A 72,089-nucleotide genomic window follows, 5' to 3' on the forward strand; every position below is an offset into this window, starting at 1 on the left:
CTACTAAAGTAGTAAACTAAGCGTACACCTTTCTAAAAGGCCAGCAACGCTCCTGTTATTCCTCTGGTGTTACACGGTACTGTGAACGACGGTGATCACTTAGCAACAGGTCATTTGTCATCCTTTTCCATAAAAACAACTTATATTCATAAAAAACAGATAGTTCATGCGAGTGAAACTTATGATATTACATATTTTACGAAAAATATATTTGCAACAAGCATATGTTTTATAAAGTACACAACAAAGCGTTGTAGCACAAAAGCCTTTACGACAATAGAATCCTAATCTAACAATAAGGTAGTAAGCAAATCCTTTATCAATATGCTGAACCGCTGAGAGGCGAAACATATTAAAATTATGTTTTCCGCCAGAGCTCCATATTACACTCCACAATAAAGGGTGATAAATGAAGTCACAAGAGCAAAACTCCGCACTCACAGTATATTACGTTGCCAAAACGCCAGCCCCGCATATGTACGAGATGTTCTCTTCATAAATTATTATAATTTATAATTATTTAGTCTTATTACACACTTGCAGAATATCTACACGTGCTTGTGATTCAAGTATGATTGTATTAAGCAATTACATATTATTATCTACATTGTCATTATAGCAAGGAAGAGCTTGAGAGGTTGATGGAGGTAATCTCTGAATCTACTGAATCGAGTTTGAAAATTCTGCTACCAAAAGAAAGCCACATGAATTGTGAGTGTCATATTTTATATCAACCCGAAAAATGATAAGAGTTTTTCATGGTAGTCGAATTTGTGAAGTAAGAAGAGCGCTATCGCACTACGTCCGAGTCCGATCCGAACCCGTGAAAACATAGTAACTACATGGAGTAGCCGTAGAACTATTTCTATGGGAGTTTACGCACTAGATTTGGTTTCCGTCATCCAATTTCTTCGGTCTTTAGTATTGATCTACCTTCATAAGTACTCATAAGTAAATAATAATAAATATTTTGTGATTAAAACTGAGTTTTCCTTAGCTTAATGTGACTGCAAGACTTTCTTTTGACGATATACATTGTCTTGTCACAGAATATTGTCTTTATGTGATGTAAAACAAAATAAAATCGAAAGTGGACACACTCATTCGGTACTAATTATAAAATTTCCTGTCGTATTGACGTAACACTACGTGGTGATTGTTAAAAGCTCCTTTTAAACGTCAGTACAACAACACCCAGATTTCTTTACTTCTACGCCTTCGCCTACCCTTGTACGTAACAAGGGTAGTATTGCCAGAAATTGATGCCTCGGTTACACCAACTCATATGTAATCAACTCATGTGTAATAGAGTTGGTGTAACTGGTAAATGCGAACCAATCAATTACAGCAAGTATTGTAATTAATGGTAATATTATTAAAAGGGCTAAAACCGAATACTGTAATATAAATTTCTTTGGCAGGTTGCAGTTAATTCTCTTTGGCAGGAAGGACAAAATGTTAACAGTTTGAAAAATGTCAATGTCAAGTCTGATTCAAAATAATTTTAAATGGTTGAAAAACTGCGAGCACATTTTCAGTTTGAAAGGATTTAATTGTAGTTGATATAATAATTGGCATTTATAGATCTAGATGGTTCAAACTGTTATTTTTAATTTTATCGTAGGCTATGAGAAATTTCAGTGTATCATCCAGGGCTACTTATCATGACATCATCGGCCAAGATATGCACGAATGGAGCAACTTCAAACGGCCTTAAAAAAAGACTGCGTTTTTGCTCAGACTTCGATCGATCAATTGTTATTAATACGTTTTTAAGACACGGATGGAAAGAAGTATCACCGGAAGGTGACTGGAATATTTATTGGTCCAACACTTTGAATTGTAGAAATTTATTTATGGAAAATAGACACAGATTTCAGGATAATCAATTAATTAATCATTTTCCGAACCATCATGAATTAGTACGCAAGGACTTACTTGTGAAAAACTTCAATCGATACCGTAAAGAACTAGAAAGGAACAATCATCCCTTAGCCGAAAAAATTCAAGTACGTGATCCAAGTGGGCGAACTGTGACACGCTATTTATATTTAGATTTCATCCCGACAACGTACATCTTGCCTACAGATTACAACCTTTTCCTTGAAGAATATCGTAAATCTCCACAGACAACTTGGATACTAAAGCCATGTGGCAAATCTCAAGGGGCCGGAATCATCTTGATAAACAAACTTTCTCAGCTAAAGAAATGGTCTCGAGAATCAAAGAAATATTTACAACATCAACTCACAAGTAAGGATACGTATGTTATTTCACGTTATATAGATAATCCGCTCTTGATCGGAGGAAAGAAATTCGATTTGAGGATTTACGTTCTCGTTACATCTTATCGCCCTTTAAAGGCTTACATGTTTCGCAATGGATTTTGCCGATTTTGTTCAATGAAGTATGACAAGAGTTTAACAGAGCTTGATAATGTGTATGTTCATTTGACGAATGTCAGCGTCCAGAAACACGGCGAAGAGTATAATGAGAGTCATGGAGGAAAACTAGGAATACAGAATTTAAAGTTATACTTGCAAGGGACTCGCGGTAGTGACGTAACGAAACGACTTTTTGAAGATATACAATGGCTGATAGTTCATTCTTTGAAGGCGGTGGCGCCAGTGATGTTAAATGACCGCCATTGTTTCGAATGTTATGGATACGATATTATAATCGATACTGACCTAAAGCCATGGTTGATAGAAGTGAATGCTTCACCTTCAATGGTCGGTACAACTGAAAACGATCGAATACTGAAAAACAGATTAGTTGATAATATTTTGTCAGTGGTATTGCCCCCAAATGGAATTCCTGATGCTCGTTGGAACAAGACACCCAGTTCAGATGCATTGGGTGATTTTGATGTTTTAATTGATGAGGATTTAATTTACAAGGATAATATAGCGCAGCTGGCACGAGAAACTGGGCAAGGTCCAATGCGAAAATAAGTAACTATTTATAATATTATGTATATTAAAAATATATTGATTTAAATTAATGTGTTATTATTATAACGTACTTTTCCTCACACTTAAACATTATATTCAATTATTTAATCAGCCCCTAAAATCTTAATTATGTAATGGCCGAGATAACATTTAACTTTTTTATATTTCGTCCTCTTAGTTATTCAATCATTGGGAAATATAGTTTTATGATTTTTATTTTTTTTTAAATATTATAATAAATAGTATAATTTAAAAATAGTTATTTAATAAATTAAAACAGAATTTTCATTGCTTTGAACGGTGGTACTTGTAATATCTTGAGTTAGCATCTTCTCTTTCAATCAACTCTTCGTCAATCAAAACATCGAAATCGCCCAAGGCTGCTTCGCTAGGAATTTTATTCCATCTTGCATCAGGTATTCCATCGGGGGGCACGACAACAGAAACAATATTGTCTATCAATTTGTATTTTAATATTCGGTCATTGTGTGTCGTGGACTGCAAAGACGGGGATGCATTTACTTCTATAAGCCACGGTTTTAACGTACTATCGATAATTATATCGTATCCGTAACACTCAAAACAATGACGGTCGTTAGCCATTACAGGAGCGACTGCTTTTAATGAATGTACTATTAGCCATTGCATATCTGCGAACAGTTTTTCCGTAACTGATCGTCCTCGCGTCCCCTCTAAATACAGGCGAAAGTTTTGAATACTCATTTTCCCTCCATGTAAACTGTTGTAATCTCCGCCGTGCTTTTGTACGCTTACATTAGTTAAATGTACATACATGTTATCCAATTCAGTGACACTTGTATCGTACTTTACAGTACAGAATCTGCAAAAACCATGCTGAAACAAATAAGCTTTTAGAGGTCGAAATGACGTGACCAGCACGTAAAGTCTTAAATCAAATTTCTTTCCACCAATCAATAACGGGTTGTCTATATATCGAGATATAACGTAACATTCCTTGCCTCCGAGCTGCGGGTGAAGTGGTGCCTTAGCTTCACGTGACCACTTTTTAAGCTTCGACAATTTATTTATAAGAAATATACCAGCACCTTGTGATTTGCCGCAGGGTTTCATTATCCAAGTACTTTGGGGGGACTTTCTATATTCTTCGACAAACATATTGTAGTCAGCCGGTAATACATACGTCACGGGTATAAAATCTAGATGTATGTAGCGAGTTACGATTTGCCCGTTCGGTAGAGTGAGCTCGGTTTTATCAGCTAATGGATTACCTTCTCGCTCTAGTTCTTTGCGATACCGTTTTATATTTTTTACTAGCAAATCTTTGCGTGATATCTCGTAATGGTTCGGAAAGTGGTTAATGAGCTGATTATCGTTCATTCGGTATCCACTTTCAGAACTGAAAATGGAACGACAGTTTTGTGTAAAAGACCAGTAGAAGTTCCATTCATCCTCTGGGCCGACTTGGATCCATCCACGTCGTTCGAAGTTCGTCATAATAACAGATTTTTCTAGATCTGTACAATAGGTCACACGTTTTTCTCGATCTTGAATAGGCGCTGGGGTTTTAGATACATAACCAATCAAATTCTTCTTGCTTTCCTGCGTCATGGTAGTAACTTTGATATAAATTAAATGTAAAAAAAATTTTACTCCAAAATAAATTAATAACAAACAAAAAAATTTACGTCGAAAAGTTATATCAGTTGACATTGATTGCAATTTGTCATTTTTTTTCATAAAAATAACAGATTCAAAAACGAACAAAGCATACAAAGAGCGTTATCATAGTTTATATTATGTTAGGGTGAAAATAACTTCACCTATTGCCATGTTTTACAACATCTACTATTAAATATATCTTTACCAGTGGTAGTCTTAATTGCACAGGAGATCCACAGCAACGCCTTTTTCTGCCGGTAACCAACGACTGCTATAATTGAACAATAATAATTGTGTTTCGGTATAAAGGGCGCCGTAGCTCGTGAAATTATTGGACGAATGAGACTAAGCGTCTTATGTCTCAACACGAAGGGTGATGATAGCGATGCCTCTCTGAATTTTCGGCCTTTTAAGAGTCTCACTTCGCATCTTACTCGTACCGTCACTTTTTGTCATAAAATCTATACTAATATTATAAAGCTGCAGTGTTTGTTTGTTTGTTTGTTTGAACGCGCTAATCTCTGGTACTACTGGTCCGATTTGAATGATTCTTTCAGTGTTGGGTAGTCCATTTTTCGAGGAGGCTATAGGCTATAGGCTATAGGCTGTTTTTTTTTCAAAATTAGGGATCCGTAATAAAATTGCTATTTTGTAACACAAGGTGTAAAATCGAAAACCTATTTTTGCGTGCGCTGCAAAAACTATTGACAATAGAACAAAATGATGTACATGCAATATATAGGCAATATTTTATTACTTATAAAACTATCGCGTGAATTATACTTTATATGGCAAAACAACGTTTGCCGGATCAGCTAGTATTATATATTACTAACTAGGCCAGGAGGAATCGGCGCATGAGTACCGTAAACTATTCCACCTCAATCTTTTTATGCGATTCTTGCCTTCGAGTAGCTGGTATATATATACAGGAATTTTTCTATATATAAGAAAATTGTTACAATAAGAAAATACTTTTCAATAGAAACTCCTAAACAATATAAACAAGTTTAATATTTATTTTATTATAATAATATGGGATATGGTGGTGAATACTAATACCACTAAAGCCACTATAGAAATAGATATTATGTATCACATTGATGTTGTTAACTTCTACTTTTATGGCTTCTAGCTGTCCGGTTTGAATTGGTCGATTCTTCTTTTTCAACTAATTCTTCATCAATAAGCAAATCGAAATTTCCGAGAGCTTCAGGACTCGGTACTTTACCCCACCTTACATCTGGTATTCCATCTGGAGGCAGTACTACTGATAATATGTTGTCTATAAGCTTGTATTTCATAATCCTGTCGTTAACTGTTGTTGAAGTGAGCGATGGCGAAGCGTTGACTTCCACTAACCACGGCTTCAGCTTATTGTCTATAATAATATCGTACCCGTAACATTCAAAGCAATGTCTATCATTGGCCATTACTGAAGAAACGGCTTTCAAAGAGTGCACAATGAGCCATTGTATAGCAGCAAATAATTTCTCAGTAACAGCTCTTCCTTTAGTACCTTCTAAGTATAGTCGTAAATTTTGAACACTCATTTTTCCGCCGTGGATATTGTTGTAATCACCACCATGCTTTTGTACGCTAACATTCGTTAAATGTACATACATATTGTCTAGCTCAGTAACACTCGCGTCATATTTAACAGTACAAAATCTGCAGAAACCCAATTGGAATAAGTAAGCTTTGAGAGGACGAAATGAAGTTACTAACACATACAAACGTAGATCAAACTTTTTGCCACCAATGAGTAGTGGATTATCAATATATCGTGATATTACGTAGCTTTCTTTACTTAATTGCGGATGGAAAGGTGCCTTCGCTTCACGAGACCACTTTTTCAACTTTGATAGTTTATTTATGAGAAAAATACCCGTACCTTGGGATTTGCCACACGGTTTCATTATCCAAGTGCTCTGCGGGGATTTCCGATACTCTTCCACAAACATGTTATAGTCCGCTGGAAGTACAAAGGTAACAGGAATAAAATCAAGATGGAGGTATCTGTTAACAACATGACCTGCACTCAGAACTACTTCCATTTTTTCCGCTAAAGGGTTGCCTTCCCTTTCCAATTCCTTTCTGTATCGTTTAATATTTTTTACAAGTAAATCTTTTCTTGATAATTCGTAATGATTTGGGAAGTGGTTTATTATTTGGTTGTCGTTCATTCTGTATCCACTTTCAACACTGAAGAGGTTTCTACAAGTTTGTGTTGACGCCCAATATAAGAACCATTCATCATCTGGTCCTACTTGATTCCATCCGCGTCTTTCGAAGTTACTCATTAGGACAGATTTTTCCATGTCTGTACAGAAATTCACTCGACATCGCTCCAGCTGTTGAATATTCACTCTTCCATATTGATTTGATGTAAGTTTCTTTGTATCAGAATTCATTTTTTACGTTAAAATATTGAACGTGCTTCTTATATTGTCGTAAGGTTGGGTTGTTGATTTAGAATATCGATCAAACCAAACCGTTTACCATGGCGATTCTTACAATAGGTTGGTTTAAGGTTAATCATATTGATCAAACAAAAAACCCAAGTTGGTCGACTAATAATAATAAACAAATAAAATACATATATTTCTAGTAACCCTCGATGTAAGTTTATCATTAATATAATAAAATAGGTAATCATAAAATTTATGTATACCTAAGCTCTGGACAACTATCGGTATTAAAAGTAAGAGGTTGCAAACTACAGAATACAGAGATTACTTTAAGGGTCATTCATACCTCATTAGGGCCATGCGGCACGATATGAGCGCCATATCGTTTGGGGTCCACCCGCTGTCTACGGGTGGTCAAAGGTCGGACGCCGCAGTGCCACAAAAGTTAAGGTCGCGCGACCACTGGGTCTTGCGTGTACGTTGGCAATGCGAAGTGAGGTGCAGGTGTGTGACACTTCGCGCTTTAGGTACAGCTTTTTGAACGGCATGTGGGGTCCTCAAAGTAGTCATTAAGTCAATAATTGCAGCCAAGTGGCTTTTTCTTTATCTATTTGTTTAAGGTAATAGTCTTCTTAAGTATGAAGAAGCGTAACAAAGTTTAATATCAGCTATACTAACGATATCATTATACCTGGAAATAATTACCTAAAGTATTTACTTTAGGTAACTTTCGGTAAATGTGCTGATTTTTACCCAGTGGTCTACTTGGTGAACGCGCGCGGACATCTTGCCAGCAAGGTGTTCCGATGACGTCAAGGAATAGACGTAACGGTTGCGTAGCGATCGTATATCAATACAACTTCATAGTATTTAAATCGTAGATATATTGTCAAAGAAGTGATTTTACAATTTCACTAGTGATAGTACAGTAAAACCGTTGAATAAAACGCTAGATTGTCGACTTCATTTCTTACAATTTAACAGGCTGGCTTTAGTGACATTGTAATATCACGGGTACACTATTGTGATAAAATCTAGGTATATTACAAATGAAGTTAGCAGTGTGAGATGTCGAGCATTTTGATTGGTCATTTTCTTTTTATACGCAGTTTGCAAAACAAGCAGTAAGCATTGGAGCGTGTGTGCAATTTTACATCTGAAATTATTGTTGAAACAGAAATGATCAAGGGCCGAATCTGTTCTGGCACTCGCCTGCCGCTACGGCTGCACGCTACGCTCGACTCGTGCATTGTTATTAACAGTGTTAATTTGTTTTTGGGACCTACTAGTGAACATGGGTTGATTCGCTTAGATAACAGTTAGTTAATTACAGGAATGCATACCTATACTATAATAATAACAACTACTGACTAAAAACTAATCACTGAGCCAACAATCAGTGCCAGAACATTACATTTATCTCACACAAGACATGTATAAATCTGTTTCCTGGGCTCAGGCCCAGCAGGAAGAGGCGAGGCGTTTGAACTTGAAGTCGGGGTTCATCAGGGATCTACACTTAGCCCATTGCTTTTCAACTATAGATTACCTCACAAAGCACTGTCAAAGGGAAACATTCAAAACCTTGGAACATTCTCTATGCAGACGATGTGGTTCTGATCTCAGATATTGTAAACGAGCTCCAGAATAATTTCAACTCCTGGATAGCACTCGAGACAAACTGCCTCAAAATTAGTAGAAGCAAGAAAGAACTCATGTCGTGCGTTTTTACACGACGTAACGCGCACAGATAATATACACGTTTCTATAGGAAGCATTGTACTACATTGTATGGTGAAACATTTGAAATATTTAGGATCAATTATCAGTAACGACGGAAAAATACATAAAGATGTCACTCACAGAACAACAACTGGATGGATGAAGAGGAGACAACTAACAGGCGTCATGTGTGACAGAAAGATGCCACTTAAAGCCCAAAGGCAGGAGTACAAAACTGCTATTAGACCTGCTGCTTTGTACGAATGAGAGTGTTGGGCGACCAACAAGCACCACCTAAATAAACTGCACCCGACAGACATTTGCATTCTACGCTGGTCTGCGGGTGTCGCACTTCTAGACAAAATCCGGAATGAGTACATCAGAGAAAGTTTTAAAGTTGCCCCAAAAGTCGACAAGGCCAAAAAGAAACGTTTAAGGTGGTTCGCTCACAGTCAAAGACGCCCAGGCGATCATATTATGTTGAAGCTTTTCGGCGTATCAATCACCATCAGCTGAACGTCCTGCTCGTCTCGTATTTTCATAAAACAAAGCTTGCCCATGTCATTAGTACAATATTTACCTTTTAACATGATTTTATACCGCGCTATATTATTTTGGTTCTGACGATGAATTTAATAATAATATTATATATATACCAGTGCCTTTCAACATTTTATTTAAACAGACTGTGACAAAGCTATTTGTTATTGAAACCTCGAACACTATTTTTCATCAAAAATTAATTGTTAATGTAACGATAACGGTTAATTACCTACAAATTTGTAATAAATGAAACAAAAAGTATAATATAGAGAAGTGTTTATTTATATAATCATCTCATCTTACACAACCAATACAATGTTGTTTATCCCTATAATTATGCATATCTTTATATTAAGGCTAGGCTCCCTTAATTAGGTACATGAGATTTTTTTTATCGAAATCCGTTTACCAATGGCAAATAAAAAAACGTAGGTTCCTTAGTATTGCCATAAACATAATTGAATAAGTTTAAGAACTTACTCAAGTCTTCCTGCATAAGCAACATATTATTAAAATCAACAGTATGGGAATACAATTTTAGATCACATATGACCTGTGTTAATAAGCTGTTTAGCCCGTTTACGTAATAGTGAAAAAAATATTCTGATTACCGCGCAGGTTTTTCTAAGTTTTCCAAACAGTACAATATTTTGAGTTTGCGCTGTAAAGGTAAACTAGGTAGGAAATTTGGATGAATTCGTTTTGGCAAACGGAACCCGAGAGGGCGCGGGTTCCCGCGTAGATCATAAATTTTGGTAACAAATTTAATTCGTATAATTAATCCCAGAAGTGAGGGATATCACTTTAAAAATAACAAATTGTTTGTAATAGATATTGGAACATAGAACATTATTTAAATATGAATTTGTGTTAAAGGTGTTCCTCGGCAAAACGACAAGATAGAAGAGAAAGAACATAGAAATATTAACATACAAATTCCGACGAACTCTTAAAAATCTATGAAAATGTCATTTGTATGGAAACGAGCAAAGACGATTGAACTGACGAAGGCCATATTTTAATGAATTAACAAAAGATAGAAGTAAACAGTAAACAGTAAAACAATCATTACTTTTAATAACATGCGATAAAAGGAATATATTTCGCATATTTTTCCCACCTTGTGTATAATTATTGCATTTTACATACGAATCTCTCTTTTGAATTATATAACTAGCTGACCCGACAGCCGTTGCTATGTAGATAATAAAAAAATACTGTTTTATAAGAATTTGCCAATAATATTTCAAAACATCAAGAATTATTTCGTAAAAAATGTCGCGGAACTGTCAAACCGTACGTCACTAAATTCTCTATAGAAAAAATGTCCATACAAAACAAATATTGAAAATAAAAATAATTATGGGTTTCAAATCTAAATAAAAACTATCCTATCTCTTAAGTTGGCCCAAACTGCACTCCATGAAGTAATCCCCATTTAAATCCGTTCATTAGTTTAGGAGTCCATCGCGGACAAACAACGTGTCACGTAATCTATATATCTCAAGATATACAATATGGAATAGCTTAGGTATTGAAGATATGATATGAACCCTGAATGATATATAATTCCAAAGGTGAAGGGCTGACCTAAATTGGTTTATTATTATTGCAGAAACTTTGGAATTAAAAATATTAAGTCTCCACATCTTTATTTACTCACTTTATTCACTTAAGTCTTTAGTCTCTAGGACTGTTCAAGTTGCGCATGGGTACACTTTATAGTAATAGTTTAAAGTCACCACCATCTATAAAAAGAAATTGACGATCGAGTTTTTGTTTTAGCTTCAATTACAATAGTTAGTTGCCTGGTCACATTTATTTAAGAAACACTCATGTTCATTCAATTCAGTCAGATTATAGTTCAGTAAAAATAAGTATGAGACATGGAAAATATATTATAATGTTCCCAGCGGGTATCGAACCTTTACGCCAACTATCCTGATCATAAGACGTCCGCCGCTCCGCGCGTCGTGTGTATAATAGATATTATGAATTTTAAAATATGATTTCAGTCTTTTCCTTGGCTCGAACAAGGGGCACTCCGCTAGACGCAATGCAATCTTGCGGGGTAGGGGAGCGAATGGGGGAAATCACCGCTAGAATTATTTCTGAGAGCCTAGTCTTAATATCTATACTATCTTATAAAACTACCATAAAAACAGTGGTAACATAAATGGTTCAGCACCAAAGCCCGTCCTCGCCTTCATCCTCGCTGGCAGTAGACGACCCGAAGATCATCTTGTATGGCCGGCTCAGGCTAAAAAAATATTTAAAAAACTAAGATCTCCAATATAATATAATATCTCTATTGTATAATAATAATAATAAGCCATTTATAGTGTTATTGAAATTACTGGGCAAATGAGACAACATTTTAATTCTCAAAGTGACGAGCGCAATTGTAGTGACGCTCAAAATTTTTGGGTTTTTCAAGGATCCTGAGCGGCACTGCATGGCAATGGGTAAGGCGTATCAATAACCATCAGCTGAACGTCCTGTTAGTCTCGTCCCTTAATTTCATAAAAAAAAATATTCCATAGCCCTTAGGTACTTTACATTCAAATGTTATAAGTAATTTGATGTGCATAAAAACTAAATAATGTAATTTACTTCAATCCCAATCTAAACAGGAATGAACTTTTTCACAAAATGGCCGACCAAATGAAAACTACCGTAATGCTTTCCTGTACCACGAAATACGCAACGACAGCTATCGTCGACATAATCTTGTAATTGTCTGGGTACGCCGTTACTGCGTACGAAAGATAGTAACAGAGATAATAATGGCTCGCTATCACTATGTGACTCAGTAAAGGTTCGGTTGTTTATATTTTTTATGTCGTCGCGTTGAACTTAGTATAGATATTATAAATTAAACAACTTTTTAGGAGGTAGCTTCTTAAGCATGTTCTAATATATTATAGTGTGGGTACGAGCCTTTACGACGGGCGGCGGGTACATGAAGTCCCCGTTGTGGGTGTCGAGGTCAACGAGCTCGTGGCACAGGTCGCGCTCAATCTGGCACTCCGACGTGTCGGAGCTGTCCTCGCCTTCTTCTGTACGTATAGAGTATAGATACTTATTAAGCTGTTTTATTAGCTGCGATGAGTACGCACAATGCTTCCTATCTCTTTCTCGCCTACCCCTAATACCTATATCCTTCCTTGTCTTGCGAAAAGGTGGAGGAGCCTAATTCATTCATTAACATAAAACTTGTAATCTATTCAACTTGTGAATAAAATAAGATGGAGTGAAGAAGCCAGGTGAGGCCGAGTTCAGTGAGTTAACATACGTTATTAATTATAAAATAAAATCGTAAATGTGCCGTGTCTGTACAATATATTTTTTATAAATAAAAATAAATTTTTTTCAAAATTAATTTTTATTCTTTCAATACAGTTCTTCAAAATATGGCTAACTTCAGAGGCTCCAACTATGATTCTAAAGCTAACAGTTTCGCATCGGCATCTTTCTTTTCATGACTTTCTTCACAAGCTCAATCATCACTTTTACAGTTTAGTTTTAAGTGTTTGTTTATTATATTTAAGTACCAGTTTTAATTTAATCATTTTTACATTAACATAATATGTGTGTATGGATGTATGTAAACCACTTATAACTTTTGAACGGCTCGATCGATTACATCGCGGTTGGCGCCATTCGGAAGGGCTTGACCAAACTTAGATTTTGAATACAATTCGGACTAATTCGGACCGGTAGATTTTAAGAAATCTCAAAAAACCTACGATTTCTTTTTGTCATATGATTTTTTTGGAATAATATTTAAAGTGTACATTTTTACGGCTTTACCGATCGATTCCAAAAACTAATCCGCTCTAAACATCAAAAAATCGTCGATCGCCACCAAGCCGCTCAAAATCAGTTTATTCGTTCGTGACTTATCGTTGACGAAAGCAAACCGAAATTGGTGTTTTTTTCGGTTAATTGAATCTCAGTGTCTGAGGCTCAAAAAACTGACCGCATGAAAATCGGTTCAATCATTCAAAAGTAATTGCGAATTAAAAAAATTAAAATATGTTTAAAATAAAAAATTAATTTATGTATATCTTTTATCAGACATTTGATCTCAAAGAGCTCAAAGACATAGAATAAATAATACAAATTATACTTTTGAGTTCGAAGAGCTCAAACTCGTCATAAGTAAAACCCCTTTAAATTATTATTAATAAATAGCTAGTATTTTACTGTTTTTATAAATCATAACAAAAAAATTTAAATTTAAACCGATACCTACTTTTTTTTTAAATAAGTAAATAATTGATGTTCCATTTTTGACTTATTTTGAAAAAAACTAAAAAACATGATAACCTCAAAATGGCACACTATTGCATAATACATAATATGGGGGTTATATTATCATAAATAGTCACCACTATCACTTATTTATGAAAGCTATCAAGGTTATTAAGGATTAACAAAATTGTTACCTGGCTTGACAAACTCACCTTTTTGTTCGACCTCTTCGAGACCATAACTGGCGCTGTCTGAGTATTGTTGATCTGTAATAATTGTAATTTAGATTTATTATTATTATTAATATAAAATATAGTGTGTGAAGAACTTCCTATCAAAGTATTCGCTCTAAAAAAATTTACAAATTGCTTTCTCTAATTAATTCTAAAGTGATAAAAACTGGAAAAAAATAATAGTAGGATGACCTAATAGAAAAGAAGAAAATATAACAAAAATTATTCTGATCTGAGAGCCGGAAGTGGAAAAAAAAGGGGGGGGGGTTTAGGGTAAAAAACGGTTTATCTCGATTTCCGACAAAACTACAAGTCCTGTGGAAAAAAGTCAAATAGGAAAGTTGAAGGTAATAAAAAGATCTACAACTTTTGTTTTCACACTTTTTTCACATAACCTCAAAACATATGTGAAAAATTCAAAAAACCAAGTTCTTGGTTTTTTATTTTTATCTTATACAAAAAAAAAATTGCGCGAAATTTGGTGAAAAGTTAATTAAAAAGATAACTTTTCACTAAATTTCAGGTATTTATTTTTGTAAAAGATAAATATACAAAACCAATAATTTATTTTTTTGAATTTTTCACATACATTTTGAGGTTATGTGAAAAAAGTGTGAAAAGTTGTATATCTTTTTATCACCTACAACTTTGCTACTTGACTTTTTTCCATAGGACTTCTTGTGTTGCTGGAAATCGAGATAAACCGTATTTACCCTTAAATACCCCCCCTTCTCCACTTCCCGACCTCAGATCGCTTGTTTGTTATATTCTTCCATTTCCACTGTCCAACTTTTATTTTTTTTTTGGATTAAAAATTAACGACCCTAGTCTATAATCTTGTTACAATTAGGAGTTCTAGAATATAGAACAATTATGTTGAACATAAATATTATAAAGAACATACGAACTTAAAAATTAAATTACTTCTGATAAATAGAACTAATCCTATACTACTACTACAGTAAAAAATAAAATAAGTAATGAAAGTATAAATTCAACGTATTAATTGAAATAATGGAGAAAACAAAGAAAAACTACTTATTTGACTAATGCAGATTGAGTAGCAGCTAATTCATTTTACTTAATTCATACCGATTTTTCCCATGTGTGTACAGAAATTCACTCGACATCCCTCCAGCGGTTGAACACTTAATCTTCCTTATTGATTTAATGTAAGTTTCTTTGTAGCAGAATTCATTTTACACGTTACAGTAAAAAAGACAATATAAAAATAGGTTCAATACCTATTTTTTATATTGTCTTAAGGATGGGTTGTTGATTTTGAATATCGATCAAACCAAACCGTTTACCATAGCGATTCTTACAATAGGCTGATTAAAGTTTATCGAATTATATTGATCAAACAAAAAACCCAAGTTGGTCGAATAAATAATAATAAATAAATAAAACATATTTCTACTAACGGTTGATATCGTTAAAATCATGAAATAGAACAAAGGTAATCATTAATTTTTGTTTAGGCTCTGCACAACTATCGGTAATAAAATTAAGAAGTTATGAGTAGAGAACTTTAAGGGTCATACCTCATTAGAGCCATCCGGAACGCTATCAGCGCCATGTCGTTTGGGGTCCACTCGTTGTCAACGGGTGGATCAAAGGCGGACGCCGCAATGTCACATAAGTAAGTCGCGCGACCACTGGGTACCGTGTGCGATGGCAAGGCGAAGGCAAATCAGATGTGACATTTCGTGCTTTAGGAACAGCTTAATGACCGGCACGCGAGGTCCTCAAGATAGACTTTTCTTACTTTTTTTTAATATGCTTAGTTCCAGAAAATCATTTTTTATGTGTTCTCACTACTTTATATAAAGTTACACCTCAAGATATAGTACAGGATTTTTTCAGCATCCTGTATATGTCGTAGGTGTATTGTCAAGGCCGTGATATTACAATTTCACTAGTTATTGTATAATATAACGGTAGATTGTCAATCGTCTTCATTTCTAACATTTTAACGGCCTGGTTTTAGTGAGATTGTACTGAATAGTGTTATTAATTTTACTGGTCGTTAGTCAACTAACTGTTATGAATCAGCCCATGTTTAGTTAACAGGAAGTAGGTTCAACAGAGATTCAGTTGGTGCTAGGTGATCACCGCCAGCCGTGCTCTCATCAAACTCAACGATTGCAACAGCTGACCTTGAAATGGTTGGAATGGAAAACATTAATTACCTACAAATTTATGACAAATAAAACAAATAATGTAGTATGAAGATGTATTTATTTTTTATTTTTTTTTTATTTATTTATTTAATCATCTCATCTTACACAACTAATACAATGAATGTTGTTTACCCTTAATACATAGTTACGCATATTTTCCTATTAATTTTAATATTAAATATATATATTTCCTAATTATTACTATGTTTGTAAACAAGACGACCATAAAAACAGTGGTCGAACAAATGGTTCAGAACCAAAGGCCGTCCTCGCCTTCTTCCTCGCTGTCAGTAACCCGAAGATCATCTTGTATGGCCGGCTCAGGCTAAAATAATATATAAAATAAAGATCTGCAATAATGTACAGGGTATAATAATAATAAAAATATATATTCCATAGCCCTTATATGCATTCAAAAGTTGTTAGTAATTTGATGTGCACATAACCTAGTGTTAGTTTAATAAAAGTGAACAAATTAATAATTTTGGTTATGGACCCCATTTTGGCCCACGACTTTTTCACACTTGTTGATCCAGTTTCACTTTACCGCCATGCCTACTTAATGAAAGATAAACTGATAACAAAAGATCTTAAACAAAGGAACCTTATCAAAAGAGAACCAAAGGCGTCACCTAACAACAAAACAACCACAAACAAACCAGCTCCCAAGAAAACAAACACAAACAACATTTTCGTCATTCAACAGGATCTTCGTCTTGTTCAGATTCTAAAAACTAATAATACCTAGCAAACAGACTACCAAAAAAGGAATCTGCACCCCGATCCGGCCGGTTACCGTCGAGGAAGATGACCACTACGCTCCAAAGGGAATATATAGATATAATTAAATAAAGTGTTGGTATACAATAAACAAAATACTATATGTCTTATTAATAAACGCAGTGTAAAGTTACTCCAAGTTTAAAATGACTTCTCCCTGTCATGTATTTCTGTGGTGACAAAGGTAAGGTAAACACAAAAAGTTTTAAATTTGGAATATCTTTACTTCGCTTTATTACTAACACAGTATGAGTCCGGAACTGTTTTTTTTTTTGTAGTTAACACGCGGATTGAACGCACACTTGAGGTCTACTGAAGGTTAAAGTAAACCATTCCGCGACCTTCTCAAGGGAGGATTCTATAGACGATCATCATGTTCCTTCCGGCACTGCAGGTCGACGATTTCCCGACAGATACGTGGATGGCGCGTGTTAACGGCATCTCCAGTTCTGCAATCTGTTGCAGGATGCAAAGTAATGCATGTTGGAGCCGTGTAACATTGTTGTCAATGTAAACCGGATATAAAGAATACATAGACATATCTGTATATAGTCTATGATGTGTCAAGTCTGGTTGTTATTGTCTGTTGATGTTATTCATTACTCTGTGTAACAAAGACCCAAACTGTGTTGACGTGTTTTTGGTATACCTACGAGCATTTCTTTAAAAAGTAAGCTCACAATTGAATCCATTATTATCTTGTTTATTGTCACTTTTGTAACCTAAACCCCATCAAACATTGCAGAAGAAACAGTGTAGGAAATAGCATATAGTCTTGGGGAACTCCTATGTTCACTCAGCTTCAGGCTCGAGCAATATTCATTGACAAGGATCTCTATGCTGCGAAGCCGGTGGTCCACTAGCATAAGCTTCAAAGCCTTCGGTATATCTGTCATTTACTGTCAGGCTTTCTCCCTTGCTTTCGATAGCTAGGTGGTAGGTATACCAGAAGACCGCCCGCGTAGCCATAACGAAAGCCGTACTACACGTACGCACAGAGCCACAGCACGACACGCCACAAATTTTAAATATCATCCTCACATCATGTGTAGAGAACACAAATGCACACACTCACACACTACAGTGCAGTTTTCAGCGAACTCTCTTCCAAATAAATGGAAATGATTTAATGCGCGGTTTTTTCAGGACCATTCCCGTTACAGGATTTACGTAAACTTTGGACTGCAATGATCACTTAGCATCAGGTGACCCATATGTATACTTGTTTGTTCTCCTCTGGCATTAAACAAAGTGAGTGATTTCAAATTTTCGCTTTCGCGTGCCATTCTCAAGCCAAAATATGTTCGTAGTTACTGTGTTATACAAAATTATACGTACGGTTAATGTATTACTTAATTGACTGTATTGGGTCGCTTCTAGATTGAAAAACTGTGCTAATTTTAACTATCACTTTATTAAATTGCTGCTTAATTTAGTCTATATAATTATGAGCTGATATAATGAATGAGAGCACTCGGTCACTGCTGTGAGTGAACTGGTCGCCACGTAACGGCGGGCGCAGTGGCCGCCTTATGCGACTAATATTGCTAATCGGGCGAATAGCTATGGACCTAAATTACGTTATTAAAATTATTATTTGTTCGATGCTCGATGCTCGAACATTATATGCACACAAAAATTCATATAAGTAATTCACTTTTCTTTCTGGTAGGAGCGCTAGTATTATATGACATCGTACCTGCCAATTCTCAATCGGTTCTTCTTTGAACTGCGGTGGCGCTGCTGATGTTCCCGGCATGCTATCTAGCTGTGGGACTAGGTTCATGTCCAGTTCTAGTGGCTCTTCCTGTTTATACATGTAATTGACGTGTCATAATAAATTTATCATACAGTAGAACCTCTGTATAATAATACTGAATACGAACTTCAAGGGAGGCAGGAAAAATAATGATATACAGTTTTATATTTATGAAGAGTTTTACTTAATATTTACTTACAAACGCTGCCTGCGTTGTAAGTGAATATTGCGACTTACTGAATGAAAATAAAAATGAATTAAACCGGCTTGTTTGGATGTGTAATAATTTCATTTACCATTACAAATACATACGAAAAAAATTTAAAAAAGTATATCCCACGAAAATAGCAAATCAATGACATATTTTAATGACATTGTGAGTGCGAAGCTAAAATTAAAATAAAAATATTAAAATTACGCTATATATATATAAATTTAATTACCCCACCCTATTTCAGGCCCGCGCTTTGGCCTGTACGCCACGGGTGAAATTGCTACATTAATAGACTCTCGTGTATGTTTATGTTAAAAGTGAGTGTATACTTCTGGCAGGAATTTTTAAAAGTTTAATATGTATTGTTATATTATATTTTCCGTACAAAAAACTAAACTACTAAAACTAGACCTTTTCAGTTATTTTAAACTATACATTTGGCCTTACCAACAAGATGAGATAAAGAATGTAAGCAAAGTTTCAGGGGTTGAAAACATTTTCATCAATATCTTTAAATATTTAGAAGAATTGATACATTTCAAAGGTAGAGCTGCCAGGCTATAATTCCACAAATAAAATCAACAACTCCGCACAATAACAGCAAAATTCAATAAGAAAACTAACAGTAACAGATTAATAATTACAAAAAACTAAGCAAATAAAGTACTAAATTACTGCTAACCCTATCCAAACAGGAATGAAATTTTTTCACAAGATGGCGGACCAAATTATGACAGCTAATAAAAAGGACCCTACCCACTACAACGTATCAGACCATGACCGTGCCATGAACGTGTCAGGCAAAAAAATATTCTCTGTATTAAAAAGTATGAGACCATGCCCACTGGCCCGTTCCGTTACCGACCAGCACCGTAGCGTGCCAAGCACGGAGCGACAAGTATTGTCGGCGAGAATATTTTGCCGGTGGCGATACGCTCTGTGCATGACACGCGACGTTGCCACACCGGTGCGTTGAGTGAATTGATACGCTCTAGTGGGCATAGTAGAGCGTATCGTGTTGCTTGTCGTGTCTGATACGTTCATAGCACGGTCATGGTATGATACACGATGCAGTGGGAAGAGTCCTTAACGATGCGTTCCAAGTAAGAATAGACGTTAACCCTCGCCATTTTAAATGTCACCGTTCCAAATCTTTGAATACATAGTTTAATATGTATTTCTACCTTTTTTTTTGTTATAAAGTGGTATGAACTTTAAGCCTATTCTTATTTGGAATCCATTATATACTAGTATTTTATATTTGTTCATGTAGAGCACTAGATTACGTTAGGAATTTTTTAATATTGTTAAATTGTTTAAATAATTTAAATTTGTATGTATTGATTACTGATGCCTGATTGATTGATTGGTTGTATTGCATTTTGGAGCGTCGACTTTGATAATCGGGCACCCAGCTTTCGGCTGAATGGTTGTACAAAAAAAAATTCTAAGACGTAATTCGTTGTATGTGAGTTCCGGTCACCAGCTTGTGTCACGTGGACTAGTTGACATAATATGTATGAAGGTAGCGTAGCGGAGCGGCTGGAACTCGCGCCTAGATTGTTCTATGAACTTTTGTTTCATTAGATGCTGATTAAAAAGAATGTAATTTAATCGTACTTTCATTTTGTATAGATACATAGTGTAAATAGGCATTTATTTATTATAAATTGATAGCTGTGCGAGTTTTACACATGGCGGGAGCGGGAGAGTCGCCATGTTGCGCACGCGCTCGCAGCTCGGCGTCACCGGGAACGTTCATTGGATTGTATCGGAGTAGAACAATGCTAAAGTAGATATAATAATTTTTAAGGGAATAGTCATTAATTTGTATAATATTGCTGTAGCTATAGTTTTCTATCGTCACTCGTAGCGCGGGCGCCTATGTATATACGGTTCGCGTCCGGCAGCCTAGCGGGACACTGCGTATGTATCTATGTACACTATGGAGATGTTTGTTATGTAAAATGTATTAACATTGCAAAAATTATATGATCTTATATATAAATTACTATTATAGTACACAGTATGAAAATAAAAAAATATTGCTCGCTATTACTATGTAACTAAGTAAAGGTTCGTTTGTTTACATTTTTTATCTCGTCTCGCTGGTCTTAGTATATTATATATGATAAATTCAATAACTTTTTAGGAGGTAGGTCCTTAAGCATGTTCTAGTGCAGGGCTCCCCAAACGTATTTTAACTGTGACGCCCTTGGAAAATTGTCATTTTATGCGACGTGGATATATATTTTATAGTGTGGATACGTGCCTTTACGACGGGCGGCGGGTATGTATAGTCTCCGCTATGTGCGTCGAGATCCACGAGCTCGTGGGTCACGTGTGGCGGCTCGTCGGGCAGCTCGCGCTTGATCAGGAACTCCGACGTATCGAAGCTGCTCTCGGCTTCCTCTGTACGTATACATTATAGATTAACGATTAGGCCGTTTTATTAGCAAGCTGCGATGAATACGCACATAGCTTCCTATCTCTTTCTCGCCAACTTCTCAAACCTACATCCTTCCTTTAGTTTCACTTAAATTCATTTATTGACATAAAACTTGTAATCCACTGTGTAAGATCGAATAAAGAAACCAGGTGAAGCTAAGTTCAGTGAGATCACATTAAACAATAGATTAATTATAAAATAAAATAGTAAATGTGCCGTGTCTGTACAATAAATATTTTTTCAATACATTTGTTAAACATGGCGCACTTCAGAGGCTACAACTATGATTCGAAAGTTAAATGTTTTTTTTACGCGGTCATGACTTTCGTTGAGAGCTCAAACATCACTTTTACAGTTTAGTTTTAAATGTTTGTTTATTGTATTTAATTATCAGTTTTAATTTGATCATATTCACATTTGTCTAAATTTGATTAGCTTGTAAACACGTAGGATACTTTTAGCTTGATTTGTTATAATAACATAAAGTTCAATTGCAAAAAACGCGTCACTTTCCGACAGTATGTTGAAACAAACATATTTAATTCTTTGATTTGTTATTACCATTTCCCACAACTATATAGAAAATCGTCGTGTGATACATGGGTATGTGGTGGTGAGTAATAAAACAACAAATTTCAGTCCAAATTTAAAAATCAAAAGCGATATTTTTCAATAACTCTTTTAATTATTCGTGATAAATAACCAGTATTAAAGCTTTTTTATAAACCAAAAGAATATAATATTATATCAGAATATATAAATTGATACTTTTATTAAAATAATATTTGATGTTGCATTTTTGACTTATTTTGGAAAAAGCTAAAATACATGATAACCTAAAAATTTATCACAAATAGTCACCTTTATCGACTCCTAACGGGAATATGTCAAATTACCGATGACCTCGTAATTAAAATCTATGATCTGTATATTTGCTTTTATGAAAGCTATCCCCTATTGAGAATTAAAAAAAAATAAAAGCTATTAAGGATTAACAAAAATTTTACCTGGCTTAACAGAGAGCTGAACCAACGTGTCATCTTTTTGTTCGACCTCTTCGAGACCAGAACTGCCGCTGTCTGAATATTGTAGATCTGTTATTGTAATGTAGATTTATTAGTATTAAAATAAAATATAATGTGTGTATCAGTAACACTTCTTTGGCATGGCATTTGCTTAATATTTGCGAGACATAATAGGCTTGCTTATCGCGACAATGAAGACGCGGAAAAGCTAGTTAAATCTATATTGAATACAAACCTTTACTACTTTGGTACTCTGATGTTGGGGTTATGTATTATACTACTACACCCATGCTTTAAATCCACTATTAAAGATTCTAAAACCAGAGTTGTACTGAATTTCATCCAACCAGTGTTGTAAAGTTGTACTGATTTTCATTACAACACTCGTTTGGATGATGTAATGGTTCCTAGGAATGTCTTTTTCAATGTTAGCAGTAAGCTAACTGTTTCAGAATCTTTTATAGAAGATTCATATTATGGGCGTAGATAAAGTCTTGTATGCAACTGTTGATAATTAGGTATTAACACACTCATGTGATTCTATTATCACACGAGGCGAATCGTGTTTTAATATTATTACACAACAGTTGCATAAATAACTAATATAATACCATCGAATAACTTCACGGTATAGGAAAATTATATCGCTGTGAACTGTCGCGTTCGCCTTATATATTTACTCTCGTAATTTTTTCCCATATGTACAACAAAACATAACTTAATAATACACCATCAACGCACATTATTAATGATGTACTGAGCAACGAATATAAAATAATATGATAGACCCTTTGAATAGTAATTTATTAATAATTATAATAATCGTATGAACAATATGAACGGAAACTTTATTAAGTATACGAACGAGTATATATTAAATGTTTTATTTAATTATTAGAAAAAGTGACGAAACGAGCAGAACGTTCAGCTGATGGTAAATAATTCGCCGTGTTCATTACATTAAAGTGCCGCTGAAGATTCTCATTTGAAGCCTATTTTCGCCTCAACTGTGCTGTCACATTAGCTCTTGTCACATTAGTCTCATCAGCTTATCAATTTTACAAGCTGTGAAGACCACTGTCGGCTGAGTAACACAGCCGCAGTTCAGCGGATTTCTTGCAGAGTGGACTGTACGCCGGACTAGGAAACTAACATGGTCCATTATAGGCTCATACATTTTGCACGTATTTAAATGTACTTACCATCAACCAAACTGTTTTGATCCTTTCTCGGGCGACCGCGTTTCCTCGGCGTCGCTTCTAAAACAATAATTCAAACACATTATGGTGTACGTCATCAAAATACAGTTATTTCACTGAGAGTAACTCTTTCAAATTTTCAATAAAATTCATATTACGGAGAGAGCAATCAAGGATTTAAAATAGCAAAATAAAATCGAACTAAGCGAACCTTTACATTATTATATAAATATACCTAATACAATACTAACATCAATAGAATTAATAATATTAATATTTTATGGAATGAGAAAGCGAAGTGATTGTCGCTTAGAATATTCTCCGCCGCCCACATTCTCTAGCAACACCAAAGGAATCACAGGAGCGTTTCCGGCCTATAAGGAAGGCGTACACGCTTTTTTTGAAAGTACCCAAATCGTATCGACCCGGAAACACCGCACTTGGAAACTCATTCCACAACTTTGTAGTAAATGGAAGAAACCTCCTTGAAAAGCGCACTGCGAGTATCGCCACACATCCAGATAATGGGGATAATATCCTAACTTGTGACGTGTCGGGCGAAGGTGAAATTTGGCGTTAGGAACCAGGTGAAACAACTCTTCGGAACACTCCCCGTGATAAATACGGTAGAAGACACACAATGATGCGACGTCTTTACGCAACGCCAAGTGATCCAGCCGGTCACAGTCTCACTCACCGTCCATCGAAGAAGACGGCATCGGTTTGTGTTTCCTGGGCCGACCCCGGCCGCGCTTCTCATCCGACGAGACGGGAATGACATCTTCCTCCAGATCCGACAAAATCTCAGCGTCCTCCAGCATTTTCTGTTGGACGCGGGCAATGTTCGCCTCCAATTGGCTCACGTGCTCGTCAAACTGTCAACATGTTTGATAAATTTTAAAACAACAATTACTTTAACGCCCAAAAGATAACGAGAGACTCCAGGAGAATGCTCGTCTCTTTCCCGATCCCCACACCGCTTACCGTTGTCATATCATGCAAGCGCTTCAAAATCCTCATATGCATATCATCATTATCAGCAGGAAGACGTCCACTGCTGGACAAAGGCCTCCCCCAAAGATCTCCACGACGATTGGTCCTGCGCTGCCCTCATCCAAGGTATTCCGGCGATCTTGACCAGATCGTCGGTCCATCTTGTGGGGGGCCTACCAACACTGCGTCTTCCGGTACGTGGTCGCCATTCGAGGACTTTACTGCCCCAACGGCCATCTGTCCGTCGAACTAAGTGCCCTGCCCAATACCAATTCAGTTTCGCAATTATTTGGGCTATGTCGGTAACTTTGGATCTCCTCATTTCTGATTCCATCTCGCAGGGAAACTCCGAGCATAGCCCTCTCCATTGCCCTCTGAGTGACAATGAGCATTTCCGTCAAACAAACTGTTGCGCTTTATACGTCGCTTATCGTTTTATTATAGCTATATGAAACTCTATTATATATTTATAAGAACATACTTCGGTGTTATTGTGTGGATCACAATTACGGCAGCTAAGCTACGGTTGTAATATAAAAAAATATTCAATATGTGAGTTTATTTTAACAGATTGTATGCGATTTGGCCTAAATCGTGGTGCGGTATTGTAACCATTTAATAGTTAAAATCACTTTTTTTCTTAAGAACGCACACCATTCTTCGTTATTTAGGGAATTGTTAACTCCCTGGCGCACGGTAGATTTTAGGCACTACGGGAAATGTGTGTGTGTGTTTAATAAGTAAGTGCAAAATGCAATACAAAGAGGAATTTCTAAACTCTCACGTCCATTTTTGCAATCAGTAACCGGCTGCAGCTTTCCCAAACCGATACAACTCAGGGAACATCAAGCATTGAGTCTACTAGGAGTATTTTTTGCCTTGAAGGCCTGCTGGTGTTGCGGATGTCATAAAAGGCATTTATTTTCTCAAAATTGATTCCTTTAGAATTATTTTTGATATCGTTACTTATATACTCGTTACTAATATTACCGCTCCGGAAACAAATGGCACTCTGAGAGAGAAGAAGCGGCGCAAGAAACTCTCCCAGCATTCTTTTTTTGCGCTCTTTTCAATAAAAATACACAATAATGTACAATCATTTCTATCGCTATAAAATAATCACAATCTAGTCCCAGGCTGTCCGATCATTTAGATATTCAGCAGTGGAGTAGTAGGATTTACGACAGAGCCATTTTTTCATAAAACATTTAAATTTATTTATAGATAATGCCTGAACAGTGGCTGGGACTTTATTATAAAAGTGTATACATTTACCCTTAAAGCTATTATGTATCTTATGAAGCCTACTAGAATTAGTTACAAGCAATCCCTTATTTCTAGTGTTATAATAATGAAAATCACTATTAAGAGCAAAAAGGTGACGATTTTTGTGAACGTATATTAAGTTTTCATAAATGTACTGATAATGTCTATAGGCGGTTGTCTTACCTCTTACCATCACGTGAGTGTCTTGCCTATTTAGCCCCTCTTATACAAAAAAAGTCCTTTAGTAGGCTGTGGAGCTATAGTTTATGTTCAAAGAAATTTAAAATTACCTTTTCCAGAGATTCCTGCGTTACTTTGAGCAACGCCTCGGCTTGGCGTGTAAACTGCGAGTTAGGACCGTTGTACGCTCGACAGTTGTCGACGAGCAGCTGTACGTCATATAGAAACTCTGCCCGGCTGTGATATTTGTGTGCTACAGATACAAAAGTATACTTAGATTTCAGTATTTGCATAAATTTATACATGCACCTAAGGGTTGACATACGGTCCCGAAAAATCAGCAGTGTTGAAACCTCTCTAGAAATGTAAATATGCCTTACATAAAATCTATAAATAGCTATGAAAAAATTAAATTCGCTTTAATTGCATATACTTTTTATATGTAAAACGAACAATAAGTGTATAAGTTGTTCATGTTGTAAGGTTAGCTAATTACATAATAACTTAAGACAGAATGACCCTTAATGGGATTACATTGTTCTCAGAACTTTTTACGGTAGAAGAACTAAGTTGGGAGACTTGTTTTGTACAGGTTATGTTTTTGATGATATCTATCTTAGGCAAAGGGAATTAAGGATTGATAATGAATATTTCATTACCATGTTTGTATGACAACATATCTTACGCAATTGTAATAGATAGAACAGTGATCGAAAGTAGAAAAATCAATTGAACACAGACATACCTTGAATCTTCTTCCCCATCGTATCCAGATCAATTGGTTTCTTGATGACGCTATAGTAGTCCTTGACCTGCTTCTTGTTAACAGGCTTCAGGAAGGGATAAGCTTCACTCATCACCTTCAGTTTGGTCGTCAACAGGTTCTCAAATATAAACGACAGAGCGACCTGCAACGGTTACAATATTGAATGATTCAATTTAATAATATATTTAAAATTATTTTCAACTACCTGCCTGACCCAGCTTCGCACGCCTTAGCGAAGGAAGAATCATTATTCTTCATTGGCGAGTAGATACATAAATATATTTTTTTAACAATAGGGAATGACAATATTACAACACTTGGTTAACGTCATGAACTTATATCAGTTCGTAAAGGGGCTATGACATGGGGAGAAGAACTGATAACAAACTCCCAGCTTATCGTTTAAATAATATAACAACTTAGCCGAACCGAACCGAGGAGGATCATACATCATTATCCTTTATATTATCTACTATACTATACTTGTGAACGCCACAATCGAACACACATGTGGGATTAAAGAGGATGTTGTGCACATTATACCTAGTAATACCGTAGTGATATATTTGTGAATAATTCTTTAGAATATTGTACAAGAAATGCGTTGACAGAGGATCTGTTTGAAGTAATACTTCTTTTAACGCGTTAGGGAAAAATTATCAGAATGAAAGTTTACGATGCGCGTGCGCACCGATATCCAAATTCGACACCCTGACGGTAGTTGGTACACTAGACCATACAACATACTTCGGCTGTGTGTGTACTTATGTTAAAAATATACAAATTATTTTACGTTTGTAAAAAGAACCATATTGTAATAAAGAAGATATTAAATATATTTTTTATACATATTGAAATTTATTTTATTCTCGTCCACTGGTTGTGGTTCAGTAGACTGAGTTACAAGAAGGCTTATGATAGCCGAAGAATGATATTAATAGTCTGTCAGGGTGTCGAAATTGGGTCTCCATGTCGCATCGTAAAAATTCACTCTGGTAATTTTTCTTTGACGCGCTAAAAGAAATATAACTTTAAAAAATCTCTTACTTTTTTATTTCCCTATCAGAATATTCGTTCAGACACTCACCTGATCGTTATCATCAAGCAGTGGATTAATTTGTTTTTCAAGTTTCATGAACTCTTGTTCCTTCTCCGCCAGTTTCTCGAAACATCGCTGCATCATGCGTTGCGCCGCCACGGTGAGACTACTGTTTTGACCTATAGATACAATAGGTTAAGTTGTAATACTTTTTATTTCAATAATTCAGGAAGAAAAAAATCTAGCCACAATTCGCTGCCTTTGTAACATTTTTGTGATATAAATGGAAATTGGTGATTATAAGGAATACTAATATGCACATGATTCAAACTCAAATATTTTTATTGAAAATAGCATATTAAATCTATCACTTATTGAAAGTCAAAAACTATTACCGATTTGAAAAAGTATACTTCAGTAGACTGCATTAACAACAATAGCTAAAGTTGATACTGAAAAAATTAATACTTCAAAAACAAAGCAGTGATAGCTAACGGGAATGAAACTGCAAGCCGTACTGACGCAACAGGACGCGCGAGGGAGTTAAAGGGGAGCGGGAGAGGGCAACGAGTATATTAAAAGAATACAAAAACATACTCACCGTTATACAGACTTGAGTTCTCTACAATTTGATTGACATCGGCCAGGAACTCCTCTCGACTCTGATAGTGTTTCTGTCTTATGTTGTCTCTTATCGTCTGGAGGTCCATCGGTCGCGATACAATGCGGTAGTAATCCGCAACCAGCTGGATAGTATTTTACATAATTATTACATTTTTAATTTTAGCGTCGTCTCCTTCCGTCAAATATTTGCGATGGCTGGTTCATGCTACAATTCGTAAACGAGTGCTGATTGTAGTGCATGCATGGATCGACCTTGGTCGTTCCGTTACGCGATTATCAATATTATGACAGTAATCACGACCATCATGTAAACGAAGCATGAATTCAACAAGCTTTTAAGGTTGATGCATCCAATATACAATAATTTATATTAATACATTTACTTGCTGACCCAGCGAACGTTGTATTGCCGATATTAAAATCGCGATACAATAGTAACTGTTGATCGTAGATGGGTGAAAATTTGAAGTTGTATGTATTTTTTTAATGCTGACTCATAATCAAAATTTAAAAAAAATGTCAAAAAAAAAATCATCCTTAACATTTAGGGGGATGAAAAATAGATGTCCGATTCTCAGACCTACTCAATAGGCACTCAAAATTTCATGAGAATCAGCCAAGCCGTTTCGGAGGAGTTTAAAGTTTAACACCATAACACGAGAATTTTATATATTAGATTTTAATTTTATTAATTTTTACTTTTAAGAAATACTTGATATTTAAAACGCTTTAACTTTGAACTAGATTCATATTATATTGGATGCAGCACCATAAAAATATTATTTTTATTTATGCTCAAAGATTGCTGTTGAGTTTATTGTACGTTCTTCTCACGAGCTCTATTTTTTCCTTACGTATAGTACAGTCATTAAATCTAATTAATATTTCCAAAGACAATTCAGAAGCGCTTGAATAAACTTTACTTGACCTTTGAATTTAATTAACTATACGATAGCAAAAAGATTTTTTTTTCACTATTATAAGCCTAGTGCGATGATCGATATCACGTTATGATTTCGATGAAAGTGTTTACCGTTTTCTTAAATTACAAACGGATCTACTTCAAATTGCATTAATGGATGAAAGATATTCTAAAGCATTCATTTACAATCATTTAGGTATGGGGAAAAAAGTGGTATTCGATCGTCGGTTGTTAGCGAAGACACGTCGTAGCAGATGAAAATCTTATTCAAGAATACAGGAATAGTAAATGCGATGCGGCCTAAAACGTAAGATTGGTTTGTGGAAGTGTTTCCAAGATTCTATGCGTTTGCGTGAGGAGGATAGATTCGCTATGGGTGATAAACATATTTATTGATAAGGAAATTTAAAGCAGGCTTGTCTCGGCGCGCTTATGACTTTGTCACAGGTGACTACATTTATCAATACCATCCAGAAACAAAACGTCAGTCGACTGTTTCGTTTTGCCCTGGACTTCCTCGAGGCACAAAAAGAAATGGATGTCCAAGGGTGCTGTAAGAGATGATGATGAGCATTTACCAGCGGGAGCACTTTTTCTGCCGTAAAACAGTAATGGACAAGCATTATTGTGTTTCGATATAAAGGGCGCCGTAGCTAGTGATGTTATTGGGTTAATATAAGATAAAAAGGTTCGTTCAATTATTAAAACAATTAAAAAAGATGTAGTTCCAGAAAAACTTTCCAAGAAACATCACATTTTAAGGAATTCGTGTTTAAAGTTTAATAAATATTAGTGTATTCCATACATGTGGGTTTGGCTACTAAGTCATGATGTCATCTAAAGAGTGACAGAAGTGCTGCCATTTATTGTCAGTCCGTTAATATGAATCACATGACCAGTTTTGTATTCTTAACTCAATTTTAGGAACGTTTTTCTGGAGTTACGTCCAATTATTAATACAATACCTTCGGGTTAACAGGAAACAGGAAGGGCTGCACATCGGGCAGATGACGCATGTGGTTGAGCACTTGTTCCAGCAGCGAGGACAGTGTCACCAAAGGGTCGGTGCGGCGCCGCTCGGCTGGTCTCTTCACCAGGTAGTCGCAAGATTCACTGGCCGTGCCGCGCCGGCGGTAGCGGCCTGCCGGACGGATCTCACCGCGACGGCAGCCGCTGCGGCGACGGAATTCGTCAGCCGATTGCTAATACATACAATTATTATTATTAAGGTGATAACTTCTTTTGGGAGGGTAAACTGCTTCGTAACGTAACGCGTTACGGCGCCAGTCTGTATGCCTTAAATTCACTCATGCGTACGGCAGCGGTAGGCAGGCTCCTCCTGTCCCACTCTAAGCAATTGTTACTTTTATAGGATTAAGTAATGTAATGTAGTAATTGCTATTGCAATATTTTATTAATAAATAACCTTTCCTAACATTATCATATTAATATACATAAAATTAAAGTAATAATGTAAGCATTTCTCAATTAAACGATTTCAATATTAAATAGTTCAACCTAGATTTTGAGAAAGAAAGAGTGCTTGCTTCTATTGATAACTGACCTAAACATTTAAAGGACTGTATTGCAGCCAATGGAAACCACTTCGAATAAGCTTTTTATAAGTATTTCAAATCGTTTTATATTTATGTATTAAACTAACACACTGTAAACGTAATAAATGGTATTTGCAATAGAATTTTTATTTCTTTGAATTCAGAAGTATTTATAGCAAGAGTACAACTTGCTATGAGATGAACCCATGACGGGTAATTATAAACCATTAATCAATAAATAAATAAATAATAAATATATAAAGCGTAATAATTACCTTAACAATCTTGGATGGCAGAGTCAGCTTAGTTCCTTCAACATAAGTGAGATCCTCGTCGACGGGTTCAACATCCCGCTCGTCTCTGTCGGGCGAGGACGGTCCACCGCCGCCCGTGTACAGTGGACACGCTTTGTTGGTACGCATGTGTCCTACTTGCCCGCACGCACCACACTACAAATAATAGGAAGTAGTGTCTATGAGTTTAGACAGATAGTAGACATGAATGTAGAACGGGTTGGTAAATTAAACGCACATAGTAAAACTGTTACATCTGTATTTTAAAGTTTCCACACTTAGAATTACAATATGCACTTATTATTAAAAATTAAAAGACAGGGTAGCGTTACCCCTTAGAATTCACAACAAGTAATATTTTCTCGAACTGAGCTGGCTTATATAGGGCACGACCGTGTACCGTAATAATGCTACCCAACTGTTAGTTAGCACTACTGTAGCGCCAACTAACTTACACGAATCAAATTAACTAAAGATCTGTCATAATTATATAAAATAATATTACTAACACAGTAAATAGTTAAATAAATGTTATAATTAATTGGGATGCCTTATGGCAGTTCATGACGTTGCGAGCACTTTTTAACACATCAAGTAATCAATATTGTAGTATTGCTGACATGAGCTATTCGAATAATTCCTTAGGTCAACACAGTAACTCAGGTGCCATTCACTTTTTTTAACGAGGACTAAATACATTTATGTACTACCCCGCGCACAATATAACACAGAGAGTGTGAAACTTTTAAACTGTCTACTACTTACGTAAGTAAATAATTACTCACTAATATCTGCTCAAGATCATACAGTTAACCTTTTTGTGAGGTTCTCCAGGATCTTTGTAGGGCATCTCACCAGAAAACCTCGGTGTAAATGCCACCAGTGGCCTTCTACCGGCTGCCAGACGAAGCTGGGGTTAAAATGTCTTCAAGACTATACTTGTCTTACTTTTTAATTATACAGAACAATACGGTTTTAAAAAATATAGTTCAATAGGGATATTGAATGTTTTTTTGTTACAAACATATAAAAAGTTGCGAAGTGAGAAGGTATCACAGTAAGAAAGTTGCAAAGATATAATATCATTTTCTAAGTATGACTAAAATCTTCAATCATTCAGGAAGAATTGTGTTTTTTTAGTATTTCTATAAAGTTGAGCGAAAATTACGTTTTAATTTGATAACAGTCAATAATCATATTGTGACACTTCTAAAACCAATGCCCTTCTAAACCACTAACCTTTAGCTTGAGATCGGCTTTAAGTTTGTTGCGTCTCCGAGACGGCGTCTGCATGTCTCCTGGTTCCGTTTTGATTTGTCCGAGCGGGATGAGTCCAGGTGACGCTGAGCCTAAATCTCCCGTCGTAGACATGCTTGCAGCTATATTAAAAATAGTTCATAACATTAACTACTTGCCTTGCGGAGCAAGACTGTCATCATCAGAATTAAGACCTTTTGATAATTTATATATAAATATTTCGAACTTTACGCTATAATGGATTTGAAGTCTTGAACCAGTGGGAGGCTACTTTGCACAAGATGCCGGCTAGATTATGGGTACCATAAGGGCCCCTATTTCTGCCATGAAGCAGTAATGTATACTGTGTTTCAGTCTGAAGGGCGCCGTAGCTAGTGAAATTACTGGGCAAATGAGATTTAACATCCAATTGTAGTGTCGCTCAGAATGTTTGAGTTTTTCAAGCATCCTGAGCGGCATCGGCTATCGATATTACTGTCGTACGATATTAGTTGATAATTTGTAAATCAATATTAGTTATTGTTTTCGGTCAGCAGTTAAATTTAAAATCGTTACAGAAATTAACTATGGCTTTTAGCGAAGTTATTAATAAAATAGTTATAATAGTAGTAATAGAACTCGACAGCCCGTTCTTACTAAGCTATGAGTAACCGATTGTTCATGTACCTGCTACGAAAGTAAAAATACTTACTCTCCCCTCCAATGGCACTAGGAATTGTGACATTCCCAGCGAGTCTCTCCCTCTCTTGGTTTCTTCTAATGCGTCGTAATTGTTCCTAAAGTTGAGAAATATAATGTTATATTAAAACTCTAATATTTTGACATGTGGTGGCAAGGACCTTTTTGTGAACTTATTGAAACATACATACATAGGTTATCTCGCAGCAATAGGCTCTTTCTAGACGTATATCTAAATTAGCTAAGCAAGGAACCATATTTGCAATAATACTTTAAAAATTGCCTTGTTACAGAAGTAAGTGATGGAAATAACAGTCTATGTTAAGCAACAAGACCTGTTTCACGTGGCTTAAATATAAGCCTCTTATTAAACCGGGACGTAGAACACTACCTTGTAATAAAATTAATTATAAATTAACGTCCACTTGACCCAAAAATGGTCAGTGGCCAAAACTAGGTGATACCCCACTCTTTTTAGGTACACATATCCGAAAGTAATAATAATCTATACTTATTGTTGTTTTAAATTGATATCCTTCACTTCTGGGATTAATTATACGAATTAAATTTGTAACCAAAATTTATGAACGACGCGACTCCAATCCGCACCTCTCAGCATCTGTCCGAGCTCTCTTACCTACTGAGCCAACCGTCCGAGTGACGCTTGGATCGAAAATCGCCTTATGTCTTGTTCAACAATCAGGTTGGCTCCACATACATGAGCTAGTTTACAGTTGATAACCTGCTCAATTCAAATAATTGCATATTAGATAATTTACTAACGATCCATGCTTCACTCGGACGGAATCCGAGAGGAACGGGTTTGAGTCCCGCATCGTTTATAAATTTAGGTAACAAATTTAACTTGAATAATTTATTCTCCACCCATGTATGTATATATATAGTCGTGGAAATCTTTGGGGGAGGCTTTTGTCCAGCATTGGACGTCTTCCGGCTGATGATGATGATGATACTGTACCTGTATTCTCCTCTTTTCGCGCTTCATTTCCTCCTTCTGCGACTCGTCCATGGTGGCGAACTGTCGTATGAAGGTGTCGTCCTTGGTCGAGCGGATCTTGTTGTACGCCTCGATGACCTGCGGCTTGCGTACCAGCTCCACGCGCGTGTACCGCTGTCCGGACGCGTTACGGAATGTGCGCACGATGCGGAGCACGCGACCTGCTTTCATCAAGTTCAAAATTAGCACACGGACGTGTTAGCTATCTCAGTATCAACATGAGCATCTGCAACGTCTGGCTCTCACCTACAATAAAGCTTATTATAATTTATATATGTTTCACTTGTCCAAAGTACAGCTAAAAAAATAAATAAGAAATATACATCTACCGCAATGATTATCCAAACACACACACACACACCCATACCGCATACACCCTCAAATACACTACACACAACCTCACATACACGACACACTCCTGTTACCTTATTTTGTTAAGTTTACTTTCTAAGTAGCCTATTACAGTAATTGTAAATATTTTGTTACTTTATTCTGGCTTGTAAAATCATAAAATTTTACTTCTTTTGCTTTATACCTATGCACTGAAATCAGTTTTAGCATTATTTTTCTACTTTATATTATAATTATATTTTATATAATTTGTGACGCTGTAGATTACATGAAAATAAATAAATAAATGAAGGCAGCATAATCAATTTAAATAATGTGTCTACAGGGCTATTGGTCAGGGATATCTCAGGTTTTGTACGTCTAATAAACTTTATTCAATGAGGCTTAAAATAAGCGCTTTTCGAATCGACAATATAAAAATTTCTTTTAAATTACTGAATCAACCATATGTTCGGAAAAAGTAGAGCTCGTGAGATGAACGTACAAGAAACTCTGCTCTTTTCAATCAAATAGAAAATTTTACAATGGCTGTAATATACATAACAAATTAGTTAGAAGGTGCTGCATCTAATATATGAATTGTGTTTAAATTGTATTAATTATTCCATAAAAAGTAGTAAATTTTAAATTGCATATATTTAAATTATTGTATATTGGATGCATCAACCTTTAGATTTTCATTCATTGTTTGTGTGAGGAAGCTTTGTGAACATGATGATCGTGACTACTGTCACAATTACTAATTGCATTCAACAAATATAATGATTTATTTACTATAACACGTCGACCTGGCACCAGTGGATCGGATCCTCGATATTTACTGACGCTGGGAATGCGTTTGGTCTCCCCACTTCCGTTGTAAGTATAGTTGTGGTCTTTATTGTGGCCCCAAGTGTGTCTCTTGTCGTATTAATGGGACTGTATAACTGTGTCTGACAGTGGAGAGCGCATGTGTACAACGAATTATTATAAATCGACCACTTATAAAAACTGCTTCGTAGTAACAAATTAATAGTAGAAACTAGTTCGAATTTATGCCTAACTCTTTATAATAGAGTAAGTACATACATTTCTAAACATGGAAAATACGGAATGTTCTTAGTGAAGGTCACATAACATCCGTTAAAATACAAATGTGGCAATTAACTTTTCAACTATTAAGGGTAATAACCACAAATATTTTGAATAACATCATTCACCTTGGTTAGAAGATTGCTCATTCTGATTAATTTGAGGCTTCTTCTCCGATTGGCCCATTATCATTTTTCTCAATTCCGCACGCTCAGCTTCTTCTCTCTCCATTGTTAGCTGTTAAAATAAAATATCAAGTAATTTACTTTATCTACACCCATGCCTTAACTCAACAAACAATTAGCTTACTGCTAAAATTAAAAAAGCCAGTCCTAGTAACCATTACATCATCCAAACGAGTGTTGTAATGTTGTACTGAATTTCATTACAACACTCCTTTGGATGATGTAATGGTTATATGGTCATTGGGTGTTTTAATACCCCTTATTACACAACAGTTGCATTAATAACTAATAACGTTACAAATAGGTTACTATAACGTTATTGATATGCTAGATTTAGAGCCATTTCATTTTAGTTCTTGAATACACACCTGCTCAGTAGTCTTCTTGTTAGCGAGCATGTTTTCAAGATTCTTTCCCATCTCCTCCAGATCAGACTCCTCGCTAACGGAGCTCTCCGCCTCATCTGTACTCAGTACCTCTGTACTCTGCAGCACACGGTTCTGCAGCTCGAAGATACGCTGGCATTCTTCTTTGTACCTACGTTCAAACAATATTTAGTGATAAGATTTCGGACTGAAATTTTTAGTATATAATAAAAAGGCATTTATTTTCTCAAAACTGATTCCTATATAAATCTTTTTGATGTCATTTCTGATATACTAGATACTACTACCGCTTCGGAAACAAATGGCGCTCTGAGAGAGAAGAAGCGGCGCAAGAAAATCTACTAGCATTCTTTTTTTGCGCTCTTTTTAATGAAATATACAATATTGTAAAATAAGTGTTCTATAAACAATGAACTTTTTGAGGCATGCCGGGCATATTATTTTATGAGTATTGAATGAGACTGAGTCGTCACGATTGGCGTTGTTAGCCTCATTCGGGTAAAGCGTATATATTGAGAGTATAACTATTATACATAGTTGTATTTCGTAGTATCCTCATCAAAAACTATGTGACAAATAATAATTATTTCAACATTGAAAGGATTGAATGGTGTCTCATCACTGTGCATTATTTACTTTTAATTAGAAAAAATATAAATAATCCTATGAAAATTTCAATAATGAAAGAAATTAGACAATGAAGGCTGGCAACACTTTGCTATGAAAAAGAGTAAATAAAAGTAAGCATTATTTAAGGCGAGGGAAAACAAAAATGTTGAAGTATGTCGTATAAGTAATGGTATAGGCAATGATAATGGATATGGTTTAGGTAAATGATGTAGATGAGGTATTACTTCTAGGTAACATTGAATTATTTCTAGTGTAAACAAAATCAAAGGGTTTGTTTAACCATCGATAATTTATACGTCTAGATAGAGTTTCTTGCTGTTAGACAACCGATAAAAATAGGCCAGGAATATTCGTCTAGTGTGCGTGACAAGGTACGTCTTACACTCGGGATTTGTATCACACTTTGTGCTTGTGTGCTTGCATTGCTCAAAATAGAGGTTAGTTCTAGAGCCAATTTTTTTCGACTGTTGCTGTCATAGTCTATCTAGACATATAAATGGTCTAAGAGAAAAATAATTGATATATATATAGGCTCACCTTTCTTGATGCTCCGCGATGGAGAATCGGTTTCCACGCGAAAATTTTGTCATACCCTCTTCACCAGCCTTGGCTTTTTCCGTAGACAATGTTCGCACCACGTCAATAACTTCCCAACGGGACAGTTTTTTGATCTGTAAACATTTTTATGACCTGTACGTTAAAAATGTTGTGATAGTGTGATAGTCGAACTATAGAAGCATATAAGCAATTTATTAATTTAAATATTATATTATTAATTCACAGCAATTTGATTTATGATTAATGGTGCCATAAATAAATCAAATCAAAATCACTTTATTCACGTAGGTGACGGAAATGACACTTATGAATATCATTAGTTTACTTTTCTTAAACTTACCACCACTTCGTAAAAGGTTGAGCTTTAAAGAGAAGAAGTGGCCATTGCCACACTTTTAAATCAACATTTACACTTTCATCGTTATACAAATAATTTCAATTACAATATAATATGTTATTATATTGAAATCATACATTAATCTCAAGTCCCTGAGTTTGATCTTGTTAAACTTAACCATGTCCACCACTGCCATAATGTCGCTAACTACAACTACATATTAAGATAATTCAAAGTAGAATTTCAGTAAAATTAATGATACACAAAAATTGGGCATTACTATATTTTATTTAGGAATTCCCAGGCATTAGTTTGGACATTCGTTTAGTAATTTATACAAACTGATAGTAATAAGGTGGAGGTCAAAAGAGCACGCGGACGATCACCTAGCCGCTGTTTGGACCAGATCAAGACGCTCACTGGCCTAATACTTACGACCGCAATAAGGAAGGCCGAGGACCGGAAGGAGTGGATGGCTTTAGTGACTGACGTTACGAAAACCTTGAATTACGGACACGAACTGCAAGAATGCGACCAAGAAATTTATTTACCTCTTCCTCCGGCACACCAAACTTCCTCAGCAGTGCCTTAGCGTTGTTCAAGCTGAGTCTCCTCAAGTCTGCGTCTGTGCCGGTGACAGTCCGCTTGGGCTGCTGCTCCTCATTGGGCTGCTGCGTGGGTTTGTTGGGCACACGCACGTATGAGAACCCTTCGCCGCACCCTGTGGGATCTGCGGGGCCTGTTAGCTGCAGCAGGCATTTACCGCGCATCGCTTGAATGTACGCGCGGGTTGTGTTCCATGGTGCTACTTTGACCTAAAAATAAGTAAAATTTCAAATATTCAAAGTCAAATAGTATTTATTTAATTACTTTGGGATAGATACCTACATCTTTAGAAAAATTATATGTCTAGATAGTGTCTTAATGTTAGACAATCGATAAAAACAGGGCAGGTCTAATACTTTAGTGTGTGTGACATGGTGAGTGTATGACACTTTATGTTAGTGTGCCTACATTGCTCAAAATTGAGGTTAGCTGTACACTAAATTTTTGTCTTAATCTATATATATATAAGAGGTTTCCACGTATATAGTCACTCATCACGATATCTCTGGAACCATTACAGCTAAAGACTTGAAATTTGGTAGGAATATTCTTTTCACCGAGTAGAGGTCAGCTAAGAAAGGATTTTACGCAATCCCATCCGCAAGAGTTTTTTTTTTATTATGAACAAAACAACGTCTGTCGGGTCAGCTAGTTTCATATAAATGATCTTACTATAATCAAATTTTAAAATGTAAATTCTAAAATATATTATAGAGTTTTGGACTGAGGCAGGTTTTGTTAGTTAATATTATAGCCTTGCCTCTGCCATTGTGGACAATAGCTTTGTAGCTTCTACGACTTATAATTTAAAATTTATTTAATCAATCAATCTCTTTGAAAAGTCAGGACTTCGACTTAAAAACGGTTTAGATTTATATTAATGGATGTTTTCGGACGATAAAAGGATGTAAGTTTTATTTATTACCTCATCATCCATCTTCAATTGCATTTCTTCATCATCATCTTCCTGTGGGGTGAAGATGAACTTCTCTCCATACCCCGCGTCTTTGAGCCTCTGTTCTGCGGACGCCATACTGAAGTACGCACAACATTGTTCCGGTGACACCATCGCACGTATTTCCTCCTCCGAAGGCAACCGGAATTCTGGCTTTATCACCCACCTATAGATGTACCACAAAAATATATTAGATAATCTTATAATATTTATATTTGAAAATATTTTATCATAAATTAAATGATTCTTCATGCATTATGCCTATGAATTTTTATTATTATGATACCTATTATAATAATAATATTACAAGTGGTAAAAAGCACCAAAAAAAGTAGAAGTATTTCTGGTTCTAACCAGTTCGAGTCCAGGCCCGTTCGTTTGAAGTCCGCACAAAGTTTAAGACGCTTGCGGATAGAACTCTCCGAGTGCGAGGGGAACGCTCGCTTTATATCGTCCATCTTTATGCGTCGGGGCTGGTCGCGAGACTTCCAGAACAATCTATATATGAACACCTGTGAATAACACAAAATATTATAATACTTACAATGGGGTTAGAAACAAGAGAAATATTGGTATACTTAATCTATTTATTCAGGACTGCTATATATATATGAAAATGAGGCTCTTTCACGCCTAAACCACTGATCGTATTGACATTAAACTGACACCATTCGATGAGAAATTAATCATAGATGGTTTATGGCTACTTAACTTTTGAATTCCAATGTTCCTTCATTAATTTATTTTCTCTTAAAATTCGCCCAGCGAAGCGGGCCGGAACAGCTAGTGTTCATATAAAATTAAAAAATATGCAAAGCTTATATATTTGGCTTACTGAGAGTATTGGGTAACTTCAAGTCAGACGTATTTGAGAATCTATTCGGGTTATACTTAAAAGAGGTAATACCTACCAAGAATAAATAAGCTTTCATGAATATGAAAGAAAACAGAATAATAATAATACGTAATTACGGCAAAAGGAGTTAATTAGTTAATTGCGAAGGCAATCGCGACTGAGACACAAGTATGTTTTTATATAGGTACAAGAGGAGGTCGCGAATAGCCCGCAGTAACAAAATGACTCTTGTTTGACTTAATAAAAACATTATTCACAATTATTGAATTATACAATTCATTTATTAATTTGTAATACATTTCGCAATGCTGTTTATAAAACTATCGTTAGTTCTAAAGTTGTTACACCGTGTATATGTTAAAATTAACAGTATGGGTACAAGAGATGACTTAATAAATTTTGTAAATCTATGACATTGACTTTGAAAGCATTTGCTTCATCATCAAAAGCGTATGATAATACGCTTTTTCGCAGATGTCTTGAAAAACGTATGAAATACGCGTGGAAAAGGGTTTTACAAACAAACATTCCACAGTCAACTTAATAGTATATAAAGATAATAGTGAATAAGTTTAAAAAAATATAAAGAGATATAATTTAATATAAAACATGCCTGCAAGAAGTCTCTGACGAAATTATTAGCTCTCTTTGAGTTTGGCCCGGGTACTTCATAGAGCGGGCATTCCTGACCAGCGACGAATAGAGCGTCCGCGCGACGTATGTAGTACGCCTGCCTGTAACATTCAATAACTCTTTAAATAACCTTATCGAATTAAATAAGAAATATTGGAACGCATACTTCGGGTAGGGCAACGAAAAGTAACTGCTGATGGTTTGTTAATATATATAAGAGATTTCCACCTATGTATTGACTCATCACGATATCTCTGTAACGATAAGACGTAGAGACTTTAAATTTGGTAGTAATATTCCTTTCGCCGGGTAGAGCAGAGAGTAAGATTTTAAGGAAATCCTCATCAAAATTTAATTTTCAACGTCTGATCTGTTATGAGTATGTCACGTCACTAGAGTTGTGGGACATCACTAGAGCGTCTTCTAATACATGGCGTCTTTACTACAGCGGTCCATTAGTCGTAAGCATAAATTAATGGCACAATTATTCAAGTCTGAGGCTATTATTGTTTATATTATGTATTCATAATGCACCGACCACAACAGGCCCTCAACCCACTAACAATTAGGGCACCTATAACCGCTCATGCTAAGCAACCGCTGCCATGGTAACTATCGCTTTTGTCTGTTATCAGATAATACCAGCTCCCTGATATAAGCGTAAATCTGGATAAGTAAAAATTATATTATATTCTCCTAAAATTAACAGCAATACTTATTAATCTTATTGCAAAATTATATATTCTATACCACCTACAGTGTCACTCAATTACTACCATCTACAGTATCACTCATAGGTGTGTCTTAATTTCTTGACATCATTAGTTTTTTCTTCTTTTCTCTTATTATTTTCCTTCTGCATATTACCTTAACCGAACGCATGAAAGAAGTTTCTAATCATTCACTGTACAAAGTTTTTGTATGAAATTTCTTTTTACAGAGTTCAATAAAAAATTATATTTTTATATAACGTGTAAGTAATATAAGTTATTAAGAACTCAATTAAAATTATTTTAAATTAGGTAAATTATAGTCATTGAATTGACTGAATGCATAGAAACCGTTGGCCAGCCATGTTGTCTAAAAAATTATCTTCTTATTACTTGTCCAAGGATTAAACTGTTTTTCATTGATTGAGTTGTTGTATTATCATTTCTTGCGCACTTGAATCGAAAAGTAGGTATTATATCAAAGGATTAAAAAGCCTTTAAAAGTTCTAAAGTCGTACTAAATTTCAACATTATTAACTAGATAAAATCAAAATTATCTGATAAATCTAAAATTGAATATTCGCATGTAAAATCTCTACTAAATGAATCTATATTACTCTTAATTATTAATCTAATTTACTATTAATCTATAAAACCTTACCTAGTTCTAATGATAAGAAAATCTGTCGAGGCAGGTGAGTGTTCGTATATTGGCGCCCGGTACATATTGTTCTCTACCACAGGCTGAGTAGCCCCCGGAGGCAATATGCCAAGGAATGGAGATGTGTGGGCGTACGCAATCTCCCCATATCTGAACTGCTTTGGCCCGGTATCCTGAAAAATATTCACATAAACATTTGCTCATTTGCACTCAATAAGGTTTAATAAGCCTAGACTATAGCGAGAATAGCTTTACTCCTACTGTGACGTCAGTGATGAACAAATTCAAGATTAATTCGCATAAAGTAAAAACGTTTCATCGTCATATCCTGTCAAACGCTGTCATATCGGTAAACTTAGAATATACGCTATATAGACAACCTGACAAGCCCGATAATGGTTAGCTAGTTTATTATTAAAAATAAGCTAACTCCAAGCGTGGCTGACTGTTTACGACTTGTTATACATCGCTTTATGTCCGTTAGAGATGTTATTCTGTTTTGCACGCAAGTATATCTTCAAATCATCCTCTTGAATCCAAGTGTAAGGAAGTAACACTTGGCACTCTAGGTTTTTCCATGTATATTGACAATGTTATAAAAAGTTGCTAATAAAATCAGATTTGAATTATCTCATCTAAATATACAAAAATGAATTGTTCTTCGTTAGTCTCGCTAAAACTCGAGAACGGCTGGACCGATTTGGCTAATTTTGGTCTTTTATTTATTGATTGAGGCAGTACGAAGTCAGTCGGGTTAGCTAGTAGCTTATAAAAATATTATATTTTTATTCAAAATAGGATATTATATCACTTATAAGTCAAAAACTATATACATTAGAAAAAGTATGCCACAGACCTGAGAAGAACAAGCACAAGAAACTCAGCGGGCTTTTTTGATTTCATAAAAAATACAATAAAATTTATTATTTAATAGCCTGAGGACGGTCGCTCCATTCCCAATTCACACAAACGTATACACACATATATAATATCTTGGAGTGCACTTATTACTTGTGAGTATTCGATACGACAAATAAAGATGTCAGAAAACTACTCACTTTGGTAGCAGTCCGTTTGTAATAATTCTTGATCTTGGTACACATCCCGACTTGGCTGATGAGCGGCGGGTGTTCCTCGCAGAACTCGACCAAGACAAGTTCGCCGTCACGTCCACTCAGGTCCTCGGGGGTTCGCATGAAGAACACGTCACCACCACCCGACGCAAGACGTTCCGCCTCACGCAACTACGAAGCGAAATCTTATATCTTTAAACGAGCAATTCTTGTAGATATATAATCTGAATCTCGGAATGAAATTTAGTATACAGGTAGTTTCGGGGGCGAGAAATTGCTAGCTAGCGATCGGTTTCAATAGAAAAAAAATGGTTTTACTAATGCGAAACACCTACAATAACATTAGAATACAAAGGTAAATTTCGCCACTATATACAAGACTATAATAGCTCTAATGGGACATTGGGTGATCCGGAAAGCAGAAGATCCCGGTTCAAATCCAGATGTCATATTAGTGTTTTTTTGTTCAAGTTTAGTACATTCTTAAAAATCCGAGCAAGGCTTATGCTATATATAATGTAAAATATGTCGTACTCAAGAACGTCAAGCATAAAAAGCGTGCACGAAGATGATTCGGTATTCGTCTTAGCTCGGGTTTTATCGGTATGTGTGCAACGTCGAGCAGGAGTCAGGTAAGAACCGAGCGAGGCGGTTGTGTCACGTTCAGAATGCGTTCACTGATCATAACGCTTTGTGAAGTATACCTAGCATTACGATTGTAACGTTTGTTGCTACTAATGATATCCTTATGTTTGTAAGACTGTGTTTTACTTGCTGTCGTGATAAAACCCTCAACAATGGACACCAACGAAAATCGTGACCATGTGACCGACTTGGCCCCGTCATATACTACATGTATTTGGTTTTATGATACACTCAGCCTGATGTGTCCGGAGCCCATTATATGCTTGCACTTTGCTTGGTGGTAAAAATGGCACCGAAATATGTTAGTTTATATAGATATTATTGTGATATAACGCTTCCTAAAAATGCCGTTATTATAAAAACAATTCCCATTTTTAATGTTGAAGCATATTTACTAGAAAATAATTAATTTTCAGTACTGAACTGATTTCTGTAATACCACATAGTTTGTTCCATTTTTGATGAATGTTTTTGCCAAGAATAGCAATTGTACTGCGATTGTATTTCTCTCTTGTGCGTTAAGTGGCGTGTGTTATTCGCGAAAAGTGATTTTAATATGGATAGTACAATAATTAACCTTTTTATTAGTACTTCCATTTTGTAGTATTATATGTAGTCAAATTAAAAGTATTTAATAAATATTAAAAAAATAACTAACAATTTTATGAAAATTGTATACATTACTTTTTGCTATATTATAGAACTCTCTTAGTAAAATAATTACGCCAGTGTTTCTACTCCTATAACTTATTATACCCTCTTTTTTCCCTAACATTATACAAATACACGGGACAAGAAATAATTTACAATATAAAAATAAAATAATTAATGAAAATTGACACAGCAAAAGATACCTTCGCCTTTTTCTTGATATGCTTCAAAAGAGGTTGAACTGGATGTGGGCCCGATGCTGCTAAAGGCCCATAGGACAGTTTCCTAATTGGGGGACGGTGGAAGGCCCTCAACCTAGCCGGGCCCATGTGGGTCTGAATGAATGGGGCCCGCAGTTCCACCACGGGTGTGCTGTGCTGGATCAACTGGCCACCTGCTACTTTAAGTCGCGGGTTCTGTGACTTTGGTTGGTAATAACTGAAAAATTGTATAACTGTTAGGCAAATTCAATCGAAAACAGGGTACTTGAGAGTGACTAACACACTGAAGATTCTGTAAGAAGACTTCTTTAGATATATTAAAACTTAATGAAAATTTAAATTTACAGTACATTGTACATGTTGCTATTAATATTATATATTTTTTTTATGAAAATAAGGGACGAGACAAGCAGGACGTTCAGTTGGTGGTAAATGATACGCCTTGACTATTACAATGCAGTGCCACTCAGGATTCTTGAAAAACCAAAAAAACTCTGAGCAGCACTACAATTACGCTCGTCACCTTGAGACATAAAATGTTAAATCTCATTTATGCAGTATATTGATTAACTAATGCGCCTTTCAGACCGAAACACAATAGTGCTACTAACGGAAGAAAAAGGTGCCGTTGGTACCCATAATCTAGGGAGCAACATGTGCAAAGGGCCAGGAGGCCAAAGGAGCCGCCCGGACATTTTTTAGAAATTGTGAGCTTGCTTTTTCGGTACCCAGGCGCATGTATCGTCACTTTTATGATCTGAAATATCTGTTATCTTAAGTAAGAACGTAGTTGTGATACGTACACATCGTTGGATATGTTGAAGGGATCTCTGTCTGGTGACTTGGGCGGCGGTGGCGGAGCATCCTCCTGCAGCACGTTGATCACACCGGCCTTGCCCAGCAGTATCTTGGACTTCTTCACGTGAGGGTGCGGTATCTTAACTTTTGGCGCAGGACCTCTCTCTTTATAAATAATGGAAAGTATACATTTTAAACTAGTTGTTATTTTTAAAGTGATATCCCTCACTTCTGGGATTTATTATACATATTAAATTTGTAACCAAAGTTTATGAATTATTTAAGGTTGAGCAGGTTATCAACTATTAAATAGGTATTGTAGATGGACCCACAACCTGAGAGTTGAACAAGACATCCAAGATTTGCGACCCATGCCTCATTCGAACGGTTCGCTCAGTTGGTAAGAGCGCTCGGACGACGACAAATAAAAACGTTTTAAAACAACTCTATTCCACCCTTATACTGAGTGTATAGTTATCTTGGTATAAATTGAAAATAATACAAGAATGTTGTTGCTTATTAATCCAAATATTTTCTTATCTCCTCTTTGAAGTCAAAATACAAACAGCACAACCAAAGAGGTGATACATAAAATGTATATTTGTCTGCTCTGTGTATATGTTAGTATGACGTATTGATATTTCACTTTTCGCATTAGTTCTATAAGACAGGCCGCACACCAAAGTAATACGCTACACGCAAGCAATAACTTACTTATTTGTATATTTTTAAACTTTTACCATCGCAGAACTTTAACATAGTAATTATTATGACGGGTGCTCACGATACATATTTTATTAATTTGATTTCTCGCCGCCCCCGCAGTTCCGCCACGACCACGATTGATACAATTGAATTTTTTTCAGGAAATAATCACATTTTAAAAAGGGTAAAAAAACACAGTAATATGGTACCCAATTATAATAAAAGTTTGGACATGTCATTCATGCTACCTGCGAAGGGCGCGCGGGTTATAAGCAACGAAAATTTGTGTTATTAAATACTTAATTCATTATTATATCCACTTGCTCAGCGTCTCTCAACCGAAGGTTCTGCTGCGACGTGACCGTCACTGACACCGATAAATGTAGTGCAACGTTTCACGACATTGTTTTAACACCGTCGTGTCGGTATTGCAAGTCAAGTGCATAACTTTGTTCGTAATCCCTACGTCTGCGGCGTAGTTACAGTTATTGCGCCCCAGACACAGACAGACACAGCATGTTAAAGTACTCGTCATTCGAGTACACGAAGCACAAAAACTAACAATATACATAATATCAAAAATCAAATATCGCGCCAGCGCACAATTTGCACATCCGAACTATACGCGAGCTGCCGGGTAACTGAGTGTCAAATTAAATACATATACCAAAAAATACTCTCGAAAAGATCTAAAAGACAAAGTCAAAAAGACAAAGTTTAACAAATTAAATTGATTTCAGGAATCTTAACATTTTAATTAGCAGTTTACCGAATAACTTTATGTAAATAAAAGTATTATATTTGAGTGTTTGTTTCTCTCATTATAAACCAATAATAATGGATTTAGATCTAATAAGTTAAGCCACCTTAACTTATTAGACCCAAAGCCATTTAGTTAGAGCGTTAAAAAGTAAATATACACACAAAATAATAAACATAGCAAAATTTTCGCCTTTATATTATGAGTGTGATTTTTGAGAAAAGAAAATAGAAAACCTCCGACTAAACAGATTTTCAGAAAATAGGGACAGACTGATGAACGTTAAACTTATAGCAACCCTCTTTTTCGTCAAGGTTTAAAAAAATACCTAACTGTTACTCCACCGACGTCACGGTCCAAATTGGGTTCTATATTCAAAATACGCAGATTTCACTGAAGAAATGTTTACATTGCTGCCTATTGACCAATAATATTTTAAACAACTGGAGTAGACGCAGAAATGTATAAATATGGTAGTTGAAGTTTATTAAGATGTCATTTGCCAGCATGCGCCATATTTCAGCTTTGTTTGTGTATAGAACCTCATTGATATTTTTGGTTTATTATTAGGTATAACTTTATACCACGTTTATTTGTAAGGCCTATAAAGTTTACTTATATGTTTTAGACACTTTGGAACACACTTATTTTTAGAATACCAGTCGGATTATTTTAAATATAAGCCAGAATTATGAGTAAACGTAAAGACTTGCATTAGGCTACACTTCTTATCTTCAGTATCATGCTTTATCCGCTATTCGCAATGATCTTAAAAATAACTCGGATATTTGCAAAATTCTGCAATCATAGTGTTCTTCGCCATAGTCCTAGGATTTCGCAATGACCCAATTTGTACAAATTATCTTGCGAGATAATATATAACTTAATAAAGGCATTAATCGAACCCGCCCCACGACGTCGCCAGAAATAGCGAAAATTTGAGAAATATTAAAGCACTAACCTCTAGTAATCTTAGATGGATCCAAATCATCGGGTATGCCCAATATAATATTTTCATCATTAGGATCAAGTGTCAATATTTTAGGTTTGGGTATTTTGGTCATATTTTGAGCATCCCATATAACTTCTTCTTCCCACGTTCCATACACTAACTCCTCGTTTTCAACGGGAAAAATGCTGTACCAAGTATTGTCTTCACCATCTCCCTGAGTGGCGTTTTGGTTATTGGACGAAGATGATGTGGCACTGGAATACAAGATAATTGTAACTGTTAATTTGTATTTTTTTAATTTATCATATTATAGCCTTGACCTATATGAATTAAATGGTTTTTAATTCATCTGGATGTAGACCAGCGCTGCAGTGCGGCAGAAACTAGGCATATGGGGACAAATTCCAAGGATTTTTTAGACTTATTAATTAATAAAATGTGATGCATGAAAGCAGGCCACATACATTTGTCACAAAGCAATTATTGTGGATAGATATATTACTAATGTATGTTGGGAGGGGGCCACTGTCCTATAATTATGAACCTATAAGAATATAGTATCCTACATTTAAAACTTTTTCTTTAGTTCTTAACCAGAGCATATGTAAATTAGAAATAGAAATTTGATGATATTCGTCTTTGCCTGGGGAATGTGAAAACTTACGTTGCTGGCTTAGATTGCACAGGTGTCGGCTGCTGTGGTCTCGGATGAGAGAACTGTTGTGCCGTTCTGCTGCCAGATGTGGGAACCCACCCCGCTGCATTGCTCTTGCTATTCAAACGAGCTAACACCTGGAAATAATATCAAGGCAGTTTATAATTGCGGTAGTTGGACGGACCTGAGAGAACACCTTTCGTAGAGATCTGGTTTACTAAACCGCCTTCCATAATTTTGGGAATACGCCTAATAAAAAGGAGAGCTAGAAAAGACCGACGCCAATTCCGTAGTGTATTTGTCGGTATTTTTATTCAACAAATTATAAAGGCGGTAAGGTTTAATTAGAATACTAAACGTTATAGCGAAAAACACATTATACACAATTTTCCAACTTATTTGAATGCCCTACAATAAATATTATTTTAAATTATTGTTAAAAATTGCAAACATACTTTTTGTTTCATTTCACTGCCATCCCATATGACATCATCTTCCCACTGTAGTTGTGAAACCATAAGGAATGCATCATCAGGAAACACACTATCTGGAGTACCATCAGTGTTTTGTACTTCATGGTGCTGTTCTTCATTTTTGGATTCTTCTTCATTTTCAGAGTTCTGAAAAGAAATGTGTTACCAGTCACATCACCAAAAGTCCAATTATGATTTACATATTGGAGAGTTTTCAATTTTAAAAGTTGTTATTTGTTCAACATCAATGTTTTATTTATTATTTTAATTTCAGAAATATAATACCGGATAACTTATTTTATATTCATAGTGATAGCTCGTAGAAGTCAAATTATGAGGCAGCACAGCACAGTACAGTTTTTGCAGGGCAAGGCAGGAGAGGCAGATATAGGCCACGAGCGTATGCTGCGACCCAGCTAAAACACTAATAGGTCCTATAAATTATAAACGTGTTCTATTTGACGAGTAAAGTGAGTACAAAGAATTAGGATGAGGTGAGCGAGAAATGCTTTTACAGTACGGGACACTTTTAAAAATTATTTAAATACAGTTTCTTTGTAAGCACAAAAACAATGTAAATAATTTCAACGAAATCAAGATCTCAAAACATACTAGCATGAACATGCAAGTAGTTAATTAATAATTTAAGAAAGTTTAGCTTTTAATGGACATTATTTGGGTATTTCTGGTTTGCCCTCCCATATTTCAAGTTAACTGAGCATATTGATACAAGATGTCTGTCAAGATTTCCGGAATAAGTTCGATGAGGGTAGCACAGGACCGATCATCATCTTTGGGGGAGCTTTTCCTGCAATCGATGTCTTCTGGCTGATATAATAGCCATATATTTCATCATCATCATCATAATTTCAGCCGGAAGACGTCCACTGCTGGACAAAGGCCTCCCCCAAATATCACCATGACAATCGGTCCTGCGCTGCCCTCATCCAACCTACCCCGGCGATCTTGACCAGATTGTCGGTCCATCTTGTGGGGGGTCGGTGACTTTGGTTCTCCTAAGGATCTCCACGTTTCTATTCTACGCATAGGTTTACCAGAGATTAATTACTTTTTCGCTGTAAAGAAATGTAAAGTATATACCTTAAGTTTAAATCCGTAGTCAAATCCCTCCCCATTTTCGGGAACATTCAACATGTCATACCAAGCTTGTGCTGGACCAAATCTCCAATGAGCTGGTGTTGGTCTTTGGCTCTTGTCGTTTTTATCACCTGGTGATGAGTTATCTTGCTGAGATGTATGTTGATTATCTTCCATCGGCCTATGAAACAATAAGGATGAAATAGTACCCACTTGTTTATACAACTACAACAGTGATATTATTGTTAAATCAAAATAACATATAACAATGACAGAGACCTTTTTTGATCAGATGATTCTCTGTATTTATGTATGTTCATTCTATAAAATTGCACCCATAGCACGGCCTAAGCCTATTAAGGCGCTAGATAGTTGTACACAATAGTGCACAAGTAATAGCTTGGTGTCAGAAAAGAAACACAATAATGGTCTGAATGAATCTTGAAATTTAAAAATAAAAATCATAAAAAATAATATTACTTTAAAAACTTTTCCTCATCATCACTGGCATACTCTGGATCAGGTAGATCAGGCAATGGAGGTGTGTCACTGCCAGTACTTCCACTACGTTTACGACGACGTCGCTTCTTAACACCACGCCATATTTGGGGAAGACTCGATAATTTTCCAGGGCCAAATAAACGGGAGAAATTTAGCACCTGCAAAACATAATAAATGATAAATTATTGATTTTGCCACTAAACCATGTACCATAATATAGCAAGTTACAAAATGGCAAATGTTATACACAAAAAAATTCTATATGTAAGATATATAGATAGATAGATAATAAAAATAGCAAATACCTACTTAAAAACCAACAACACTTTTGTAATTCCTCTGGTGATTAATAAATTATAAATAAACTGAACAGTGGCTCTTTTATAATCATTGTGATACAAATATAACTCTTATCAAATATTAAGACAAAACAATTAAAAACAAAAATTAAATTAAAATAAACTTACAAAAAAAAGATAAATTAAACAAGAAATTATCAATATTTATTTATTATAAAGGGGCCTTTTACCAAATTATTGTAGTAATTTTGTGAAAGGAATCATATATTTAATAATATTTATTTAACTAACTAATCAACACATCTTACTTTCTAATTGTAAACAAACATGGTTTTAGTGTGTCTGGCCACAGAGAGTAAACTAGTACCTATAATATAAATAAATCCAATTTTTCTGGTTATTAGTAGCTTTGCTCAGCCTAGTAGCCAAGATAGTGATGATACAAATCTGTTTTCAACAATAAAGTAGAAAAGTGTCGTTTTTCTCAAGATGCTATTAGGAACAGAAAAAGGAGACAATTTTTTTTTGGGCCCACTGGATATGGTGATGTTTATTAATTGCATTATGCTAGTAAAATTGTAGTTATTTATTATTGTCAATTATCTTAAATATTAATATATATATATATATTTCTTTTGTGTGTCTGTTGTAACTGAACTCCTCCTAAACGCCTTGAAAGATTATAATGAAACTTTCTGTGTCTTCAGGTGGATTCGAGAAAGATTTAGATTCACAATACTAGAACTACTTCCTAAACGGCTGGACCGATTTTGATAATTTTTTGTGTGTTCCAGTGAATTTGAGATTGGTTTCGATTCTCAATTCCGTCCATATCTTAATATATATATTTCTTTTGTGCGTCTGTTTTAACTGAACTACTCCTAAACGGCTGGACCGATTTTGATGATTTTTTGTGTAGTGTTCCATGTATTTGAGATTGGTTTAGATTCTCAATTCATGTGAGAAAATAAAAAATATTACTGCAAAACGTGGTGGTAACAGTGATTACCGGCTTTTGAAAAGTAACTAATATCTATTGCATCCATGAACCTCATTTTAATTATTGTTTTAAAGGTTAAACTAATTCAGCAATAAGTACATAGTTTAATATTACTGTCTTAAGGTCTATGACGACCTCTATAGCCGAGTGGTTAGCGATCCTACCTACTAAGCTAGAGGTCCCGGGTTCGAATCCTGGAAGGTGTAATCATTTATATGATGAATATGAATGTTTGTTTCCGAGTCATGGATGTTTCCGAGTCATTGATGTATTTATGTATGTTTAAGTAAGTATATTGTATTAAATATATCGCTGTCTTACAACCAATAACACAGGCTATATATGCCTAAATTGGGGCAAGATAAGTTGTGTAAAAGTGTGTCAATATTATTATTTTGTGAGTTTTTTAGTTCAACCTTTCAGAATTGTTGTTCGCCATTATTTGTCTTAAAGCAATAATATCATCTTATAAATCATATAATAACCTAAATCCTACATAAGACTACATCTTTATAAATATAGCCTTCTATATAATTTTGATTTTTATGTTATCAAAACAGAAATCTGTATTTCTCGTTTCTTTCCAGTTGTGTGAAAGTTTATTTTGCATTATTATAATTATTTGGTTTATATAATAGATTTTAATATCGTATCTACATCATATTATACTTCAGAGAGTCGTTGTGTAAATTGTTTAGTACAATTTCATTGTATTGTGCGAAAATATTAATTTGTGTCTGAAATACCTGGCAACTTGAACAAGGCCTCTGGAGAATACAAAATTGAAGAATTCCAGCAACCTATCCATGACTTGGGCCAAAATAAATATATCCTACAGGGTAGGATACATTCAAGGCATACAAGAAGAAAAAACTTAACAGTTATCTATTGGTTGACACCAATCCATCGATTTCTAATACTAGAGCTTCTCTTGCCGGATACTGTTGTAATTGTTTGGTGGGTAGACATACTGTTGGTTGGTGCACAAAAAATTTGTGTTCTGTGGTATTTAGGGCATGGCATTAAGATGAGATTGAGCCACCTGCATCATTTCTGGATGAGAATCTAATTATAAAAGATGATTATGAAAATGATGATCACTAATAAATATTTGTACTATATAAACAAAGTGTTTTTTCTTCCTTCTTATGATAAACAGTGTACAAAATCTTACCTCAATAGTATTTATATGAAATACTTATTTTATTATGTATTGAAATTATAATGATGGTTGTTAAGTATTTTTGCAAGCTTTCTGATTTAGTGGTCTGACTGTTAAACTGAAGTATTGGAGGGTACACGCGCCTGGGACATTGAGATGAACATTTTTGTTCTGTGCATCATTGTAAACATAATAAATCTTTTATCAGCTGAATCCTTACTCTTCCTACAGGCTTTGTTTATTTTGATATCAGATAGTACTTACTACCCCTACTTAATTATGGTTGTTTCTATCTGTATTGTATTGTACTGCATTATTAATATTTCTATATGATTTTTAGGTTATTTTGATGTTCACATTTTTGTCGTATTTTTTCAGTATTCTGGTTAGAACATTTCAAACTAAATATACCATTGTAATCTAGAGATTATAAGGAATAAATCAATATATGTTTCATTACTATACACCACATTTTGAGGTGGGCCTAATCGCCGACAAAAAAAAATTGTCTCCTTTACTAAAGCTTATAGTTGACTACAATCAATATTACTTGATAAAAATTTGAATGTAAAAATATAATCAGATCACAGCAGAGCCGAATATAATATTCAATATACATATAATGTGATTAGAGTATGACATAGGAGATATATACAGCATGGTAAAAGAGTTATTGGTGGTTTTGTTATTCATCCAAACAGTTTTATTACTTGTGTACTCATTTACAACATAATATGCTTTTCCAAATAAAATTTATTGCCATTTAGATATATTCAAAACCAACTCTGGAAGGTTTTTTGAAGATACTGCACAACCTCTGAACTGACATTTATTGCTGAAACATTACAGATAATGGAGGTTCTTGAAATCTAGTTGTCAGAAACAGATGAGACTAATTTTCAAGCCGCAATGGATCCACAAAACATTATATGCAGGAACCATTTTGTGTCATAGCAAACCATTTTTAGTAAATTTGTTGAGAACCATTAAGAGCAGCTATGTCTGTTCTAAGATAACAAAAAATACTCTGAACCCATTAAGCTGACCAAAAATTACACCCACATTCAAAGATTAATCTGGAGCAAGGGAACCAGTGACCACTACTATCTTGTGACAAATAGGATTGTCTTTCCTCATAAAAATTAAATGAAGAAGCCAATTAAAAATAATTTTTTGTAACACCACTGACTTAAGTAATAAAAAAAAATATTTACCTTATCTGGTTTGAAATCTGGAAATAGTTCTGTTACATCAACATTTTCATATTTTGAGGGAAGCATTGCAGCTAAGGGGGTTTCCAACTTTTTTGGCCTGTCAGACCTCTGTTTACTGAAAAGACAATTTAATTAATATCAAGTGTATTTATTCCAACTTATACTTATTCCAATATTAAATTAACATGGAAGTTTTATGACAATAGTCCATTAATATTAAGGTGTCATCTAAAGGACAAACTAAATAGTGTGTGAATGAAGATTTATATATGTGAACTCGCTCACAACCTGGTGAAGTACACACATTTTGGGTTTAGGTGTCACAAGAAGATATCATCTAAAAGATTATGAAAAATAATTGATTTATTTTACAATTTAAATATGAAAGTAGTGATTTGTTTATATTATTTACCAACATGTGGTTAATTTCTATGTATTTCAACCCAACCACAAGTATCACAGAGAAGTGTCCACTACATAGCATGAGTATCAGTAGAATATAATATGAATAGTGCTATTATTAGTCCACTCGTAAGTGGCAATCACAATTATCTGCAATTTATATGGGTCGTAACAAGATATGTCAGCACTTATTACCTTGCCTGCCTCAAACAAGCATTAAAAACAACTACAGATTCAATAGATCATTGATTTCCATCCTGGTTACCTATATCCATTTGGGACCAAGTAGCCAAAGATCAGCTGTTCTCAGTGAATGTCGTTATCAGCCTAGATTGACAGTAATAGCTTAATCAAATTTTTGTCAAGAGCACATATATTTTCTGGAATCACCTGCATTTATGTAAGCCATGCTTCTATTTTGGAATTTTATTTACTAGTCAAATGAAATGTATAACTATAAATAATTAGTTAAAATTGTATTTACGGAATAGTTGAAGGTGGCGGCATAAGTCCTCCATCACCTTCCATGTCTCCTTCATAGCCTTCATCATTAGTACGATAGCTATATTGATAAATTTCAGTATCTCTCCACATGTCATTGTTGGTATATGTGAAATTATCATCCTGTTGGTATTTATTAATTTCTATGTCCAAATTATGTATGTTCTCATTTTTAAATTCTTTATCCTTTCCACTATCATGCTTTATATTCCAAGGAGGAGTTGATTCAGCCTACAAACATATATCCAAGTCACATAGGTTCAAATTAGATTAAAATCAATAAATATTTCAATAAAAGGAAATGATTACAGCAGAATGTCAGCCTGAGCATCTCAATTTTTCCAATTGGTTAATTGATATTCCCAAAAGAAGATATGAACAGGTTGTTCCTATCCTAATGAGCCTAAATACAAATAATATATACCTTTTCGTCTTCAGCGGCATCATCAATGTCAAAAAAGTCTTCTGCAGATGGACTTTTCTGGGAAAAATCTAAAATAATTGAAAATAATTAATAATATGTTACATTTAAATACGGCTAAATATCTTTCAATTTTATACAGTAATATTTTAGAACCTTTATCGTCTTCATCTATGGATGGGTCTTCTTGTTCGAGAACTTCTGAAATCAAGGATCCGAGCCCTAACCGACTAAGAGACGAAAGCATCTTTTTCGAGTCTCCATCCAATAATCCATCATCTTCAAGTTGACCACTATCATCTATGTTACCAAATAAAAAACCCGTCAAGTCAATGCCCGATGAGCCTTGATCTCCTCCGTCGTCACTATCCATTTCCAATAAATTATTTAGAGCATAGTATAAAATCGGCACAAATTTACAATAGTTAACAGCTTTATTCTTCACTTTCTATTCTATGTATTTGTTTTCTGAAAATTGCGTCTTGATAAATGTAATGCGCGTTGAGATGACAATGTCATATGTCAAAAATCAATGTCAGCTGTAAATGTCAAAGTTACTTTTTTATTATTCTTTGGCACTGCACAGTATGCGCTTTCAGCCATAAATGTCTGAAAAGGTAAGCAAAACCACCCACTTACCTTTTTTATGGTAGAGGAGAACAAAGAAGCGTACGGGTCATCTGATATCAAGTGATCACTGCCGCCTAAATTCTCTTGCAACACCAGAGGAAGAACAGGAAAATTGCTGGCCTTTTGTGAAACTTTTGTGCGCGCTGTTCCTAAAAGTTCCCATGTCCCACCGTCCTTGAAACACCGCGCAAGAAATCACATGTTTAAAGTTCAGGACTCACATTTTTGAACCCAATCAACTTAATGAAAATTAATTTAGTATGAGCTTTTTGTTACTTATCAAAGGTTATAATTACATTAAAATAAATTAATTTTATTTATTTTTGAAAAATTAATGCGTTCGTATGTAATTGTCTGACATTGTACTTGGTAGTTTTTAAAGTTTGTTTTCAGTTTGCGACGTTATTCTACGGAAAGTTCTACTACATATGGTACACTGTTTTATGAAATTTCATATGAAATTTGATATCGTATATTAAAACTGGGTAAAGTGAATCAATATTATACTTTTTTAAAAGTCAAAAAATATATATATAAAAATTATTAATACGAAGAATAAACAACAATATAAGTTATAAGCAATCAGCCATAATATTATTATCCTTTTCGTGGAAAATGCACTAACAAAAAAATAATTTACAAGAATATTTTATAACATGATAACTTATTCTATTACCTGAATAAATATTTAAGTTTCTTTCTTTCTTAAATTATTTTATTTCGATTCTGACTGGCACAATTGTCCGACCAAAATCGTATCTCATCAAATCAATCTTTTTCCTTTAAAAAATCCAATAAGCATTCCTGCTGACTTTGTTAGCCCTCCTTTTTGAAATCGTTTCATCTCGCAAATAACAGATTCCTTGTTTATGAACCATATCAAATATTGTAAAGTTAAAACACGACAACTTTCTTTAATAAAAAAATATACTGATTTGACCGCGAGGACGAGAAAGCACCTTCCAAAAGTCAAAAACTGCTGTTATTACGATGCCGTTAGAATGTGTATTGCTACATTCGTGTCATTATTTTTAATTTACGAGCAATGTTTTTGTTATGAATATGTTTGTCATACAGCGCAACTTCGTTATCAGTAGGGATATTTTTATTTCTGTATATGAGACAGGTGTCGCAAGCAACTTTTTTAGGTAGTATACGAAATCCTAAATTAAAGTCTTTATATTCGCGTTTAGTAGAAATCCTTTTAAAATATTTTGTTGGATTGAACCATTTTTTGTACAGAAAAAACATACGACCAATGCTTAGATTACCGTCTAAATAAAGCTTATTCGATCTCTGCCTGACCTAATGAAATTCGATTGGGACAAAGGAATTGACGTGGTTACACACACTTCCTTCCATTTCTCTTTCAATGACAATCTTATGTTAATATGGCTACCTCGTCTATCTATATCTACGTCGAAAACACCATCGAATTTTTGAAAAGTTGTTTGAATAGTGCTTTCGCTGATGGCTAATGTATTCAAGAACGTGGTTTTGCATACAGCAACGACTTCATTCGTAGAGCTGTCCGACATAGAGTGTATGGGCAATTGGACTTGTAAGTAAATTTTCGCATGTTAAGTTGGTCTGTATTCAGACATCGATGTTTCTTAATCATAAGAATTAACTTATTTTATAGGTAGTTTAACATTGATAAATTTGACTAAAATCAATACATTTTACACATAGCCGGTGGAAGAGCAGCTGGTATATATGGTATATACAATCCCTAGAACTTGTATTTATTACCTTGGTAAAGTATGTAATGGATAATGATATTCATAATATTTCATACATTGCCTGGATAGCCCAAGTATGCCAAGGTATTGTAAACAATGCCTGAATTATACATAGTTACATGACTTTAGGTTAGGGTTTTGTAACTTGGCTAGACCTGCGGTTCAGACAGAGAAGGAAAAACAACGGCAAAAATAGTGCAGATTACGTCGCTGAGTTAAAACTGCGACTGTCCCGTTATTGTAAATTCGGTGACAATTTAAACGAAAATCTACCGGATAAGTTTGTGTGTGGGCTGAGAATTGATTAGATCCGGCAACGTTTATTCTCGGAGGATGACGAGTTAACCTTCAATGACGCGGTGGCTTTCGTTCGCTGGAAGCTGGAGAGTGTGATTCATCGGCGGTTGAGGGACTGGTGCAGGGTGCGGCAGAGCGAGCACGATGCATGCGCTTACACCGATCCGGCCGGCAGCAGCAGGCGGGAGGAACGCGGGCGGCAGAGCGGGCACGGGCGGCATGACGGCATGAGTCAGGGCTGCGCTGCTTGCGGGGCTCGTAATCACGATTAGGTCGGTTGTAGATACTTTGACTTTGGGTGCAGCAAGTGCCAGCGCACTGGTCACTTCTAGCGTGTGTGCCCCGCGTGGGACGCGTCAGTTGGAGCCGCAGGGCCTTGTCGCGGATCAGCAGCGGGAGGCGGCTTCTACTTCGAGTGACGGGGACGACGACAGGGACGCAGAGGATTATTTAAATCACTTGTGTTTAAGTGATTACAATGCAGTGATTGTTCCGATTTCGATAGAAAATAAAATAATAAAAATGGAAAATGATACCGGTACGGCCACAGAAAAGGTAAAAGACATAAGAATGGCCATCACGTATAATTTGTATGGGAACCACTGCCGCCATTCGATGTTATACTACACGCCGTAGACACGCCCTAGTCAAATAAACACATGCATTCGCACACATACATAACCACTAACGCATTCCTATAATTGGTCAACCCAAACATAATTAGCCAACAAACACCTACTTTTGGCAGCTCACGCCTATGAATTTTCATATTTTTTTAGTTAAAATATCATACCGAAAATGTTATACTTCATGAATGAGTACATCAGTATAGTGATGTGCCATGCATAGCTACTCGACTATCAAAAATCGGTTTTGACATTTAAACCGAATACGTACAAATCACACTAATAATTAATGTTATGCATTGGTTCTTTAATGATAAATTATATTTTATTAACAGTACTGATTGCGCGTCAATCTGACATGGTCTGCTGACAGTGATAACAGCTGTTATTCTGAAAAAAATAGACATAATAGGTATAACAGAGGAATCAAAGGAGCGTTGCCTGCTTTTAAGAAAGGTGCCCATGTCGTATCGTCCCAGACACCGCACAAGGAAGCTCATTGCGCAGCTTGATTGTACGTGGAAGAAAGTCCCTAGACAACCCTCCATGGAGGAACGCCACACGTCCAGATCATTTTCTAATTTGTGACGTGTCAGGGACAGTCAAATAAATTAAAATAGAATTTTTGAAGGTACCCATGTCGTATCGTTCCGAAAACACCGCACAAGGAAGCCCATTCCACAGCTTTGTAGTACGTGGAAGAAAACTCCTTGAAAACGAAACTGTGGAGGACCGCCACACATTCAGATGGTGGGGATGATATCCTTATTTGTGGCGTGTCGTTCGAAGGTGGAATTTGGCGGCAGGAATCAGGTGAAACAGCTCTTCGGAACACTCCCCGTGGTAAATGCGGTGGTAGTCACAATGAAGCGACGTCTCTACGCAACGCCAGGTGATCAAGCTGTGCACAGTGCACTAGATCCTCGACAAGTCGAGCAGCTCTGCGTGCATCGTTCAATTGTGACTGGACTAGAGGTAACAGCAGTACTTCTTATGTTGCTGGACCTGCGCTTTGTAGGTCGCTAGAATGTGGGCCGGACTGAAGTATTGACAGTCAGCTTCTTCAAAGCTAACAAAGGCTTTGCCTTCCAGATGAATGTGGAATTGGCAATTGCTCGACATTTCAAGACCCAGATTCTATATTACGATACTAGACGGAGTTTTCGGGAATTGGGAAATGCTCGGAATTAAATAAATCAAATTGAATGAATAGTTTAAAAAGAATAACTAATTAGAATCTTTATATATTTCCAACTTTCTCAGCAGGTAAATAAAGAATCCTAATTTTAGCTAGCTATAGTTGGTAAATTAACTACAATTGTTAACTATCTATCAGATTATTTTTATATAAATTGAAAAATTTAAGTTTTGTCACGAGTATAATTTTTGAACTCAACCATAATATTTGACATTTGACAATCAATATGTCGCTATATGTAACTTTCACCCATTAAATAAAATAAATGAAAATAATAAATTAGGTTAGATTATTAAATTCCCACATAACCATATGACGTTATAGACTTATAATGCCTATTACTCGGCTAAGTCGAGTTAGTAAGTCTTTTGTGGGGCGATGTATGTGCTTTTACATCAAGATCCCAGAAAATGTTCAAAACGAAAGTATGACGCTATTTAAAAGAATTATTAAAAAACGTTTGTGTGGTAAAGGTTACTATAACATAAATAACTTTCTTAGTGATTGGGAATGCAGTGACCGCCCTCAGGCTAATAAATGATATATTTAATTGTACAATATTACTTTGTATACATATTTTTTCGATGAAAAAAAAGCCCGCTGAGTTTTTTGCGTCCGTTCTTCGCAGGTCTGAGGCATTCATTTTGGAATGGATGGTTTTTGACTTTCAATAAGTGATGTCACGTCCTATTTTGAATAAAAATATTTGAATTTGAATTTGATATTGAATATTAGCGAATACGGCTGGTTGGGCTTAAACCCTTTGCCTGTCCAAATAAACCAAAAACCGGATGGTACAGAAACGTGACGCCATCTTGCCGTAACGGACTTCCGGTTCCATTGCATTGTCGTCCAGTTACGTCATAGTAGTCATCATAAAGAAGTTTTACTTCAAATTAATAGGGAAGTCCCAGGCCCAAAGGAAGTTCTTAGGCCCAAAGAAAGTTCTTACTTCCTTTGGGCCTGGGACTTCCCTATAGTGACCTCTTGGTCACTTAGGGCATTTACCAGTGAGAGGCTACTTTGCACATGATACCGACTAGATTCTGGGTTCCTGATACATCATTGTGTTTCGAGCTAAAAGCGCCGTAGCTAGTGAAATGTGATTTACCATCTTATGTCCCAAAGTAAGGAGTGAAATAATTGTAGTGCCATTCAGAATAAGTAAAAGTCCTTAGTCGCCCCTTACGACACCATTGCTCCTGGGACTTCCCTGTTCTTTTCACGGCCCGGGAAACCACAGGGTGAAGCATTTCTTTCAAAATATTTATTTTAATGAATCTTTATTTTTTATTTACCTTGCCTAAATTTAAATTATTATTTGCTTAAGATACATCTTAAGTCTGTCACCTACCTACAGGTAGGTGACAGACAAGAAAACATTCAATTTAATTCAAGCAAAAATGTAAGTTTTCAGATTAAAATCACAATATAATACCTATACATTAATACCTAACTATAATCTTATGTAGGTATCTGAATTTTCGTTATCCAAGTTTGTTTGCGTAGGTAGTCTAACTACTCCTACTAATCGGATCAAAACTAATACTTGGAACATCTCTAAAATTGTTGTATACATGCTCCAACAATCCATTAAATTAAGCTGACTTAACATACACAGTTTCTCCTTTATGTGATACGTACCCATTTACCTACTTTTGTGTAGGTAGGTATTGATATTTGCAAATACATAATATTATTATATATAATTGGTACGTATGTTAATGTTAGGCCTGAATTATAAATTTATTATCTACCTTCCAGGTACATCGTAAGGCTTTCCAGTTCAAACCTTTTTATTCTATGGAGGATTTTAAATCATATAATAAAAAAAAAATCTATCACCACTCATTCTAAAATGCCTCAAACCCGGGGGTCTACTCTCTTTCTCCGAAACAAAACTTCATAAATGAACGAAAAAAACGAAGTTTTGGTAGTGACTCTACTCTATTGTGTTTTCGGGCACATTGACGAAGTTCGGGACAATAGACGGTATTCGTGAACGAATGGTGAATGATTGAAATGAACATTATATTAATCCGACTAATTTGAAGAGTTCTATTTCATTCCAACGTTGGGTAGTAACTTATGACAACCAAAAATGTCTGTATTACAGACGCAATGAAAACATGTCAAATTAGTACTTAATTATGGATTTTTGTTAGAATACTTTAAAAAGATTTCTCAATTATGGTGCTAATAAATTCTCTTATATAGTGCTTTGATTAGTAGTCGGTAGGTAGAGGTAACACAGCTCGCAATCAGGATACCTACTCATTCTATCAGAAAATTTCAAATAATAATATCAGTTATATATTTATTTTCACTAAAAGAATTCCCTCTACATATTACCATCCTTTTATAGGTACATCTTTTGCTGCTGCATATATGATGATGAAGCTATACTTTTTATTTTATATGTCCGAGTAGGTACTCTTTTTTAGCTGTAAGTAAGTTTTCCTGTTATAATAAAAAAAAAAAATTGTCCTTTCATTAATAACAAAAATTAAATTTATTTTATAGATAGGGATACCACTACTGTTAGGAAGGAATAAGTAAGATAAAGTTCTACCTTTATCCTTTCTAACAATTGTACTAATGCAGTTCATGCCCTTCAACCTGCCTGTAGAGCTTGAGGTGAAGACGCATCTGATTAAGAGGGAACCCGCCTGATTCATTCACATTGGAATTCATCTTCGGTGAACTCGCTAATATTAATACTACCTTTGATACATAAAATATGTAAAACATAGCATGCTATATTTTATTTTATTCTGTAATTTCCTACAGACTCTAAGTCGGGAATTTCAATAATATTAAATTGATAGCATAAGCGGCGTCGGTTTCTTCTATGTTCTTAATATTCTTCACGTAGAGCAAGCCATATTGCAACAAAATACACACAAACGAAAATAGGTAACATCTTTGGTTTCATCAAATTGACGTTAAAATTCCGAGCAAACAGCTGACATTATTGATGATTTAGAGTAGGTTTAGAAATGTCAAGCAATGACGTTCGGGACGAAACTTCGAAACGAATGGAACCGTAGTAGGAAACATCTGAAACTTCGTTTCTCGTTGAATTAGAGTAGACCTACTGAAGTACTAATTTGACATGCTTACATTGCGTCTGTAATACAGATATTTTTGGTTGTCATTAGTTACTACCCAACGTTGGCATGAAATAGAACTATTCAATTTAGTTGGATTAAAATAATGTTCATTCCGTTCACCATTCGTTCACGAATATTGTCTATAGTTCCGAACTTCGTCGATGTATGCGAACACAAAATAGAGTAGGGTCACTATCGAAACTTCGTTTAAATTTCGTTCGTTTACGAAGTTTCGTTTCGGAGAAAGAGAGTAGACCCCCTGTTCCTTCTATGTTCTAAACGTTCTTCACGTAGAGCAGCTTCTATTAAAAGCATTCTTGAAGCCATTTGAAGCAAATTTGCAACAAAATCAACACAAACGAAAATTAAAAAGTGACATCCTTAGTTTCGTCAATTTGAGCTTAAATTTCCGAACAAACAGCTGTCATATTCAAATTTTCGTTCGCAACGTAAATGAATTAGAGTAGGTTTAGAAATTCGAAATACCAAACAATGACGTTCGGGACGAAACTTCGAAACGAATGGAACCGTAGTAGGAAACTCACGAAACTTCGAACGAAACTTTGTTTTTCGTTGAATAAGAGTAGACCTACTTAGAAAATCAAGCGCAACTAACACTTGCCCCTTTTTTTTTAAATAGAATTTCATTACAATTTTTTCATTACTTTAGCGTGCAAAGTTTCAAATTAATGCGAGCTTTTTAAGGGGTCAAAATTACGTTAATAATTTCTGTTAAGTACATACAAACATACATACCAAGCTAATAAAAGTTGGACAGACTATTATTCTATTGTCATCGATCCTTAATAAGTGTGCATAGGTTAAATTTAATCCAACATTTTAAAGCGGTTGAAAATCATGTTTATAGTTACATAGATACTTACTAACATACGTATGAAGATAAAAAAGGCTTGTTAAAAAGGCGGAAACATTATGTGACACAAATATTTTTTTTTGTTATTTATTCAGAAACAAACGGTTATACAAAACTTTTAACAATTTATACTTAACAATACTTAAAAACCTATTGTTTCCTTTATTTTTAAACATAATGCACTAGATTTGCGCTACATAGAGGTAATATTAAACAAAATTCGATATTTGACATAAAAATGAAATATACTTATATATAAAGAGATAGAGGATATTATAAAGATACAAATAGATTATAGCATTAAATTAACAAATCGAGAAAGAGTTTATTTGAAACATTTTTTTAAGGTCGACAATTTATCAAAGAAAATATCCGTGTCAACTGGATTTTCATTATCATTAAAGTGTTTAGAAGCACGCTTAATAAAAGAAAAAAGAAGAAAAAATATTCGTCGGATATAATGTAGAAACATTACAAATGCTCTGAATAATTTCACATCATTAAAGTCAATAATTTTCAGTACACAATAGCTTTGTGAAATCTAATGTCGGATCACTATCTCGATTTGGATCAGCTTTCTGCAATGCTTTAGTCATGCATTGAGTTGGTAGTATATTGTGTAGTTGATAAATTGCATATAAGCCAATTTATGCTATTCAATTTCAAATTCTATATTGCATACATAGCTTATTCCAATTAACTATTATGTTTCCAATTTAGTAGCAGTAGTTGTGTCCAATTATTATGTTTCTATGGAGTTTTTCACGGAAAATTTGATCTAGAGTTATTCAAATCAAGAGGTTGTGAAATATGAATTGATTAGGATCGAGTCTATTAGTATCTCCTATTACACAAAATATGTTTATTTTTGTATTTTGTTTTTGATCATGCGTTTTGGTTCTGATATTTATTTGGTTTGAACATGTATGGAAGAATTTCTTGTAGTAACACAAATAAAATGTGAAACGTCATAAAGTACATAGAGCGGTAATTGGTATTTTTTTTATAGAAATATGTCACAAGATTTCTACGTCAACCGTGATTTGACCTATAAGTTTTCCCCTTAGATTAATAAGTGGTCTCCTCTGCGCTCCAACTAGAAACCGCACTACCTAAGAACAATAACTTTTATATTACGGCAACTATTAGATGTTTGTGTGAGTGAGATCTTGACACTCAATGGCATCTTTTAAATTTTGTAACTTATGAAACGCTTCGTGTTATTTTACATTGAAATTTATAAAATACAAAATACTTAGAGACGATGTGTGATCCCAGTATCTTTCTTATTTCTAATAGTATTATTTTTACAAAGCTGTGAAGACATAACATGTGACACGTTAACGTTACACATTGTTCGAGACTGGCTCGAGTACGCCCACTTGGCCGTACTTATAGTAGCACTCTGCGACTACGCCTGCTGTATCTTGATATAGCACAGCGGAGACCAATCCTTATTCTAAGGTTTTCCCCTACCAAAAAATGATCACCGCGCCTAAAAAAATTCCAGTTAAAAAAATATATTACTTCAAACGGTAGTACGACACAAACAAGCAAAAAACCAAGCACAGAATAGTTTCTTCCCATAAAGTTTCCAAATTTTATAACGTTTGGTTGTGTTTTGGAGGAGCAAAGAATAAAACCTAGAATTTTGAGTATTTTAATCAGGATTTTTAATCGAAACTGCAGTAGTCCTTATTTTTCAGTCTGTCTCACCCGTGATAGGCGCCAGAAATATTGATCGAGAATTATTAATTATAAGTTAGGCCACGGCTAACTTTGTCACCAATGTTGTCTATTGTGCAATAGACAGAACCGTTGACTCTTACGACGGTGCACCCGGTTCGATTCTCACCCACCAAGTATCGGTGTGGTTTCGGTTTTCGAAACTCAAACAACGCTCTTTTGACTCCTCTAGTATTACGAGAGAATTAAGGCCGCAGTGATCACAAGCCATGGAGGTGAGCCGCTTGTTGCTATCTGATATATGTTACCCCTGGTTTTATTTCGTTACATGTTATTAGAATACCGGCAATATTGAAGGATTGGCAAACAGACTTAGTCTTGCAGCATACGCGGTTAAAAGATTAGACAATTAACTAATAACGATATTATTTCCATAGTATTATATCCTATGGTATATTGCTCTAGAGTAACGCTGCCAATATTAATACGAATTGAATTAAGAATTGTCAAAAAACGTTTGTGAGTTAAAGGTTACTATAACATAAATGACTTTCTTAACGATACCACAGATTGGGAATGGAGCAACCGCCCTCAGGCTATTAAATAATAAGTTTAATTGTACAATATTACTTTGTAAACACATTATAGCCCGCTAAATTTGTTGCGCCCATTCTTCTCAGGCATGAGGCATACATTTTGGAATGGGTGGTAGTTTTTTTAACTTTCAATAAGTGATGTCACATCCTAATTTGAATAGAAATATTTGAATTTGAATACACATGCACAGCTTTGTAACTACAGGTTTTTGCTGTTCGAACAACATTTACAATTAATATGAAAATGAGATCACGTTTTGAATATTTCAACGAAGGGTAAACGCGATGACAACGCTTGTTTCCACGCCAATTTGCAGATGTCATGATCTCTCATGTCTCAAATGAAATGAAATAAAACTCTATGACAATCGCACGACAAAAAATGTAATATAACGTAAAATAGCTATAGTGCTGTTGATTCATGATTCTAAATTACAGCGGGGGGTTTACAACGGTTTTTCCCCGTATTGAAGGATTGGCTAATAGACTAAGAGCTGAAACAGACGTTTCAATTATGAACGACTGGTTTAAGGTTTACCAGTAGGAGTCTCCTTAGCACAGGATGCCGGCTAGATTATGGGTACCACAACGGCGCCTATTTCTGCCGTGGAGCAGCAATGTGTAAGCGTTAGTGTGTTTCGGTCTGAAGGGCGCCGTAGCTAGTGAAGTTACTGGGCAAATGTGACTTAACCTCTTATGTCTCAAGGTGACGAGCGCAATTGCAGTGCCGCTCAGAATTTTCGGGCTTTTCAAGAATCCTGAGCTTAATGCGTTGTAATGGGCAGGGCGTATCAATTACCATCAGCTGAACGCCCTGCTCATCTCGTCCCGTATTTTCATTAAAAAAAGGCTTAAACGGCGGTTTCATCATGCACTAACCATTGATTAGGTACTTACTTACCGATTAATTAACTTAAACGAAGTAGCACACGTAGGTTAACCATTGTTTTGCTCCATGACGTGGTAAAATTGTGACTTTATGATATAACTGTTTCAAAACAAAAATGCAAGACTTTAATTATATTTTCAAAGAAGTCGATGTATTAGCTGATTTTGAAAACAATGAAAGAATAATGCGCATTCCTTGTTAAAAAATGCGGAGAAATCACTTCGACATTGACAGAAGGAAAGTTGCTAAATTAAAAAGCTGTTCACGCTATGGATATAACTTTGATGAAAGGAGCAATACATTTTACAGCATTATTAAATTTTTAATTTAAGTTACCCTTCGATTTTTGGACGTCATTTGGTTATAAGTCATTCATTCAAAACAGCTCAGTTATTGTCATCATAGTAAGCCCGTCTTTAAATTTTGGAAGTTATTAATTCCCAGCAAAACCCTTTTAGGGAGCACCTTTCATATTAAGAAGTTGCAAGAATATAAAATTATCCTTCATTCGTGTGTAAATGGTAAAAGTTTTAAATGTTTTGGGTCAGTTTTGCCGTACTTTATATTTCATCAAACATATAATAGTATGATTGTAAATAATAATACACAATATAATTTAAGCTTAAACACTTACAAAGGCTGGATCACTTGTCGTTGCGTAGAGACGTCGCTTCATTGTGTGTCTTCTACCGCCTATTTATTACGGGGAGTGTTCCGAAGAGCTGTTTAACCTGATTCCTGCCGCCGAATTCCACCTTCGCACGACACGCCACAAGTTAGGATATCATCCCCACCATCTGGATGTGTGGCGGTCCTCCACAGTGCGGTTTTCAATGAGCTTTCTTCCAAGTACTACAAAGCTGTGGAATGAGCTTCCTTGTGCGGTGTTTCTGGGACGATAAGACATGGGTACCTTCAAAAAAGCGCGTACACCTTCCTTAAAGGCCGGCAACGCTCTTGTGATTCCTCTGGTGTTGCAAGAGAATGTGGTCGGCGGTGATCACTTAACACCAGGTGACCCGTTCGCTCGTTTGTCCTGCTATTCCATAAAAAAAAGTAGTAGAACTGAAAACGTGCCGCCAATCATATTTCTTTTTGGTAAAATTATTTTTAAATAATTTATAAATATTTAAGTCTAGCTATCAAATTAAATTAATTTTCATTTATTCAATCTTATTCTTATGACTAATATTGGCCGGTTCACACAACAACCATAGATCGACGTTAGTGGCAATATTTTTTTAAATTTCTACCCTCTGATTGGCAAAATCTTTAATAAAATTTATTGAAGTAGGCGTTACTTTGCGGAAATCCATAATTATACAAATGACTTTCTTTGGTGTTAATTCCGCCAATGTTTGTTTTTAAAGGCCAGATGGCGAGATTTTGGCGAGACAACACGTCCTGAGGATGCCTCGTGTAGAGGCGAAACTCGTGTCGAATTGTTTAAAAACAAATATTGGCGGAATTGACACTAAAGAAAACTTAATTTATTTGTAAAATCTTTAATTCCCGATTGTTTCAATAAAAGTGCGTTTAATTTCTCCACTATTTTATTAATATTCAAAATGATAAAACAAAAAATGCACATTTGCGGTTTTGTGATATTACTCGTAGTAATGACTAGTATGATTGATATAATTGTGTAGTACGAGTAGTAGTACATTCATACATAGTCAAATAAAAAAAAATGCATAGTTGTAATATGGATGTAATTTTAGCATTAAATTGAAATTCAAACTGTAGCAACAAATACTCTTAAATGTTTTAACTTAATTTAGTTAAAAAACATAAATAAATAGTTTAAACTTCGGCTAATGTAGAATCGTCACAATTTGTAAAAAAAAATCGTGTTCAATTTTATGTAGGTTTTCTTGATTTTTCTCTTAAATTTTGCAGATTAGTTTTATTTAACTACACGAAAGTATTTAGGGAATTCAGTATTTTAGGCAATAATAATTTACGTAAAATAAAAAAAATTCGTTATCCAAATTATCAATTAAAATAACAAAATATGTCTCTTTATTTTTGTTTGACGACATAAAATTACATAGAAATAGAAACGACTGTCGCGCCTGCGCACCACTCATTTAACGGTTTTATTCCACGGACTTTTTCTTACGGTTTTACTATCACATTTTTTCAGTTCGGTCCCGCAGCCAAATCCCTATCTCCTCCAAGCGTGCCGTAAGGAACTTCGTTCCAAAAACTTCAGTTATTGAGTATGTACACTAAATATGGCCATTTTCAATAAACTATCTACCCTTAGTTTAACTTACGGTTACATTGTTAAGATCTTATCTGTCCATAGTTATGTCCAATATACGGCCGTTTTCAATAACCTATCTATTCTTAGTATAACTTACTACACGTAGACAAATCTAACCTTTTACGCTTACATACATTTCAATAACCTATTGACAGATAGCATTGGACTATAACTATCTTGGACATAACTATGGATAGATAAGATCTTGTCATTAAACGTTGACAGAAATGTATCCGTAAGATAAACTAAGGATAGATAAGTTATTGAAAACGGCAGTAAATGCATCAATTCACTCACACCATGTAACTAAAGGTTTTATAAATGAACATTATAAATATATAAAATTTGTGAAAATATTTCTTATATTTTTATAAGAATAAGAATTAAGTTTAAACTATAAATGATAGCTAACCATAGACCAGAGATATCGGTTCTTTCAAGCATATTTATGGAATTGAACCCACTGCGCCACCACAAGCAATGATGACATTTAAGTGAGCATGACGGAGCCTGCCACACTGCAAATACATTGCCTACATAATACATACTATATACCTCTACCAGACATCTGCTAACAATAAAATTAGAAAATTTTGCTTGAATAAGCATAATTTTAATTTTACAAGTTACACAAATAAAACTTGAAAACAAAATTTATGAATGATTCGGGACTCGAACCCGCGACCTCTCGCTACGTCACTCGAACGCTTGGCTCAGTTGGAGGAGAGAGTAATTTATCCCAGAAGTGAGGGATATCACTTTTAAAAAAAATAACAAATTGTTTACCTAAAGTTAACAGAACCTTCAAAGCTATTCGTGTATTTCATACGTAAGCTTTCCTGTCATATAACTTCTTACTTATATTTTAACATAACATTCATTAAAAATATTTTGCAATAAATAATTTTCATAAAAACATTTAATTCATAATATTATATTTCACTGTATAATTTATATTTATGCACTTTTTTGAACTTTGGAATTACATTTGCGGTAGAGCATAGCTACCGGTTAGTGAAAGTAAGACTTAAAGGAATGTATGTATGTATATAGTTATAGTAAGAGTAAAACATATACAAATATTTCAAAAGTCGTAGATATAGTATTTTCATGTCTGCTTCACGTTGCTTGAACCATCTGACGAATTTACCTAGCACACTTTATCCCCGCATATTTTTTATGTGGGGATACGTGTACGACCCTTGATCTTACGTAGTACCTATGAATGAAAATTAATTTTGTATTATTTATTAGAATCTTTGTTCCCTCTTTTAATTATAAACTTATTGATAATAAGCGCCCTTCGCGTTATTACTCAAAAACTATAGAGTCTTTTTCTTTATTATTTTATATCATAGGGATTTTAGAAACCTGTGGTCTAGTCAACAAATGCCTTTTTGGTCAAATATGATTTAATGAAAATTATGATTGAGGTGTCATTCTATTCGGAATGGCATCTAGATGGTTTTCGTAAAAATGAAGTTCCGCTTGCAAAAATTGCAAAAGTTATTAACAATTAACTAAAAAAAGGCGTTAATTTTTTTGCAAATATCTCATAAACTAATAAAGATTTTTCAACTTTGAAAATAGATTCAAAAAGAAGAGAAAAATTTCCAGAAAGGTGTCAAATCATAATATTGTGATTTTTCACCTGAATTTTTCCAACGGGATTCTATTCTAAGACCTTTGAGAAATAGCTCCACGAATGGAAAAAAAATCTTAGACTAACAGCAATCTTTTACTAACAATAGTAGTACATACCTTATAGTTTCCACGTTCCTGTGACAAGATTGGTATTCTATATTCCAGACACGACTAAGATAATCGTGTTACAGAAAGGATAACTAACGGAAACTTTAGTAACACAATGAAGTTATTATATTACTCGTCTTCCAAATAAAATATACTCCTTTTCATATTCAGTTGACTCTAACCTATAGGTTAGATATATAAAATTTGTGACTAAAAAAATAATATTTTCAATGAATAAAATTGGTGTATGTAAAATAAAATCTACCTACTTTATGTTTTTTTTTTAAATCTTGTAAATATGGAACTTTCGTTTTTACCATAGACTTAGAACATACTAGCTTATAGACAACCTGACAGCCCGATAATGTGTGAACAATTTTGATTTGTCTATATTTGCCTTAGTGAGTTAAATAATATTCAAAATGCTAAGGAGCTAAAACGAAACGTGGCTGACTGTTTGAGACTTGTCAATCAAAATCGGTTACAAGTCACAATGGATTTTCTTTTCTTTTATGTCTAGGTGTATCTTCATTAAAGATATTTTTATCTCTCGCACGCTTTCTTTGTCTTAACGCTAGTATATCGTAAGTTTTTGATTTTTACATAGAAACTCCTGTAGATAAACTCTCGCATTAAAACGGCCATCACTATTATAAATAGAAATCATTTTATACCACAACTCATAAATTGGTATCAATATGTAGATTAATATATATAAAATTTTGGAAAAATACAGGCATACTTATAGATATTGAAATTCCAAAAAATTGAAGGCCCAATCAAAACGCACGATGATAATTGTAAATAAAACAAAAAGTTTTCAAAGAATTATGTTAATAGTTTTGATTTTGATAGAAGGATCCGTGACAATTGTGTGTTAAATAAAATACAGGCGAAATACTCACCACGGCTTCGGTAGAGGTATGCCACATCTATCGGATGGTCGATATTTTAATGACTGAGGTATCATTGAGGTTTAATATTG

At 35.0% G+C, this 72,089-nt stretch overlaps 4 protein-coding genes across 7 annotated transcripts; 1 reads left to right on the forward strand and 3 right to left on the reverse strand.

Moving 5' to 3' along the window:
• The first annotated feature begins 1,531 nt into the window (after window positions 1-1,531).
• Window positions 1,532-2,978, forward strand: LOC126978479 (polyglutamylase complex subunit TTLL1-like). The gene has a single exon (XM_050827302.1). The coding sequence runs from the start codon at window positions 1,665-1,667 to the stop codon at window positions 2,952-2,954; it is 1,290 nt and encodes a 429-aa protein (XP_050683259.1). The 5' UTR covers window positions 1,532-1,664; the 3' UTR covers window positions 2,955-2,978.
• A 173-nt stretch (window positions 2,979-3,151) lies between these two features.
• On the reverse strand, window positions 3,152-4,631 carry LOC126978476 (polyglutamylase complex subunit TTLL1-like). The gene has a single exon (XM_050827300.1). The coding sequence runs from the start codon at window positions 4,542-4,544 to the stop codon at window positions 3,240-3,242; it is 1,305 nt and encodes a 434-aa protein (XP_050683257.1). The 5' UTR covers window positions 4,545-4,631; the 3' UTR covers window positions 3,152-3,239.
• A 1,007-nt stretch (window positions 4,632-5,638) lies between these two features.
• LOC126978477 (polyglutamylase complex subunit TTLL1-like) lies at window positions 5,639-7,084 on the reverse strand. The gene has a single exon (XM_050827301.1). The coding sequence runs from the start codon at window positions 7,007-7,009 to the stop codon at window positions 5,705-5,707; it is 1,305 nt and encodes a 434-aa protein (XP_050683258.1). The 5' UTR covers window positions 7,010-7,084; the 3' UTR covers window positions 5,639-5,704.
• Window positions 7,085-9,532: 2,448 nt separating this feature from the next.
• LOC126978454 (transcription initiation factor TFIID subunit 1) lies at window positions 9,533-55,901 on the reverse strand. 4 transcript variants are annotated; one of them, XM_050827250.1, is made up of 35 exons: window positions 55,589-55,901; window positions 55,436-55,503; window positions 54,995-55,242; window positions 54,109-54,223; window positions 50,413-50,591; window positions 49,936-50,113; window positions 48,817-48,981; window positions 48,371-48,498; window positions 47,716-47,960; window positions 45,295-45,454; window positions 44,474-44,708; window positions 42,960-43,145; window positions 41,902-42,074; window positions 40,511-40,631; window positions 39,396-39,553; window positions 39,012-39,207; window positions 38,032-38,295; window positions 37,123-37,256; window positions 35,938-36,106; window positions 35,513-35,621; window positions 33,924-34,123; window positions 32,958-33,042; window positions 32,249-32,388; window positions 30,992-31,165; window positions 30,126-30,362; window positions 28,216-28,360; window positions 27,663-27,793; window positions 26,555-26,717; window positions 25,920-26,062; window positions 24,068-24,245; window positions 23,374-23,430; window positions 22,154-22,240; window positions 20,970-21,109; window positions 18,424-18,531; window positions 9,533-11,531 (listed from the first exon to the last, which is right to left on the reverse strand). In XM_050827250.1, exons 1-35 carry the CDS (start codon window positions 55,803-55,805, stop codon window positions 11,478-11,480), a joined length of 5,490 nt encoding a protein of 1,829 aa, XP_050683207.1. In that variant the 5' UTR covers window positions 55,806-55,901; the 3' UTR covers window positions 9,533-11,477. The 4 variants fall into 4 exon arrangements, with proteins under 4 accessions (XP_050683207.1, XP_050683208.1, XP_050683205.1 ...); XM_050827251.1 differs by having other exon boundaries at window positions 18,424-18,527; window positions 20,966-21,109; XM_050827248.1 differs by lacking the exon at window positions 9,533-11,531 and adding an exon at window positions 15,984-16,269.
• Window positions 55,902-72,089: the final 16,188 nt, after the last annotated feature.

The sequence above is a fragment of the Leptidea sinapis genome, chromosome Z (assembly GCF_905404315.1).
Source record: "Leptidea sinapis chromosome Z, ilLepSina1.1, whole genome shotgun sequence".
Classification (NCBI taxonomy): Eukaryota; Metazoa; Arthropoda; class Insecta; order Lepidoptera; family Pieridae; genus Leptidea; species Leptidea sinapis.

Excerpts from the sequence above, each read along its gene's own strand:
- LOC126978476 (XM_050827300.1), bottom strand. The coding sequence starts at position 4,544 with ATGACGCAGGAAAGCAAGAAGAATTTGATTGGTTATGTATCTAAAACC.
- LOC126978479 (XM_050827302.1), top strand. The coding sequence starts at position 1,665 with ATGACATCATCGGCCAAGATATGCACGAATGGAGCAACTTCAAACGGC.
- LOC126978477 (XM_050827301.1), bottom strand. The coding sequence starts at position 7,009 with ATGAATTCTGATACAAAGAAACTTACATCAAATCAATATGGAAGAGTG.
- LOC126978454 (XM_050827248.1), bottom strand. The coding sequence starts at position 55,805 with ATGGATAGTGACGACGGAGGAGATCAAGGCTCATCGGGCATTGACTTG. Across the intron at positions 39,554-40,510 it reads TCGTCAGAGACTTCTTGCAG|GTGTTCATATATAGATTGTT; the intron begins GCATGTTTTATA and ends TGTTATTCACAG. Across the intron at positions 21,110-22,153 it reads TCAGCTCTCTGTTAAGCCAG|AGGAAGCCGAGAGCAGCTTC; the intron begins GTAAAATTTTTG and ends GTATACGTACAG.